Source organism: Malania oleifera, chromosome 8 (assembly GCF_029873635.1).
Source record: "Malania oleifera isolate guangnan ecotype guangnan chromosome 8, ASM2987363v1, whole genome shotgun sequence".
NCBI classification, from domain to species: Eukaryota; Viridiplantae; Streptophyta; class Magnoliopsida; order Santalales; family Ximeniaceae; genus Malania; species Malania oleifera.
Genome location: NC_080424.1, coordinates 17,040,561 through 17,112,649, shown reverse-complemented (window position 1 = coordinate 17,112,649; position 72,089 = coordinate 17,040,561). Strand labels below are relative to the sequence as shown.

Genomic DNA, 72,089 nt, shown 5'->3' with positions numbered 1-72,089 from the left:
TGTGATTTGGATACTTATGGTTTTCAAAACCTAGGGGTTGTTCTACATAAACTTCTTCACTTATGTAGCCATTTAAAAATGTGATTTTAACACCCATTTGATACAACTTGAAGTCCTTAAAAGCAGCATAGGCTAAAAATATTCGAATGGCTTCCATTTGTGCTACAGGTGCAAAGGTTTCCTCAAAGTCTATTCCTTCTTCATGGTTATATCTCTGAGCTTCTAGTCTTGCCTTACTTCTAACAACTATCACATGTTCATCTTTCTTGTTTTTATATATCCATTTTGTTCCAATAACTGTTTTATCTTCAGGTCTAAGAACTAATGTCCATACTTTATTTCTATCAAACTGGTTTAGCACTTCTTGCATGGACATCACCCATGATTCATCCTCAATTGCATCACTCGCATTCTTAGGTTCTTCTTGAGATAGGAATGCACAATGACTAACCATGTTTCTAAGATTCTTTATATACTTCCATTCTCTAGGTGGTTCATTAACCTCATTTTCAATTTGATTATTTTTTAGCAGATGGTTCCTTAGCTTCATTCCTCTTATCTGAATCATTTTCAATAGATAGTTTTTCAAATTCCTTATATAATTCAATTTCATCCTCATCAGTCTTTTTGGAGAAAGGATTTGACTCATCAAATACTACATGGATAAATTCTATAACAGTTAATGTTCGTTTATTATATACCCCTGTAGGCTTTACTATTTAAGGCATACCCTAGAAAGATACCTTCATCTGATTTCACATCAAACTTTCCTAAGTGTTCATTGTCTCTAAGTACATAACATTTACAACCAAAGACATAAAAATACAATATGTTTGGTCTATGGTCATTCCATAATTCATAAGGGGTTTTATTTAGAGATGGTCTAATCAAAACTTTATTTAAAAATATAGCAGGTGGTATTTACTGCCTCAGCCTAGAAGTACTTAGGTAGTTTATGTTCGTTAAGCATAGTTCTGGTCATTTCTTTGACAGACCTATTCTTTCTTTCAACTACACCATTCTATTGTGGTGTTCTAGGAGCAGAAAAGTTATGAGTTATTCCTAATGAATTGCAATAGTCTTCCATGCCTTGATTTTTAAATTCTCTACCCCTATCACTTCGGATTTTAGTGATAGTATATCTCTTTTCCTTTTGAATTTTCTTGCACAGATTTATGAATTGTTCACACGCTTCATCTTTGTGACCTAAAAATAGTACTCATATATATCTTGAATAATCATCAACTATGACGAAGACGTATGATTTTCCTCCTAAACTCGGAGTTGGGTTTGGACCAAATAAGTCTAAGTGTAGCATATGAAGTGGCCTCGTAGTAGAGATAACTTTCTTCTTCTTAAAACTAGATCTTGCTTGTTTTCCTAGTTGATATGCATCACAAATTTTATCTTTCACGAATTTAGCCTTAGGCAATCCTTTAACTAAGTCTCCCTTAACTAGTTTAGATATCAAGTCCATGTTTGCGTGTCTTAGTCTCTTATGCCAAATCCAACTAATTTCATTCATAGCAGAAAAACAAGTAACATGTTAAGAAAGATTGTCAAAGCTAGTGGTGTAGACATTTTCATTACGATCTGCAGTAAACAATGCTTTGTTTTCATATTTGTTCTCTACAATGCATTTTTCATGTTTAAATGATACTTTATAACCTTTATCACATAATTGACTTATACTTAATAAGTTGTGTTTCAATCCATCAACTAATAACACGTTGTCAATGACAAGTGAAGGTTCCTTACCAACCTAACCAACTCCAATGATTTTACCTTTGGAGTTATCCCCAAATGTAACGAATCCTCCATCTTTGGATATGATGGATGCAAATTTAGCTTTATCTCCTGTCATATGTCACGAGCATCCGCTATCCATATACCACTTGTTCTTTAAGGAGGACAATCTCAAGCACATCTGCAAGACATAATCAGATAACAGCTTTTGGTACCCAGATTTTCTTAGGTCCATGGGGGTTAGTACTAGATTCTCCTTTGACTTTCCAGATTTTCTTAATTTTGACATCTTTATTTTTAAAAGGATAGTCAAACTTTAGGTGACCCAACTTCTTACATTTAAAACATGTAATATTTTTATAATAGTCTTTAGTTGGAACATAAGATTTTGATTCTCTTACGAAATATCCCATGTAAAGATGTCTCTGCTTTAGGTTATCCTTTCCATTATAACCAAGGCCTTCCTTTTCTAGGGAGTTTCTTTGAATTCCAAGGAATTTTTCAAAATTAGTTTTTCCTTCTCTAAATTTATAGATAATCTTAGATTTATCTTTTAAATCCCTTTATAGCTCTTCAATTTTCAAATCCTTATCTTTCATGAGAGATGCATGAGATTTATTTTGACTTTCTCTTAACTTTGAAAATTCTTTCAATTTTAATGTCAACCTAGAATTTTTCTTATTCATTTTCTCAAGCATTTTAAAGGTATACAGATATTCCTGATGCAGTTTATTATAAGAAAGCATGATATTTTCATTTTCTGAACCACTGGAATAATAAGATGAAGCAGAACAAAAAGATTGTACCTTGTGGTCTTCGTGAGCCATCAGACATAGATTTGCAATCTCATCATCACTGGATTCGGATTCTGAACTATTGGTACTGTAAGTATCCCAGCCAACCTTTAGTGCCTTTTTCTTTTTCTTCTTAGACACTTTCTTCAATTGGGGTCATTCTGGCTTGATACGTCCAACTTCTCTACAATTATAGCACATGGAAGATCATTCTTTTGCTTCCTTCCACTTGACTCTCCCTTTTCTATTTTTAAGCCCTTGAATTTCCTGGTGTGTTTCTTGTTATTTCGCATGAACTCTCGGAATTTCTTGGTGATAAGCATCATGTTATCATTTGATTATGAATCACTTCCCTCACTGGAGCAGTTGGATGATGCCTTAAGCACTGTAACTTTCTTAGTTTTTTTTGGCTCATTCTTCCTTTCATTTATTGCTAGTTCAAAAGTAATAAGCTAACCGATCAATTCATCAACAAACATCCCCTTCAGATTCCTTCCTTCTGTTATTGTAGTGGCCTCAGCTTCCCAAACTGAAGGTAGTCCCCTAAGTATCTTCCTAATCAACTCATAAGTAGGGTAAGATTTACCAAGAGATTTAAAGAATTTGTGATGTGTGTGAATCTAGTGTACATGGATTGAATAGATTCATCGGCAGTCATTTTAAATACCTCATATTCACTAGTAAGCCTGTTTATCCTACTATCTTTTACTTCCTTAGTACCTTCATATGTGACTTCTAACTTTTCCCAAATCTCTTTAGTAGTGTTACAGGCCATCCCCTTATTAAACTCATTTACATTTAGTGCACAGAATAACAAGTTCATTGCAGTAGCATTTATTTGCACAGATTTTCATTCTTCCTCTATATTCATCTTCAGTCTTAGGAACATTTACCATATCAACTACTTTCATGGGAACATGGTTTCCTTTAAAAACTATTTTCCATACTTTCCAATCTACATTTAACAGGTATATACTCATCCTATGTTTCAAGTAAGTGTAATTTACACCACAAAAAATTGGTGGTCTAGTGGACGAGTGTCCCTCTCCGAATGGAGTTACACCGATGTGTGTCATGTGACCATTTTACAAAGATAACGATTAAGTCTATATTTAATTTTACTCCAACAGTTAGTCCTTATTTTAAGATTTAACTCAGACAATCACCAAGGCTTGAAATTAATTCAATCCAATAATTTTATATTCAATTATACCCAATTAATTACCAAGTGCTCGTAAGGTTATTCAACATACACACATGCAAGATAAATAATGAAATGTGATGCGAAGATTAAAAAGAGTAAGGGAAGAGAGAAGGCAAACACAATTTTTACGAGGTTTGGCCAACCCGGCCTACATCCTCGCCTAGAGCAACCCGCTCAAGGATTCCACTAAATCCCTACTCCTTTAACCGGGATGGAGCTTCCCTTACATCCGCTACTTACAAGAGGTACAACTTCCTCCTAATCCGCTGCTTACAAGAGATACAACTTTCTCCTCAAACTCGGTTTACAACCCGAACCTGAACTGGAGAGACTGCAGTGGGCCATATTGTTGATTGGTAAAGATTCAGGTTGACTTACCTGGTAGGCCAACCAGAGTTAAGTCCCACCTACCGGCCGCATAGCCCTGTTATGAGGGGTTAAATCATGACATTCAGTTCATAAATATATATATATATATATAGAAACATCTGTGATAATACCCTGTGAACTGAATGATATAGATTTACAGTGTAGCAACAGTTTTATTATATTATTAGAATTATGTGTAACTAAAAAACTCAGATATACACTTGTATTTTAAACTATAATAAATGTAATCTATACAGTTTACTAAACTATCAGCTTTACAATTTCAGTATTATAACAGTATATTAAATAAGTAACTCAGTTACCACACACTAGTGATAGCATATTTCTTCTTGTCGCCTCATCCTAGTGACTTAACATTTTTCAGGTGATATAACTAGGCGAGTAGATTAGGCTCACAGGTAGAGAGGTTTCTTATGTTGCCCTTTTTGAAGGGTGATTGTTTCCTGGGTATTGGTTGTTTGGGTGGATCCTAGGGTTTTTGATGATGTCACGGGATACTTTGTGATGTATATTATGGTATTTTTTAGATTTCTGGAATTGTATATATTGTTTACAGTTTTAAGTTTTTCGCTGCTTAGGAATGCAATGTGGATAGAGTTTCCTCAGTGCTCCCTTTGGGCCTGAGATGTTTTCAGTGATTAATATAGAAAGATTTGCTAAATTTTTTGTATATATATAAAGGTAAAAAATAAATAAAATATAGCATGGAAAATCAGGTCGTTACAGTTTGGTATCAGAGCCTAGGTTGCTAGGTTCTATAGACTTTAGAGTGCAGCAGAAACAATACCAGAATACCTGAATATAGGAAAAGGATTTGAGGTTTTGTTCCGTGGTCTGGGTACAGGATTTTCGTGGTGGTTTCTGTATCTTTCCTGGGGTGACGATTTTTGAAAAGTCATGGTAAACTATTGACGAGTCGTATGTCTAGGTTACAGGATTGGATTTTGAGTTAGGAACAGGGGGATAGTTAATAGTAAATTTGAGGTTTTAGTTGAATAAAATGAATTAGATCTGTATGGGAGATAGGAACCTTAAATAGTATTCTATGTATTTTCAAGATGAATCTAGGGAGCAGTGGTACGAATGCTGGAGGTGATAAAGCAGCAGCCTCTAGTATGGAAGGTGGAGATAAAGAGGTAGTGTTGCGCAGTGTCACCCAGCAGGTGATGGCTGAGATGGCTAGGAGCACGAGGGAGCGTGGCTGCACAATCGAGCAGTTTACGTGGATGAAGCCTCCATATTTTTGTTGGAGGAGTTGACCTAATCGTGGCTGAAAATTGGGTTCGGGATATTGGGGAGATTTTGGAGGTACTTTCATGTAGAAGTGAACATAAGGTGTCATTTGCGTCATTTAAACTAACAGGAGAGGCAAAACGCTAGTCAAGATCAGCGCGATTAATTGAGAAACAGAAGCCTGATCCAGTGCCAATGACGTGGTGTTGGTTCAAGGAAATGTTCTTTGAGCGATGTTTCCCTACTATCATTCGGAGTGCAAGGTAGCAGAATTCCTTCATTTAGCTCAGGGGCAAATGACAATATCATAGTATGCTACACAGTTTATTGAGTTGTCTCGTTTTGCCCCACATTTGGCACCAAACGAGGAGAAGAAAGCAAGGAAATTTGAGTAAGGCTTGAGGCGGAATTTTTTTGATCAAGTCATTGGTTTTCAGGCTTAGACGTTTGTGGAGGTGGTGGATAGAGCTGTCATTATCGAGAGTGGCATGCAGAGAGGTACCGCAACTCAGAGTTAGAGGAAGAGGCCCACGCCTCAGGATTATCAAGCGGGTTCTAGCTGAGGGCCATGGAGGGCAGACCAATATGGAGGTAGTCAGGGACGGATGAGGGGGCGCAGTGGTCCTCAAGGTGGATGGACTATTCCTATTTGTCCCAGATGTGGCTGGAGGCATCCAGGTGAATATAGGATGCGAGAGGACATCTGCTATCGTTGTGGGAGACCCGGGCACAAGTCTTGGTCATGTTAGGGATTGCTGGCCTAGGCACTAGCTCCCAGACCATTTTCGGGTGGTTATCAGGCGTCCCGTGGAGGCGAACAGAGGAACACTGCACCAGTGAGGGTTTATGCATTGACGTCGGGTGATGCTGAGGCAGTTGGAGACGTAGTTATAGGTACCTTTACCATTTTTTCGTATAAATCTGTTCTTTTATTTGACACAGGTGTCACCCATTCTGTTATTTTGACGGGGTATGCTAAATTAACTGGGTATGAGGCATGTTTGTTAGATGTTGGGTTGGCTGTAGCTATGCCGACTGGATCAGTGGTGAGATGTAGGAGGATACTTAGGGATTTTCCAGTGACCATTCAAGGAAAAGAACTATCAGCTGATCTTATGATATTAGATATGCATGGATTTGATGTAATTTTGGGTATGGATTGGTTGGCAACTAATCATGCCAGTATTGATTGTCATTTGAAAGAAGTGATTTTCAAACCTCCTGGTGAGCAAGAATACAAATTTATTGGTTCACATGTGCATGCTTCGCCACAGCTTGTGTCAGCTATTTAAGTGAGGAAATTGATTCAAGATGGTTGCTAGAGATTTGTTGCCTACATAAAAGAATTGCCAAAAGAAGAACTGAAACAACTAGATATTCATGTGGTCAAAGAATTTTCAGATGTTTTTTCCAAAAGAATTACCTGGTTTACCATGAGACCGTGAAGTTGAATTTATTGTGGATCTTTTATCGGGGTCAGCACCAGTATTTAAAGCACCTTACCGAATGGCTCCAGCTGAATTAAGGGAACTAAAAGATCAATTGCAAGAATTACTGGATAAGGGATTTATTAGGCCCAGCGTGTCGCCCTGGGGAGCACCATTTCTATTCGTGAAGAAGAAAGATGGGACCATGAGGATGTGTATAGATTATAGAAAAATAAATAAACTGACAGTCAAAAATAAATAACCTCTTCCCAGGATTAATGATTTGTTTGATCAGCTCCAAAGGACTCAGATCTATTCTAAAATTGACCTTCGGTCGGGTTACCATCAGGTGAAAGTTAGGCCAGAAGACATTTCGAAGACGGCAATCCGAACTAGATATTGGCATTACGAGTTTCTGGTGATGCCATTTGGGTTGACAAATGCTCCAACAGTATTTATGGATTTAATGAATTGGGTGTTCCATCTGTACTTGGACCAGTTTGTTGGTGTATTCATTGACGATATACTGGTTTACTCGAAGAATTTTGAGGAACACGAGCATCATTTAAGGCTGTTGTTGCAAACATTGAGAGAGATAAAGTTGTACACAAAATTCAAGAAATGTGAATTCTGGCTGAGACAAGTTTCTATTCTCAGCCATGTGATCTCTAAGGCGGGCGTATCAATTGACCTGAGTAAGATAGAGGCAGTGGTGAGTTGGGTGAGACTAGGGAATTTCCAAAAGGTCAGAAGTTTTCTGGGTTTGGCAGACTACTACCGACGCTTTGTCGATGATTTCTCCAGATTATCGGGTTCACTAACGTGACTCATGAGAAAAAAATGTGAGGTTTGAATGGAAGACTGTGAACAGAGCTTTCAGGAATTGAAACAGAGGTTGGTCACTGCCCCAGTGTTAGCAATTCCATTAGGAGAGGACGGGTTCATGACATATAGTGATGCATCCCTAAAGGGACTTGGGTGCGTATTAATGCCGCACGACAGGGTTATCGCATATGCTTCTAAGAAGCTTAAAGAATATGAGAAGAACTATCTTGTGCAAGATTTGAAACTGGCTACAGTGGTGTACGCTCTTAAGATTTGGAGACATTATCTATATGGAGGAAAATGTGAAATCTTTACGGACCACAAAAGTTTAAAATATTTCTTCACTCAGGATGAGCTAAATATGAGGAAAAGAAGATGGCTGGAACTTATTAAATATTATGACTACACCATTGGCAACCATCCAGGGAAAGAAAATGTGGTGACTGATGCATTGAGCCGAAAGTCAGTGGAAGTAGTAAAGATTCAGCACCCTATTCTAATGGATTTGGAAAGATTAGCCATGGAGCTGATAGAGGATGATCACCAGTTATTCATTGCTAACTTGGTGATTCAACCTACATTGCAATAAAAGATTAAAGTTGGCCAGAATTTTGACCCAGAGTTAGCGGAGTTGAGAGAGAAAGTGCAAGACGGAAAGGAAGAGGATTTCAGCATATCAGATGATGGAGCCCTATGGTTCCATACTAGATTATGTGTTCTTGTAGATGCTGAGATCAGGAGAACTATATTGGAGGAGGCTCACAAATCCCTATACACCCTACATCCAGGTAGTACTTAAATGTATCGGGATCTATGGGAATCCTTTTGGTGGAGCAGTGTTTGACGTGCCAATAGATAAAGGTTGAGCACCAGAGGCCCATGGGGCAGTTGCAGCCACTCTTCATTACAGAGTGGAAATGGGATCACGTCTTTATGGAATTTTTTATTGGGTTACCACCAATGCGACAGGGGTTGAATGCTATTTGGGTGATCGTTGATTGTCTAATGAAGACCGCTCACTTCATCCCTATTAAAGCCGGCTATTCGATAGACAAATTAGCAGAAATATATGTTCAATAAATAGTTCGCGTCCATGGATTACGGGTATCCATAGTCTCAGACCGAGATCTTCAATTTACTTCACAATTTTGGAAAAAATTTTAGGAGGCTATGAGAACACAATTAGCATTCAGCACTGCTTTTCACCCTCAAATGGATGGTCAGACTGAGAGGATGATCCAAATATTAAAGGATATGTTTCATGCATGCGTGCTAGATTTTGGGGGTAACTAGACCTAGTTTATGTCATTAGTTAAGTTTGCTTACAATAACAGCTATCAGGCCAGCATCGGCATGGCACCTTACGAGGCACTGTATGGTAGGAGGTGTCGTTCTCCTCTTTTCTAGAATGAAGTAGGTGAGAGGTGAGTTTTGAGCCTAGAGATGGTACAACAGGCGTATGATAAAGTCCGACTAATTAAAGAAACAATCAGTACAGCTTAGAGTCGACAGAAAAGCTATGCAGACACTCACCGCCGAGAGTTAGAATTTGATGTGGGGGATCGGGTATTCTCGAAGGTAGCTCCTCTAAGATGGGTTATGAGTTTTGGGAAGAAGGACAAGTTGAGCCCTAGGTATATTGGCTCTTTTGAGATACTAGAGAGAGTGGGGTCAATTGCCTATAGGCTAGCTCTGCCACTAGCTTTGTCTAGAATACACGATGTATTCCATATTGCTATGCTAAGGAAATACGTTCCAGACCCATCCCACATAATTAGTTATGCAGAAATAGAGCTTAGGGATTCACTAGCCTATAAGGAAGTACCAGTACAGATCTTAGACCGAAAGACACAGTAATTGCGCACCAAGGAAATTCAGCTGGTGAAAGTTATGTGGAGAAATCATGCTATAGAAGAAGCTTCATGGAAACTTGAGGAAGAAATTAGACAGAAGTACCCACATATATTTAATGAATTATAATATTAGTCAGTATTGTTTAGATAAAGATAAAGTTTGTTTAGTATAGAATGATATATATATATATATATATATATATATATATATATATATGGTTTCATTTTAGTTTATAGGGTAGGTAATGTTTTGATTTTGGGGGAATTTTCTTTTATGAGTATATTTTTAATCTCCCAGGACCTTGAATGTAACCACGGTATTCCTCCGCCACAAGTGAGGGTAATTAATAAAATAAGTAGTCAATTTTCTTCAGAGAGTGGTGCATGGTACAGATAGTAAATTTCAAGGACGAAATTTTGTAAGGAGGGGGGAATGTAATAAACCGAATAATTATTGGAATTAAATAGTAAAGAAAAGAGAAGGGGAAAGAATTTTAAAAGGGAATCCTCTACTTGGGCTCATCGATATGGGCGCCTGTCTCGTCGACGAGAATTTACTGAGAGACTGTTTTTCAAGGCCTGAAATTCGTTGACGAGGGCACCGTCTTCATCGACGAACCGCCTTCATGAACTGTCGTCGAGGTGACTTCTCTCATCAACGAGGCCACATGGACAACATTTTTATATATAGCCTAAAACGAATTTTTGACAGGAAATTCATTTTATAACTCCTCTCTCTCTCTCTCTCTAAAACGGTTTCTCTGACTTCTCTCTAAGGTTTTGACTCCGTATCTCCCTGGTTCTATGATCAGAAGCTACCACGATGATCTTGGGGAGATTCTCTACAACCTAGCTAGAGCCAAAATTCAATTTGAGCAGTTTGGGAATCATTCAAAAATTAAGGTGAGTAGATTTTTAGGTATTTTCAGTATTACTAGTATTATTTGAGGCCAGATTTCGTATATTATGATAATATACTAGCATTTTATGGAATAAATTTGGGGTGTCATATTTTCAGGAATATGGTATTTTAGGCCCCTGTAGTCATGGGTTGAAGACCCCAGCAAGTATCTATTCGGAAACCCAAGTAAATTATGGTTTAAGAGATTTATGAATAGGCAATTTTAGGAATTGTGGGTGTATTGATTTGCTGGAGAATATGTGTATATAAATGCAGGTTTTTGAGGTTGGTACACCAAGGGTGTGAGAGTGGAGTGTTGAGTAGAGGCCAGCCTCACTGTCAGATAGGTAAAGGAAATATGCTATGCTAGGGATTTTAGAAAGTATATCGAAATATTATGAGTGTGTGTGTGTGTGTGTGTGTGCGCGTGTGTCAACTTATTATTCAGTTTATCCAGAATATCATTATTAATATTACAGTAGACGTTACAGATTTTAGAGCATGAGAATCTAATGGCTTAATTGTGTGGCATGAGTTCATAACAGTTTAGTAAGTATTAATACAGTTTTACAAATATCATGTTTTACAGTATACTAACAGAAGATATCCATATATAGTTTCTAGAAAATATAGTTTATAGTATTTTCAGAATGCCATGACTACAGAACCATAACACTCAGTTATTCATTTATTCAGTTATTCAGTCAGATACACAAAAAATGCATATCAGTTTTGAAATGTTATGGTTATTTCTATATCATGGCAAAAATAGTAAGATAATTATATATATATCAGTACTAAATAGTATCAGACCCTGTGGAGATATTCAATCAGATTCAGATAGTAGAACACGATACCGTTGCTATTTTAGATCAGAGTGCAACCACATATCTCAGATAGTGTGTGGATTCCGTATAACCGTGCCAGAAGAGATTGCAATCTCCCCAGAAGGCTGGGTTGAGGTGGCTAGCTTGACGAGGTAGAGTAGTAGCATTCCCGGAGAGACTACAATGGGTCATATTATTGATTGATAGAGATTTGGAATGACTTGCCTGGTAGGCCAACCGGAGTTAAGTCCCGCCTATGGGCCGCACAACCCTGTCATGAGGGGTTAAATCATGACAATCAGTTCCCAGGGTATTATCACAGATGTTTCTATATATATATATATATATATATATATATATATATATATATATATATATACAGATTTATAGTGCAGCAGCAGTTTTATTATATTATTAGAATTATGTGTAACTGGAAAATTCAGATATACAGTTGTATTTTAAACTATAATAAATGTAATCTGTACAGTTTACTAAACTATCAACTTTACAGTTTCAATATTATAACAGTATATTAAATGTGTAACTCAGTTGCCGCACACTAGTGATGGCATATTTCTTCTTACTGAGCAACGTCTCATCCCAGTGACTTAACATTTTTCAGGTGATCCAGCTAGGTGCGCAAATCAGGCTCGCAGGTAGAAAGGTTTCTTGTGCTACCCTTTTTGAAGGGTGAGTGTTTTCAGGGTATTGGTTGTTTGGGTAGATCCCATGGTTTTTTATTATGTCACGAGATACTTTGTGATGTATATTATGAGATTTTTTAGATTTCTGGTATTGTATATATTGTTTACAGTTTTAAGTTTTCTGCTGCTTAGGAATGCAATGTGGATAGAGTTTCCTCAGTGCTCCCTTTGGGCCTGAGATGTTTTCATTAGTTAATACAAAAAGATTTGTTATATGTTTTGTATATATATTAAGGGGAAAAAATAAATAAAATATGGCATGGAAAATCAGGTCGTTACACATAAGCTACAACCCTACCATGCTGCAACAATACACAGCCAAGCCATTTCAAAGACTCGTCACTGTAAATTACATAGCCATCATCACTCCCCGATGGAATAATCAGTACTGACACAGTGACGAGCTGCTGCCTTAATTCCTAGAAACTCTACTCAAATTCATCATCCCATACAAACCTGTCACTCTTCCTAGTAAGTCACGTCAAAGGCCCTGATAGTCCTGAGAATCCCTCTACAAATCGACGGTAATATCCCGCCAGTCCTAAGAAACTCCTAATCTCCTGAACGTTTCTTGGCCTTTCCCAATTTACCACTGCCTCAATCTTGCTGGGATCCACTGAAATTCTATCCCCTGATATAACATGCCCCAAAAATGTAACTTTCTCTAACTAGAATTCACATTTTCTAAATTTAGTATACAATTTCTTTTCCCTGAGCATCTGAAGTACTAGTCATAGATGCATCTCATGCTCCACTAAGCTCCTCTAGTAAACCAATATGTCATCAATGAAAACTATAACAAACTAGTCTAAATATTGGTGAAAATATCTATTCATCAAATCCATGAATACAGTAGGAGCATTCATCAGACCGAAAGGCATAACGAAGAATTCATAATGCCCATACCTAGTCCTGAACGTTGTCTTCGAGACGTCTTCTGCTTTAACTTTCACCTGGTGGTAGCCTGATCTAAGGTTAATCTTGGAATAGACTCATGTACCCTGAAGTTGATCAAATAAATCATCTATACAGGGTAAAGGATACCTATTTTTGATTGTCACCTTATTAATTTCCCTGTAATCTATACACATCCTCATGGACCCATCTTTCTTCTTTACAAATAACACTGGAGCTCCCCATAGTGATACACTAGGCTGAATAAAACCCTTATCCAGAAAGTCTTGCAATTGATCATTTAGCTCTCCCAATTTTGCTAAAGTTATTCTGTAAGGAGCTTTAAAAATTGGTGTCATCCCCAAAAATAGATCAATAGAGAAACCTACCACGCAATCAGGAGACAACTCGGGTAGCTCGTCTGGGAATACATCTGAAAACTCCTTCACCATTGGCATATTAGCAAGCTTTAATTCATTTTTTGATATTTCCTTTACAAAGGCCACCAACCTCTGACAACCATCCAGGAGTAATCTCCTCGCCTATATGGCTGATACTAACTGAGGCGAGGATTGCACTTGCAATCCTATGAACCTGAATTATGGTCCTCCTAGAGGTCTGAATATCACTTCTTTCAAACGACAGTCTATACTAGCGCAGTAAGCTGCCATCCAGTCCATACCAAACATTACATCGAACCCAGGCATGTCCAACACTATCAAGTCAGCTGGCAAGACTTTCCCCTGAATATCAACTGAACAGCCTCGGAGCACTCTACTACACTTCACTACTAACCCTATTGGTGTAGTTACTAATAGTTCGGTGTCAAATAATTGTGTTTCTGCCCCCACATAATATAATACACCTCATAGACACGAACGAGTGTGTGGCTCCTGCATCAAACAATATAATAACTTTAAATGAAATCATGTTAATTATACCTGTCACCTCATCGCCGGCTATCTCAGCATCACCTAGCGTCAGGGCATAAACTCTCGTCAGAGTCGTATTCCTCTACTAACCTTCACATGGGACCTGATAACCTCCTCAAGTAGGTCTAGGAGCGGGAGCAGCTCCAAAAATTTGACAGGCTGGGTATGACTACGTACCCTAAATCCCACAACTCCCTGACTCTTACTTTCGATCCTTATAGTAGCCACCTTTCTTCCACGAACCCTGACTAGATCCCTGCTAGAAACCTGAAGGCGTGGATCTCTTTTTCTATTTCTATTCCTTAGCATCCATTTTCTTTCTAGCTTCTGCCACAGCTGCTCTGTCTACCAGCTTGGCAAAGTCCTGTAGTTTCAGTATTGCCACCTGCTTATATAACTCTCACCTCAGGCTTCTTTCAGACTGTTTTACTTTCTTCATCTCATCCGGGATAATGTACAGGGCGAAGCAAGATAATTCAATGAATCTCGCTGCATTCTGCTGCACTGTCTACTGTCCCTGCTTCAAATTCAGGAACTCCTCTACCTTGGCTTCTCTGGAAGAGGCCGGAAAGTATCTGTCAAAAAATATTTCTTTGAATCGGTCCCATGTCATCTCTATAAACACTGACCTCTACTGCTCTAAGAGTTTCACTGTCGTCTACCATCTCTCGGCCTCTCCTGTCAGTTTATACATGGCAAATAGAACCCTCTACTCCTCTATACACTGCAGCACTGCCAACACCTTTTCAATCTCCTATATCCATTTCTCAAAGACTGCCGGATCAGTTCCTCCTGATAAATTCGGAGGATTCATCTTTGTAAACTTCTCAATCATACATCTATGGCCTACAGACAGACCTCCCTATTCCCTGCAGCTTCTGGTAATTTCAGCCATGACTTGCTGAGCCACACTGCATAATACTGCATCTGAGTCGCCACCAGCTGCACCCAAGGGTTGGTCCAATACCCTCACTACCATTTGCATGCACACTACCACCTCCAGGGTCCATCTTGGAAAGACAATAAACTTGGTTTCAGGACCCTATTACCATAACATGTCCAACATATTTCATCTAACTAGTATATCATATCATTAATTAATTTATCATTTTATACTTGATTCAAGGTTCAATCCTGTAACCTAGACACCCAACCCGACAATAGTTTGCTATGGCTTTCCTGAAATCGTCAACCTAGGAAAGACACATAAACCATCACAGAAGTCCTGCATTTAGACTACAAAACAAAACCTCAAATTCCTTTGTCCTATACTCTGGTATTGTTTCTATTGCATTATAGAGTCTACAGAACCTAGCAACCTAGGCTCTGATACCAAACTGTAACAACCTGCCTAATTTACCATGATTTTTTATTTATTTTTTTACATAAATATCATTCTTAATAATAGCCATGATACCAATATAGCAAAATCAACCTGAATCCCTAGGTGCTGGGGATACACCTGATATACACAGCGGACACCTAAACAGTGGAAAACATAGATTACATTCACAATAACAGTACCAGAGTTTTACTTCAATCCATAACATTTCTGTAAATAAAAATATACAACCTCCAAAAGACCAAAAAAAAAACCCTCTAACCCTAGCTCGGTAACTCACCCTCCAACCAAGGTAGTATGAACTGCCTCTACTGATGCGGAGCTCGGTCCACCCATCTATCTGGATTCCCTAAAATATTTGTAAGCTGGGGTGAGACACCTCTCAGTAAGGGAAATAAACTAATATCAGTTGTGTGGCGGTATGAGTATATTCGTACTATAATAGATAAACAATACGTAACACATGTCTAGATAAAACTAGTGATATAATACTGGATAAAACATACATAATCATGATCATGTTAAATCATACTGAATTTAAGTTATTATAAAATAATATGCTATAACTAATAGTACTGAAATATTATCTACGATGGATAGCTAGCTGATGTCATGTATTACCCCCCATGAATGGGTTGTGCAACCCAAAGGCGAGACCTAACAATGGCTAGCCGACCACTGCCAAGTCAAATGTGTCTGTAAGTACGATGGGCCTGCCCCACCCTGGTCCGGACTGCCAGGGGGACATCTACAACACTACATTGAAGCCACATTGACTATCCATCTCCCACACTCCCTACTTGCAAGTGTGGTAGAACTAATCTGAACTAAACTGAATAGCTACGGTACCGAGCCATGAAAACTGATCTAAACTAAACCATCCGGGTTTTGATAACATATAGTATGTTTTCATATACTGATTTAACATAAAACTAGATTGATAGCATTTTTCTGAATTCTGACATATCATAGATAATCACGACCTTGCGCCGAATAACATCATAATTACGGTCTTACACCGGCTATCAATCACGGCCTTGTGCCGACCATATTATAACATATTGAACTGAAATTTGTACTATTTATCAAAAAATTCTGAAACCATAATTGTAAGAAACCGACCCAAGATAGGTGTATTAAATAAATAAGAAAAGAGAAGGAAAAATTTAAAAGGTAAAAATCAATAGGGCTCGTCGACAAGGCTTCTTTTCTCGTCAACAAAGTCTCTTGTGCAGCTCGGCGACGAGATTCAGTAGCCCGTCGACAAGGAGATAACGAGGGATTTTTGGAAATTCTGAAACCTCAGGCTCGTCAACGAGTCCACCTTGGCATCGATGAATTTCCTTCTACGGCCTGTCGATGAGTACGCCGTCTCGTCGACGAGTCTGGCCAGGTCCAAGGTCTATAAGTTGAATTTTCCATTGCTTCATGGTTAAGAAATCTAAATCCTCTCTCTCTCGAACTCGAACACTCTCTGTCTCTCTATCTCTCTAGCACTTCAGGTCGTTTGTTGTCAAAATCAACGATCTGCTGCTACTATGTGGATCAGGAGTAGAATCTATTCGAGTATAGCGGATCGAAATTTCGTTTCAAGGATTTTTGGGTTTTGCCCCAAAACCGAGGTAAGGGTCCGATTTCGTTTTCATTTCGGTATATATGTAGTAGTGAGAATTGTAGTGAAGTATAGTTCTTTTATGTTTAGGTTTTGGGAACTCGGTTCATAGTTTTGGAGTTGTTGAGTTCGTATTTTAGTTTTTGCGTTAAGGTAAGGGGATTCAATTTATATCTATTATTTTTTTAAATCAAAATCGATAAACACGTAGTTTACGATTGTATGTATGATTTGGCTACTTATTTGGAAAAATCTATCGGGTGAAAATACGGGATTTTCGGGTTACTGTTTTGGGAAAATTTGAGAGTTGCGGGTATCATCTTGTTATAATTGGTGTATTCCCAAAAGGGGGGGTGAATTGGAATTTTAAAACTTTTTCACCTAGGTTGGTCTATGCAACAACGGTATGTACACAACCTAGAATCAGTCTATACAATTTCTGAATGCGTAGATAAATATACTGTGGAAATTAAGTCAAACGCATCATTCACCCATAACATACACGTGCGGTAAATATAAAATGCAGAAATATAAGCAAACACACGATATGTTATCGGGGTTCGGCCAACTGTGCCTACGTCCCCGCCTCAAGCTCGCAAGCTTGAGGATTCCACTAATAGCTCACTTAAGGGTGGAGCAGCACCGTTTACAACCAGGTCAAATTAACACAGGGGTGACCTCAACCTTAACCAGGTCAATTAGCGGGGCTAACCTCAACCTACACGCCTTAACAGGACGACGCACCTAGCTTTCCTAACCGGGTCTAAGCCAATCCGGGACTATTTCAGGGCTAGTCTCCCTCTTCAGGCCCGTGCCTGGAAATACAACAGTATTTGAAATACAATGAAATGGTACAATGAAAATGCTTTCAAGTAAAGCATATGTGTACCCAGATACGCGCAATCACAAACACCACAGTATGATTCAATATGTATGCTCAATGTGGTCTAGATGGTTCAACTCTCAAAGTATTTTCTATCAGTGTAATGCATACGTGAGAGTGTCAAACAAACAATCTTTATATCACAAGAAATGTTCAATAAATAAGTTCACACAAAGATGTCTAGTCTCAAGTATTTCAATCAGCAGGATATTTCAAAGATGTGAGTATCAAATGAAATATGAGCTCGGTTTGCAAAAGATGCGTAATCTTTGTCTTCAGCAAATAATATATAAGTGAAAGAATATTGCAACAAAGACCACTATCTCATAAACAAATATCTCTTCAAATATATTTTTCAATACAAAGCACACTAGATATTTGAAAATGATTTTGAACAGATTTTGCAAACAAAATACGATAAGATCTTCTCAGGATATTGCAATGAATGTGCAAGCTTAGAAGATCTAACAAGGTCTTCTTAGGATAGACTTATCAACAAAGTCCCCTAAGAATCCTTAGGTTTTGCTCTCTAATAAAATCGTGCCAAGCAAACAAAATAAGGAGAGCAAACCTATTCAAACACACTCAATCCACTTACAAATGATGTAGGCAATGATAGAAGGCAAGCTTGAGTGAATGAGGCCCAAAAATGAGTAGAATAGGGTTTTTATTTTTCAGAGAATTCTTCTCTAATCAAAGTGGCTAATCTCACTTAATTTTCTCAAATGAACTCATATATATAGGCAAGGGAGAAAATATGACCGTTGGGGACCTATTTGGTATTATTAGAAAAGTTTAATGATGTTTAAAGCATTTTAACCCTGTTTAAAAAATATTAACTGCAGTAAAAAATCAAGGCAATCCGAGAGGTCCGATCGACCAGAAATGGGTCGATCGACCAGGACTCAAATGGCTCAGTCGACTAGGGGACTTTTGAACTAAAAGGCTCAATCGACCGGAGAGGGAGATTTCCCAAAATTCTAAGTTTCGATCGACCAGGGCATTTTGAACTGCCTGGTTCGGTCGACCAGGTAGTTGGAGTACAAAATTGGTCGGTCGACCGGGAGGTCAAAATGTTGACTTCCAGGTGGTTCGGTCGACCTGGGTCAAATGAACTACAGGGTCTCGATCGATCGGGACCTAGGTCAACGGTTGACCCAAGGATGGTTTGGTCGACTAGGCCAAGAATGAACTGTTTTGGCCGGTCGACCGAAAGTGCACCAAGTGTGCATTTCGATCCCGTCTTAACACAATAAAGCCCTATTTAAGTGCCTAGCAAATATATGTGAATATGTGTGAGTCCTAGGGTCACTTGGGTCCAAAATAGAGACACCAAAAAATTCGGTGTCTGTCGACCGAAGGGTACACCCTAGGGTCTTTCTAAGGTCCTTTCTCATTCATGATTTGGTTTGAGCTTACGTAGTAAATCATACATGTGATGTGTGTAAGCTTATTACGAACCCAATACCTACTTACTATTACAGACCAATATAAATATATTACAATGAATATGATTTGGTCTTCAAGCTTTTCTTGCTTTGTGCACATCTTAATCTTATCACCCTTAGTTCCTACACAAAACCTCAAACGCTCATTAAATACAATGAGTATTTGTCATAATCAAAACCGGGCGTGACCAATAAGGTCAACACATCTCTATTTCTGTTGAAAAATCGTATGTTGTATAAAACTGTGATATTGAGATGATCATACCTATATTTGTATTAAATTGTATTCTCAAAATAAAAACGATATGATTTGTTGTATACTCAATAAGTGTGGAATGAACTATTGTTTGTAAATGTTCTAGGTTTTGTAAACAACTGTGTTGGCTAATTACCGTAAGATGAGGGGTATAGGAACATGAGTTCCAAAATTTTTCCAGGTTTTGTAAAATTTTCCATGTCTCGGCTAATTACCGTGGTAAAATGCCATGTCTCAACTAAATACCGTGGGCGAGAGTGTCTGACTCTATATCCGAGGGTGTGAAATATCGCCTATTTATTTCGATTGGTTACCGATGGGTGTGACTTGACACCGTATTAACAATGATATCGTTGTGGGGCTTCGACTAATTCCAGGTTATCAGGTGCTCTATGTAATGCGGTCGATTTCGCCCGAAGAGTGTGACGACATTGACCGTATGTTTTATATCGTATATATTGGAACTGGATTGTGAAAATAATGGAACTGTATCATGTTATGTTTTATGTCGAAATAACACTTGTATGTCATTCACTGATATAACTTGTTTTCCTCCTTACTGAGAGGTATCTCACCCCGATTATACAAATGTGTTTCAGGTCCTTCGAGTAGCCGAAACTAGCGTCCTAGTGTTCGGGAGCGGGGTTGTCAGTTAGCTGCGTATAGTTCTTGTGTAAGTATGGATTTTGTAACCAGGTTGTCATTGTTAGGTTTTGTAGATACCCGGGGTACGTACTGTATTTTGGAGCGTAGACTCTAGTTATGTATAGACTCTAGTATGGTACGTTGTATGTATCAGAAAGAACATTTCTGCTACGTATGTGATATGTATGTATATGTATGTGAATGTGTATAGGGTGTACGTGTACCCCACGGGGTCGGACCCCCATTCGGTATAGTATCATGTATGTTTTAATTTATACAAAGACAAATTAGGTTACTAAATTCACACTAAAGGCCCATTTGTGGGTTCGGGGTGTGACAGCTTGGTATTAGAGCAAAACCAGGTTGTTAGGTCTTGAAGACTTGGTTAGGCGTGAATATGTGTACATACCAGAGTATAGGATGTAGGAAATGGGTAGAGTAGGTCGAGGGTTGTCTTGTAGCTAGACGGGGGCTCATTGGCGGTGTTCTGTGTTTTTCCTAGAATGACAATTTCAATAAAATGACGGCAAACCATTGATGGTTTCGTCTTGGTGTGGTAGGACAAACCTAGACCCGTGAGAGTTGTAGTTAACATGATTAGATTTCGATAATTGTTTTAACTGTATATGATATAGGAATTCTAACCGATTCCTATCTTACTTTCAGAATGGAGCCCAAGGATAACAACTTGGATAGTGGTTCCGAGGGGACTATGAGTGACGAGTATCCTTCTGTGCCTCAAGTTTTGACGAGGCGGATCATTTGAGAGATTGGACGAAGTGTTAGGATACATGAGCACTCTCCTACTGCTACGGGTTGCACCATAGAAAGGTTCACCCACATACACTCTCCAACGTTTATGGGAGGACTCGATCCGATAGTAGTAGAGAACTGGGTACAAAAGACCGGGAAGATATTGGAAGTTCTACACTGCACTAACCAGCACAAGATTCTCTATTTTACTTTCTAGCTGGCAAGAGAAGCTAAAAGTTGGTGGGCGGCTGTGAGTCTGCTTGAGAAGCAAAGAGCTGGTTCATTTGGTATGACTCGGAACCGCTTCAAGGAAGTATTTTTTGAAAGATACGTCTCGGCTTCCACTCGTGATGCAAAGGCTGATAAGTTCTCGAGCCTGACTCAGGGAACCCTGACGGTACAGAGATATGCTGCCAGATATATTGAGCTATCTTATTTCGTTCCACGTTTGATCTCGAACGAGTATGAGAATACTTGGAGGTTTGAGAAAGGTCTGAGGAAGGACATTCGTAGGCTTGTGGGTATGTTGCAGATTCGAGAGTTTTCTATTCTGGTGGATAAAGCCACCATAGTTGAGGCTGACCTCCAAGGAGATGAGGTGGTACAAAAACAGAGGAAGAGGCCAATATCTTCTGGTTCTCAAACTAGTCCTCGACAGGGATAGTGGAAGAAGAAGAACTATGGTTCGGGTTACCTCCAAAATATCGAATGGCAAGGTCCTCAGGGGGATCCATCTTCCACACAATGCAACTGGTGCCATAAATGGCATGATGGTGAATGTCAGTCGTTCATGGGTAACTGCTACAACTATGGCAAATCAGGTCACATGTCCCAAAACTGTCAGACACAAAGAAGTGATACACCTGCATCAAGCTAGAACCGTGGAAGTAATCAGGTGCCTCGGGGAAACTATCAGGCAACCACGGCTCTGGCGAGGGTGTACTCTCTTACTTCAGCAAATGCGGAACATGCTACAAATGTGGTGACAGGTACCATGTTATTGCTTTTGAATAGAGCTTTTGTCTTATTTGATTCGAGAGCAACCCATTCTTTTATATCTGCAAGTTTTGTGAAACTCTGTGGGGTTGAAACCCAAGTGATGGATGAGTGGTTGTCAGTGGCTACACCGACTGGGAGTGTAACGATCTGTAGTAAGATGTTGGAAAACTGCCCAGTGGTTATTCAGGGAAGGCTACTACCGGTAAACCTAGTAGTGTACGATATGTGTAGATTTGATGTCATACTAGGGATGGATTGGTTATTCTCGAGTTATGCGGTAATTGATTATCGTAAGAAGGTAGTAGTGTTCATACCTCCTTGGGAGCAGGAGTATGAGTTCGTGATATCGTGTGTGCATTCGACGCCACATATTCTATCAGCTATACAAGTGAGAAGGTTACTTTTGGACGGTTGTCAGGGGTACCTAACTTGCGTGAAGGAACCACCTCAGGATGATCTGAAGCTCAAAGATATCCGAGTGGTTAATGAATTTCTGGAGGTATTCTTTAGAAGACTTACCCGGTTTACCTCTTGATCGTGAAGTGGAGTTCGCTATTGAATTGCTGCCAGAAAAAGCACCAATTTCTAAGACTCCAAATCGGATGGCTCCAGTTGAACTTAGAGAGTTGAAGGAGAAGTTGCAAGACCTACTGGATAAAGGCTTTATCCGACCTAGTTTTTCACCTTATGGAGCTCCAGTATTGTTCGTGAAGAAGAAGGATGGGTCGATGCGAATGTGCATTGATTATTGCGAGATCAACAAGGTAACAGTGAAAAACCGATACCCGTTGCCTCGTATTGATGATCTATTTGACCAGCTACAGGGAACGCAAGTCTTTTCGAAGATCGATCTATGATCGGGGTATCATCAGGTGAAAGTTAGGACTAAGGATGTTGCGAAGACTGCTTTCCTAACCAGATACGGTCACTATAAGTTTCTAGTCATGCCTTTCGGGTTGACTAACGCTCTAGCGGTATTTATGGACATAATGAACAGGGTTTTCCATGAATACCTGGATCAGTTTGTAGTGGTGTTTATCAACGATATTGTGGTATATACTAAGAGTTTGAAAGAGCACGGAAACCATCTAAGGTTGGTACTTTAGGTACTACGGGAAAAGAAGTTGTATGCCAAGTTGAAGAAATGTGAGTTTTGGCTTAAGCAGATCACATTTCTTGGCCATGTCATGTTGGGAGGTGGTATCTCAGTTGATCCTGGTAGGATAGAAGCAGTGGTTGACTGGGTGAAACCGAAGAGTGTGCAAGATGTTTGAAGTTTCCTAGGACTGGCTGGGTATTACCGACAGTTTGTGAAGGGATTCTCTAAGTTATCTAGCCCTTTGACACGGTTAACGAGGAAGGGTGTGAGATTTGATAGGATTGACGAGTGCTGGTAGAGTTTCCAGGAGATGAAACATTGACTGCTCACTGCTCCGGTTTTAACCATCCCATTTGGGGATGGTGGTTTTGTGATTTACAGTGACACATCGCTGAAGGGGTTGGGATGTGTGCTGATGCAATAGGGGAAAGTAACTGCTTATGCTTCTTAGAAACTCAAGGAGTACGAGAAGAATTACCCCACACGTGATATGGAGTTGGTGGCGATAGTATATGCGTTGAAGATCTGGAGACACTACTTGTACGGTGAATAGTGTGAGATCTTCATAGACCACAAGAGCCTCAAATACTTTTTCACACATAAGGAGTTAAATATAAGGCAGAGAAGGTGGCTTGAACTGATCAAGGACTACGATTGCACCATTAGTTATCACCCGGGGAAGGCTAACGTGGTAGCTGATGCATTGAGTCGGAAGTCAAAGCATGCAGCAGTATCTACAGTTATAGCTCAGCATCATATCAGATGGGATCTGGAAAGTCTTGGCGTGGAGTTGGTGAATGGTAATCATCAGGCTTTCATTGTTATCTTGGTGATCCAGCCAACGTTACTTGAGAGGATTAAAGCCACACAGGCTAGTGATGTGAAGTTAGTTGAGAACGTGGAGAAAGTGCAGCAAGGGTTGGTTGCAGATTTTAACATCTCCGAGGAAGGTATGCTGAGGTTTGGGATTAGATTGTGTGTTCCAAATGACGAAGGTATAAGGAGGACGATCATGGAGGAGGCGCATCGTTCTTTGTATATGGTACATCCAGGTAGTACGAAGATGTATCGAGATTTGCGCAGATCGTTTTGGTGGAGTGGTATGAAAAGGGAGATTGCTCGATTCGTGGAGCAATTTCTGATGTGTCAGCAGATGAAGGCTAAATATCAGAGGTCGGCAAGGCTGATGCAGCCATTGAGTATTCCGAAGTGGAAATGGAAGCATATTTCCATGGACTTTGTCACCGGGTTGCCACCAGCGCTTCACGGGCAGAATGCAATCTAGGTGATCGTGGACAGGTTGACTAAATTTTCTCACTTTGTACCAATGAATGTCAACTACTCTTTGAGTAGCCTAGCAGACTTGTAAGTGTAGGAAATAGTTAGAATGCACGGGGTTGCGGTATCCATTGTTTCAGATCCAGACCCGAGATTCACTTCTCGATTCTGGAAGAGCTTACTGGAAGCACTAGGGATAAAGCTTACTTTTAGTTCAGCGTTCCACCCCCAAACTGATGGATAGTCAGAGAGGACGATACAGATCTTGGAGGATATGTTACGGGCTTATGTATTAGACTTCGGTGGTAGTTGGATGCAGTTTCTACCATTAGTGGAGTTTTCCTATAACAACAGCTTCCAAGCTAGTATTGATATGGCACCGTTTAAAGCATTGTATGGTCAGAGATGCAGGTCTCCTCTATACTGGGATGATGTCGGTGAATAGTAGGTATTGGTGCCCAAACTCATACAGCATGCTTCTGAGAAGGTCAGATTGATTAGGGATAGGATTAAATCAGCTCAGAGTCGACAGAAGAGTTACATGGATGTTCGCCGTCATGAGTTGGAATTTGAGGTTGGGGGTAAGATATTCCTAAGAATCGCTCCGATGAAAGGGGTGATGAGATTCAGGAAGAAGAGCAAGCTGGGCCCAAGGTATATCGGACCATTTGAGGTATTGGAACGAGTGGGTCTAGTGGCCTACAGGATTACACCACCCCCAGCGCTCTCGAGGATCCATGATGTGTTTCACGTATCCATGTTTAGGAGGAATGTGTCGGATCCTTCACATGTGATTAGTTATGAATCCTTAGAGATTGGGAATGCTTTGGTGTATGAGGAGATACCTGTTTATATTCTAGACCATAAAGTTCAGAAGATGCGTACTAAGGAGATCTCGTTAGTGAAGGTACTGTGGCAGAATCGCGCGGTTGAGGAAGCTTTTTGGGAGTTAGAGACAGAAATACGCTAGAAATATCCACAGTTGTTCTGAGTAGTAGTTTGGTAGCAGGATCGGTATGGGTATGTATGTAATATTCTGTTATTATAGTAATGATGTATGGTTAGTCTCTAAGAGAGTTATGTAATATTGTGAGCTCCCGAGATGGTATGTATGTAACCACCGTATTCCTCTGCCATAAGTGAGGGTATGTATGTATTTGGAACGAGGCTGCTATGTGGGTGGCCACCAGTTCTTTTTAGAGTCGAGTATGCGTTCGGGTATGTGATTGAGTTGGTAAATGAGAGATTACAAATTTCAAGGAGGAAATTTTTGTAAGGAGGGGAGGTTGTAAGATCCCAACCCGAGATAGGTGTATTAAATAAATAAGAAAAAACAAGGAAAAATTTAAAAGGTAAAAATCAATAGGGCTCGTCGACGAGGCTTCTTTTCTTGTCGACGAAGTCTCTTGTGCAGCTCGGCGATGAGATTCAATAGCCCGTCGACGAGGAGATACTGAGGGATATTGGGAAATCCTGAAACCTCAGGCTCGTCGACGAGTCCACCTTGGCGTCAACGAACTTCCTTCTGCGGCCCGTCGACGAGGACGCTGTCTCGTCGACGAATTTGATCGGGTCAAAGGTCTATAAGTTGAATTTCCCATTGCTTCATAGTTAAGAAATCTAAATCCTCTCTCTCTCTCTCTTGAACTCGAACACACACACACACTCTCTCTCTCTAGGATTTCGAGTTGTTTGTTGTCGGAATCAACGATCCGACATTGCTATATGGATCAAAAGGAGAATCTCTTCGAGTATAGCAGATCGAAATTTTGTTTCAGGGATTTTTGGGTTTTGACCCAAAATCGAGGTAAGGGTCCGATTTCGTTTTCATTTTCGTTTTGGTATATATGTAGTAGTGAGAATTATGGTGAAGTATAGTTCTTTGATGTTTAGGTTTTGGGAACTCGGTTCGTAGTTTTCGAGCCGTTGAGTTCGTGTTTTAGTTTTCGGGTTAAGGTAAGGGGATTCTGTTTATATCTGTTTTTTTTAAATCAGAATCGGTAAACATGTAGTTTACGATTGTATATATGATTTGGCTACTTATTTTGAAAAATCTATCGGGTGAAAATATGGGATTCGGGTTATTGTTTTGGGAAAATTTGGGGGTTTCGGGTATCATCTTTATTTCTATTGGAAAATCATATTTTGTTTAAAACTGCGATATTGAGATGACCGTACCTATATTTGTATTAAACTATATTCTCAAAATGAAAACGATATGATTTGTTATGTACCAAATAAGTATGGAATGAACTTTTGTATGTAAATGTTTCAGGTTTTGTAAAACAGCTGTGTCGGCTAATTGTCGTAAGCTGAGGGGTATAGGAACATGAGTTCCAAAATTTTTCTAGGTTTTGTGAAATTTGCCACATCTCGGCTAGTTACTGTGGGCAAACGCTATGTCTCGGCTAAATACCGTGGGTGAGAGTGTCCGGCTCTAAAATCTGAAGGCGTGAAATATCGTCTGTTTGTTCTGGTTGGTCATCGATGGGTGTGAGTTGACACCATATAAGCAACAATATCATTGTGGGGCTTCGACTAATGCCAAGTTATTGGGTGCTCCGTGTAATGCGGCCGATTTCAGCCGAAGAGTGTGACGACACTGACCATATGTTTTGTATTGTATGTACTGGAAGTGAAAATACTGGAACTATATTGTGTTATGTTTTATATCGAAATAACACTTGTATGACACACACTGATATAACATATTTTCTTCCTTACTAAGAAGTGTCTCTCCCCGAATATACAAATGTGTTTTAGGTCCTTTGAGTAGCCTAAACTAGCGTCCTAGCGTTTGGGAGCGGGGTTGTCAGTTAGCTGCATATAGTACTTGTGTAAGTACGGATTGTGTAACCGAGTTGTCATTGCTGGGTATTGCAGACACCCGGGGGTACGTACTGTATTTTAGAGCGTAGACTCTAGTTATGCATAGACTCTGGTATGGTATGTTGTATGTATTAGAAAGAACATTTCTGCTGCGTATGTGATGTGTTTGAATATGTATGTGAATGTGTATAGGGTGTACGGGTACCCCCACGGGGTCGGACCCCCATTCGGTGTAGTATCATGTATATTTTAATTGATACAGAGACAAGTTAGGTTACTAAATTCACACCTAGGGCATTTGCAGGTTCGAGGTGTGACAATAATTTCCTGTATTATTTATAGTTTTCCTGAAAAACTGTTGTAAACATGCTTTTACTGAAAATCTAACATAGCATAATATTCGTAAAATGATACTCATGCCACACAGTTTTAAATAGTATTAAAACTAAATACCTAAGCTAAATATATTTCTAATTAAATATTTTAAAATCGTTTTCCTCTTCAACAACAGTATTCCCAAATATTTTGATATAACATACATAATTACTATAAATACATGTTGTTTTAAAATAATAATTTTCATAAAAATAAACTGACTTAATTTATCCCCTTACCTGGCTACTGAGAAGCCCACAAATCTAACTAAATCTGCACCTGTGGTGTTCCCAACTCAACACCTTGAAATTCACATTTTTTTCCCAATAAAATTTCAGTATTATTTCATCTACTATACCTCCTCCGCCGAAAATACCAAATACCTTATAAAACTTAAAATAATTAACTTACCCAAATTTTGGGATGGTGCCCAAGTTGGCCTAACCAACGATCTACTCCTGCAGATATGAAGAGAAACTTCCCAGGAATAGCGTGGCGGCTTTGGATCGTCGAACCCGTGAAGAACCGGGACAAAAAACTAGAGAGAAGGCAGAGGGGGACGGGGTTTAGAGAGAGAAAGAGAGATCTCCATGTTTCTCTCACAGAAAATGAGTTCTGGGCCTCTAATAGAAATGCTTGTCCACGTGGCCTCGTCGACGAGCCACATCTCCTCGTCAACGAGTCTAAGAAGGAGTTTCGTCGACGAATACTTACCCCTCATCGACGAAATTCAAGCCCTGGAACAGCCCTCTCGGTAACTTCTCGTTGACAAGACACGCATCCACGTCGACGATCCCAAAAAACCTGTTCGTCGACGATCGCACTACCTTCGTCGATGAGACCCTAGTGAATTCCTCCTTTAAAATTTCTTTTTTATCCTTTCTCTTATTATTTAATTGCTATAATTCATCGGGTCTCTGTAGCATAAGCATATCATGAAACTTACCCATTATTACAACAAATTGAATAAGATGAAGGTGTCCCTGGGAGAGAGTTTCTTAGTCTAGAAAGTTTTGTAATCTTTACCCTCATGGTTTGATGCATTGAAACTCCCTCATAATGCACAAAAAAAAAATATGAATATAGCTTAAATGAAATGACTGCAATTTTTGGTCCAAGAGGAAGAGATGTTGAGGAATTGCAAAGTGAATTTGGTTCAAGTTGGTACTTATGCTCCATCTTCTTCTAGTGGGAATAAGAGATTTTTTAGGAATGATAGAAACTACTATTGGGTTGGGAAGAAGAAAATAGACTATGGGAAACCGCTTCAATGGAGAATGCAACTCATGTCACAGACTTGGGCATGAGAAGCTACCCCTCTAACTCTAGTTTGTTTTTAATGGAATATTATTAATATATCTTCAAATTCCTGGTGCTTGGATATTTGTGCTTTTATTCATGTTACAAATTCCTTATAGGAGTTCAAAAGCCAATGGATGCCAAATGAGGGAGAACTAAAGGTGAACATAGGGAATGAAGTCAAAGTCAAAGTGGAGTGATGGGAACTGTTATGCTTCATTTGACTTCTAGTCATGTTTTAAAACTCCGGAATGTTTCTTACATATCCTTGATAAGGAGGAAATTGATTTATGTTTCCCCCTTGAGAGTTTATCTTGATGAATTACCAAGAGTGCGTCAATGGGCGGGCGATTTTCACCCCCCGAGTTTGGAGTCACATCATAGTGTCCAAAGTGACACAATGATGGCTGGAGTCCCCGAGTTATCAAATATATACATATAAACTTGAGCTGGATCTAGTTTTTCTTAATTCTCTCATCATCTGTTGTGAATGCGGTTTTTGGATGCAAACATTATAGATTAGATGAGAATTTTTTCATACATTGCATAGACCTTGTCATATTTCAATAGAGAGGATGGAGACTAGTTAAGGAGGATATCCATAACTTAGAATTTTCTTATTTGGGAACTTGTATTGACTGTATAAAAGGAAAACTTAGAGTTAGAGCTAAAACCAAAGGGGCTAACAAAAGTCACAATGTTATGGAACTTATGTATACAGACATTTGTTTTCCTCTCACTCTTGTTGTGAGAGATTGTTAGATATGCATTCATCAATGATTTTTCCCACTACGGTTTTATTGAGTCCCTCCATAAGAAATCTAAGTCATTGAATGCATTCAAGGCATTCAAAGCTTCAATAGAGCTTAAGATGGGGGAAAGGATCAAAACAGTGAAATCGCACTAAGGAGGTGAGTATTATTGAAGGTGTAATAAGATAGGTCCAATTTCTTACCCTTTTGATAGGTCTCTTCAAGAATGTGATATAGAAGCTCAATATAGAACTCCCCAACAAAATGGAATATCAAAGCAACAGAATTGCACTCTTATGGATATGGTGAAATGCATAATTAGTCACTCAATGTTACTAGAATTTTTGTGATCGAGGTGACCCATTGAAGACTTGTGTATATTATGATTCAAGTGTCTAGCAAATTTGTTCACGAAACATGCTATGAGTTTTTGGACATGAAGGCTAGTCTTAGACATTTTCATGTTGTGGGTGCAAAACAAAGGTTAACCATTTGACCCACAATTGAAGAAGTTTGATCTCAAAACTTTTAGTGATTATTTTAGTAGTTATTGCATTGGCTTAAGAAGTTGTAGATTTTACTATCCTTTCCATGCAACTAAAGTGATAGAGTCAAATCAAGCTATCTTTAGTGAGGATGAGATATTTAGTAGAGATTCACAGCCACGCAATATTGATTTGCAAGAGAAATATGTCATGCATATGTCTAATGTTCTTCTCAATGGTTGCATTTTTCACAAGCAGAGGAAATTGTTGTTCCATAATTTAAATTAAATGAGCTCCGCGCGTAAAATAATAAGGAGAATAATTATTTCATATGAGTGAGCAAATCCTACAATAGGAAACTATAGAGGCAGCATGTGAAGGACTAACCATCATGTAGAGGAGATAACTGCCATGCATAAGACATCATTAATTTCCATTTTTTATTTTAATTTTTTACAATGATAATAAACGACCTTGGGATACTAAAAAAACATAAAAACAAAAAAAAACAAAAAAAAGTAAGAGAAGAAAAAAACAATGAACTCTTTTTATGGGTATTGTTTTGGAAGAATAATAAGAGCCTTCGGCACTGCAGTTGCTCCAGTAGCATTAGAATCATGTCCCAAGGACACATCCTCCAGGGAAAAATCTAGTGACATCATGCATCCAGAGACTAAAAGTTACATTTTATAGCAATGCCTTTCCTTTTCCATTCCTTTTTTTTTTTTTTTTTTTTTCCAGTGAGGATCTTAACTTGCTTCTTTAAAGACGTTTAAAATTTTCTTGTGAAGCAACTAGACTGACAGACACCAAGAATCAAGCTGTGAACAAAATTACTAAAGACCGAAAAAAAATTTATATTTAAAGAAAAAAACTATTTTTTTATTATAATTTCTTGACAACCAAACAAAAACAAACTCTTTCAGACTACTTCCACATTCCAAATGGAACCACAACCAAAATAATTCAGGAATGGAGATATCCCTATAGTGTCAATCATTTAACTCCTGGTCAAAAGCACCAGCAGACTCTTGTCGAGACACAAATAAAAAACAAAAATGAATAATGTTAAAGGCAAAAATTAACCGCTATAAATTACCATCATAAAACAAGGAAAAATTTCTGGGAATCTAACACCTAACCAGAGCACCCATTCCCTTTGAGAAGTTCATAGCAAAAACTTTCTTTTCTTGGAAAAAAACAAAAAACAGAAATGAGTGACATAATTAGAAGGAATGGGCGGGTTTCTAATCTCTGATGGGATGGTTAAGAATATCCTGGAATCAGCTACACCCTGGTACACAAGACTTGTGGTTCGAGAATGCTTTAGACCTTTCCATCAAGTTCAGTGGATTCGGATAAACTACCATGTTTTTGCTGTTTGCTGGAGGGAATTGAATGGCTTCGACGCTCCTTTCCGCCAGGCTTAGATGATGCATTCCCGTACCAAATCATTCCAACAACAGCCACCACCATACCAACAATTACGTGTACATTCAGACCCTCTTTTCCAAAGAAGAAGAATCCAAGGATCAAAACAAGAATCGTCTTCATATGGCCAAGAACTTGAAATGAAACAGCTGTGAACCTGCCAATGCAGATGAACTGGCTGAGGTTGGTTCCCACAGCGATGGTGCATGAAAGGGTTATAAATGTCTGCAGGGATGAAGATACAAATAGAACTGTCAGTCAGAATTTTTCAGAAGCAAGAAGTCAGCACTAAGCCACAACTAACATTGTCCCGGTAAAAGAACCACATGAAAATTAAAGAGATTCATCCTTTTGCAGGAGTAAATAAAATGCAGCTCAGCCAATTATCCATGAGCAAACCATTCAAGTAGTCAATACTACAGTTCTCCATAGCACTCTTGTGACAATCATCAAGAATTAGCATTGAGGAAGTGGCATATTAAAAACCTTCCGAAAATGTCTCTCGTTAGGCAATCACCAAAATTTATTCCAGAATCATTGAAATAAGTATGTAGATTAGACAAAAAAAAAATACGATTGAAATCATAATTCCAATTGGGAAACTTTTTTAATCCCTACTTGGAAAACCCAATAATAAGCTCAATTAGATAATGGAAGGGTGATGGAGGATCGCTTGTGCATGGTTCTATGCTCATATTTTGATTTTTAAGATTTAAAAATTAGGCAATTTGTTTTAAATTAGCAAATCTTGATATTTTAGGGGTTTCAGTAAATTTTGGGTTATTTTGAAACTTTTAGATACCTTGGGGTTATTTTGTGATTATATATATTTTAATATGGGTGTATAAGTAGTTTAAGTATTGTACAACGTTTAAACAGTGATCAGATTTGAATTCAGATTATAGACTTGTTTGCCTCTCTCTCTCTCTCTCTCTCTCTCTCTCTCTCTCTCTCTACTTCTTCCCCTCCCTCCTTTCTTCCTTTTCTCTTCTTCTCTTTCTGTCTCTCTCTTAATTCTCTCTGTTTCTGTTAGTGTCCTCCATCAGTTTGGTACCAGAGCAGGCCTCAATCACTCATGCCACAGCAATCTCCATAGAATAACCATCCCCAAACTCAAACAACCACAAAAAACAAACTGCAAAATTTGCACAGGCTTCAATTGCTGTAATTCATCCTCTAATCCTATTGATCAAAGCCCAATGAAGCTCTCACAGAATTCGCAGAAGCAAAGGCAGGCACTGCATCAATGCAAGTTCTCAATAGAAAATTACAGTCATGCTCCCCATCTCCATTGTCATAATTCCAACATCCCTTTGGGACACCTCCATCACCATCATAAAACAGAATTCCTTGAAAGGCCCTCCTCCATTTCCATTACAATCCAACCCACCATAGAGCTGCCACATGCTACCCAAAAATTTTGGCCATTCCACCTACAAATCCTACCTTTGCAGAAGCTTTCTTGGCACACTGCTGCCACCAGTAGATTCACCACTCCTGGATCCACAAGCTTCCTAAAGGCTATTGCTGGAGGACCCTTTCCGGCCGTGGACACCAGCAACCTGGATGTGGATAATAATCCAACTTGTGTGCAACTTCCAGAACAGAGAGAATTTGGAAGTTTTTCCATGATATCTTGACTTTTGGGAATTTTCAGCTGCATCATAGAATCTAGAACGGTCAATGCAAATTTCAGTCTTTTGAAGAATGAATAAATCTTCCAGCATTCAGATTGAGAAAGCATTGATATTTTGAGATTTACAGCAATAAATTGGCTTTCTTACAGTAGATATTGATGCTGATCTGAAGAAACTCAACTCCCAGTATTACATGCATTTTTTTTGGAAGAAAATCTATACTGTCAACACCCAAAATAGGTTTGAATTCTGAAATTTTGAGTAGCATCAAGCAGTTATTCAGAAATACTGCTTAGGAATTGAAGAAGCTCGAAGTAGGAAGCTGGTGTTTTTACTTGGCAAAATATGAAGTTGGGAAAGGTAACACGGCTTTCCAGACCTTGTCTTCAGGATATCCCTGTTTCAATGGTAATTTTTCCAAGAGAATTCTTAGATCGGCTGTTTTATCTTGAGCTTTATATTAAATGCAATAGGATACTAGAAATAAGGACAAGATTTGCATCTTATAAACTTGTTGGGCAATGCAGCTGAGTGGTTGGATGGAATACAATACCATCAAAGACAGCAAGGTAAACCTCAAACCTGCTTTTGGTTTTAGAATGAAAAGTTTGTTAATATTAGCGTTTTCCATGTGAGATTTCCATCTCAACAGACGAGAGTTCTTATTTTGGCAACATGAGCTTCAAATCTCACAACAGCCTATCAAAGAGGAAACAGAAATCATTGCGGTTATTGACTAAATGTCATCACATAAAAGAGGAAATTGCAAGTGAACCTGAACTTATTGTTGTCATGGATTATGAATGTCGAAATGCAAGATCGATTGTGAATGATAGAACACATTATGCCATCTTTGAAGAGCAAGCAAATGCAGCGGAGCAAAGTGTTCAGGTTGTAGAAGAGTCCAGGGAGAAGGCAGCAAAATTCAATGTTATAATTGGGAATGCAATTCAAAGGAATAGCTTTTCAGAGGACAAAATTGTTGAATTTTGTGATAATTTTGTGACATAGACCCCAAGCCTCGAATCATTTTCCAAAGTGTGACAATTCTCCATCTATCGATTTATTTGGATTGGGAATCTTGCGGGGAATATGAAATATTTAAATTACAAGTTGGATGGCTCATGGTTATATTCTCTAAGGGGTCTTTGATGGAGGTTCTCTCGCAGATAAGTCTGTGCCTCTGTTTCTGTTTCTGTCACCATCCTGCATCAACAGGGATAGTTTATCTGGTTACCACGTACACAGATTGTACCTCAGCCCTATAAAAAAAAGAGAAATTTTCGATGCCTTGTACGAACAAGGAATGGCTTGCCATAACAATGGATCATACGTTTTATATTTATTAAAAAGATAAATATGATTATAGATAATGATTTTGTCTTAAATATATTTATAACATTATTTTTTTATTAAAAAGATAAATATGATTATAGATAATGATTTTGTCTTAAATATATTTATAACATTATTTTTTCATACTTACATGTACTATTTTTTTCATATTCTGGAGACATACTATCCCCATGAAAAATGTTTGTATGAACTATATGCACAAAAAAATGCATGTATAACATAAAAGAAAATAAAATAGAGCATGTTTATTGAAGGAAAAATCACATAAAAGTACGGAACAAATATTTTATCAAAATATAATTTTATTAAAATCCTTGAGGAGAAAAAGGCAAACAGTTTACTAAAAGTTATTTTTACTAGCCATGGCAGTCCCAAATTTTCTATGTGGGGCACATACTACATGTATTGTTACATTTTTTTACCATTACACTCTTTGCTTAATAGAGAAGTAGAGCAGTTTAAGGGGTATTTTCCAGCCCCTTTAATAAAGTTATATATAAGTATTGAATTTTGATCTGTTTTACTGTAATTTCAAAGTTCGGAGAAGGATTTGAGTTATATTTAATATAAGGAAAAGCAAGTAGAAGAAAAATTTAAAACATCTCTATGACACTTTTTTTTTAAAGATAAAACAAAGAATTGTGTTAAAAGATAAAAGAAGTACAACAGAAAAAGAAAATAAAACAAGGAAAACAAGATACCCTCCCTTTACAAAAATAAAAAACAAATACATGGTATCACAGGGGAAAAAAAAATACAAATCAATGAAGCAAAGCCAACCGATCACTGTAAGTATTCCAAAGAAAATGACAAAAGCAACGGTTTCCGACTCCCACAATGACACAAGATAAACCACTCAACTACGAAGCAAGTTAATAAGAGTAGCCACACTTTTAAAAATTATGGCATTCTTTTCCAATCAAAAACACCAAATAATCGCTGTAGCAGTTCACTGCCACAAAGCTTTCCTATCGTTTCCCTTGCCAAACCCTATAAACACAATAGCACAAAAAGGCTTCAATGTGTTGGGAAAAACCCATTTTTCACCAAAAATAAAATAAAATAAAATAAAAAACCAAATAACTGATTTCAAATGGCCAATGTGAAGGGGCATCCCCACTCCTCAAACATTCGTCAGGCGACAGTGCCTTATTAGGTCTTCTCTTGTGCAGCAAGTCATTGTATTTATTTTCTCAAGGATCAGACTGCAGACAGAAGCTTTTATTTTTAGGAAACTTTAGGGCCTTTTTAGTTGTAGAAAAAAGTTTTCCATTTTTCATTTTTTTTTAAAGAATTATAAGTATTCTAACTTATTTTTAATTTTTTCAAGATTTGTATTAAAAAGGTGGAAAATAAAGAGTTTATTTAGTTGTGAAAAACAGTTTTTCATTTTTATTTCTAGATTTCAAAATAATTACAAAAAATACTTGTTTTTCAATTTTCTTTAAAAATTATATAAGGTATTGCCGATATTATTAAGGATATGTTTGATGGAGCAATGACTAGCATTAGAACTAAAGGTGGAGAGGCTAGGGAATTTCCAATTACAATAGGTGTACATCAAGGATCTACTTTGAGCCTTTGTCTTTTTGCTCTAGTGATGGATGAACTTACTAGGAGCATACAAAATGAGGTTTCATGGTATATGTTGTTTGCAAACGATATTATCTTGATTGATGAAACTAGAGGTGGAGTAGAATCTAAATTAGAATTAAGGAGAGAAACTATAGAATCTAGAGGTTTTAGGATAAGCAGACATAAGACAAAATACATGAAATGGAATTTCAATCATACTAGGAGAAATATTGGAGAAAAGGTTAAACTTTATGGTCAAGAAATCAATAACACTGGTAGAATTTGATACCTAGAATCTATTCTGGAAGATGAAAGAGAAATTGAAGAAGATGTAATGCATGGAGTTAAAGCAAGTTGGATAAATGGAGAAATGCTTCAAGCATGCTATGTGATCTTCAAATTAAAAGGGAAGTTCTATATGACAACAATAAGACCAACTAAGCTAGATGGATTAGAATGTTGGGCGACTAAGAAACAACATATCCAGAAAGTATAAGTTGCTGAGATGAGAATGCTGAGGTAGATGATTAGTATAAAGTTTAAAGGTAAATTAAGGAATAAACATATTTTCCAATATTTTAAAAGGTGTTCGTGAGGCATGCCTTAAGGCATTTTGAGCATAAAACACCCTAAGGCGTAACTGGAAAGGCATAAATTGTCAAATGTGTACGCCTCAAGGGAGAAGGCGTACGCCTCAGGCAAAAAGTCGCACCTTTTACACCTCATATGGGAAGGCGTACGCCTTTTGGGAGCACCTGATTTAAAATATTAAAAATAATAATAATAACAAGCAACAGCCTAACAGGAGCATCAAAACCCCCTCTCTCGACAAAGCTTCTTTCCTCCAAGCTTCTGTATCTCTCCGACGATTCCTCCAGCTTCTCATCCATCTCTGACGAGCCGACAACTCCTTCCGACGTATCGTCTCTCTCTGACGACCCCTTTAGAGCTCTCTTCTCTTTCCAAGCTTGCGTATGACTTCGAACACTCCTTCAGCTTCTCGTCTCTCTCCGACAAGTCAACGACTCCTTTTGAGGTATCGTCTATCTCCAACGACCCCTTCGGAGCTCTCGTCTCTTTCGAAGCTTGCGTCTGACTTTGAAGACTCCTCCATCTTCTCGTCTCTCTCCGACGAGTCGACAGCCCCTTCCAACCTAAGATTTGCCTCCAACGACCCCTTCCGACGTCTCATCTCTCTCCAACGACCCATTCAAACCTCTTGTCTCTCTCCAGCGACCCTCTATAGCCTCTTGTCTCTCTCTGCAACCCCCTACAACCTCTCTACTTCGAGATCTCTTCTCAATCTGAGGTCTTTGCTCGAACTAATTCAAGTACTCAACTCTCGCCCTCTCCAGTGTTGTTCGTAGTAGACTCCCACGAGACTCTCTACCAATGTCTCTAAAATTCGAGGTAGCTGCAGCTACTTTTGATTTGTTTCAGCAGCTACTGATTTTTCCTATTCAATAAACAAAAACATGTCTGAAGGTGAGTCAAAGAGGCAGAAAAAAGATTTTGTTTGGATATACATAAAAGAAGTCGATGGAGAAAAATATTTTAGATGCAAATTTTGTGATCAAACTTGTTGTTGGACTATCACAAGATTTAAATATCATTTGGCAAGTACAAGGAAGGGAATGAAACCTTGCCCAAAAGTTCCTTAAAACGTGCGAGATGAGTGCAAGATCGCTCTTGAAAAATTCCAAGAAGAGAAGTGTAAAAGAAATGATCTTCTTGAAAAGATTGGGATGGGTTGAGGAGGAGGGACTCAGAGTGCTACGTCTCCATCAGTTAGAGATATTGAGCAACAGAACTGTGGGATTGGCCTTAATCCTAGGGCTAGATGTCCAATGGATAAGTTTTCATCTTCACTGACCAAACAATCCACTCTGAACTCAAAATGGAAGAAGGAAGAAAGAAATGAAGTGTGTAGGAAAGTTGGCCGTTGTGTGTTCAACGATGCTCTACTATTTAATTTGATGGATGACATATATTGGCATGTTATGGTGGACGGTATTGCTAATTACAGGCCAAGTTTCAAGCCTCCATCTATGCAAAAGATGAGGACATGGATCCTTAAAGAAGAAGTGAAAGACATTGATGGCATGTTGAAAGAGCACAAAAAAACTTGGAAGGAATATGGATGTTCTATCAGGGTTGATGGATGGACTAATGGGTGTTCAAGGGTCTTGGTTAATTTCCTTGTGAATAGTCATGCTAGTACATGGTTTTTAAAATCCATTGATGCTTCTGATTCTATAGAAAATGGTGATTTGATGTTCAAGTATATGGATGAGGTGGTTGAGGAAGTTGGTGAGGAGAATGTTGTGCAGGTGATAACTAATAATGCGAAGAACATGATAAATGGTGGAAAGAAGCTTATGGAAAAGAGGGAGAAGCTCTATTGGACTCCATTTGCAGCACATTGTTTGGATCTCATGTTGAAGGATATTACAAAATTGAAGATCCATGCAACCACAATCCTAAAAGCTAAGCAAGTTGTCAAATTCATTTATGATCATTTCTATGTACTTGCAATGATGACGAAGCATTGCACCAACAACAAAGAACTCATCCACCCTACAATGACGCACTTTGCTACTGCATTTTTGAAACTTCAAAGCATTTACAAACAAATGTGAGACCTTCAATCTACGTTCTCTTCGGAGATGTGGTGCACTTCTACATATGCAAAAATGCATGAAGGTATAAGTACTCGCTCAATAGTTTTATTTGACCGACATTCTTGGCCTTGCGTGGCTTATGTTACCAAGAGTGTAGTCCCTCTTGTGCATGTTTTAAGGGAAGTTGATTCTGAGGAAAGACCAGCCATAGGGTTTCTCTACGAGTTGATGGATTCGGCAAAGGAAAGATTTGCTGCAATTTTTTCTAGAAATGCCAAGAAGTATAGACCCATTTGGAGAAAAATAGATGATAAATGGACTCCATCACCCTTTACATGCTGCAAGATATAATCTAAATCCCCAATTGCATTATAAGGAGAACCTCTCTGATTGTGAAGAAGTGAAGAAAGGACTATTTGAATGCATGGATAGACTGTTGAGATATGAGGACAGGCTAGCTGCAGACATCCAATTGGATTTGTTTGATAATGCACAAGGGGATTTTGGGACTCGAGTGGCTATTGACTCTAGAATGTTGAGAAGCTCGCGTAAAAATAATACTTCAATAAAAATTAGTTAATTAGTAGTACTCTATCCTTGTTTCTTCTTATAACTCGGAACTTAAATATGTGTTTTTCTTTTGTAGTTGATTGTGGTGGAAGCGTTTTGGGACAAATAAACTAGAATTGACGAAGTTTGCTATTCGTGTTTTTAGCCTGACATGTAATGCTACTATCCTAGAGGATGTGAGAGGAATTGGAGCACATTTGAGCAGGTTCTTAATTTGTACAAAAGCCATGTTATTATCGTTTCACTCAAATATGAAAATATCTTCTAATATCTAAAAATTTAAATGGCTTAAACTCAATTGTAGATTCATACAAAAAGGAGGAATAGATTAGAGCACAAGAGATTGAATGGTCTAGTTTACGTGAAGTACAACACCAAACTGAGGGAGAGAGCTCTAATTATGATCCAATATTGGTGGCGGAAGTAGCTTCAGATGATGAATGGATCACTGAGAAGGAATAACCTATCCTCCCACAAGATACTTCTTGGTTTGATGATGAAAACTCCTAGAAGTTGATGCTATTAGAGCTTTGCTCATGGTAGCTTTTGAAGGAGATGATGCTCAAGCAACACAAGCTTCTGGTAGCTCGTATTCTATAATTCCTAACAAAAGAACAATTAGTGACTATTGTGAGAACTTGAGTACATATAATATATATCAATAGTCATTTTTTAATCTACTAATTTATAATTCTCCATTTCTCCTACCTCCTAACCTATAGCTTTATTGAATATCTAGGCACTCAAGACAAAGGCAAGAGGCCAACATTGGTCACAATTGAGGAAGACGATGATATTGAAGTGGGAGAGGGGGAATTTATAAGTGGGAGAACTCCTACTATAGATGAGTTTGATGAAGATGAGGACTTTGATGAAGACCTTGATAGTTCCCTCTAAACTTTGTAGATTTAGACTTAGATTCCTAGAAACTTGGATGATGAGACATATTGATGTTTTACTTTGGCTTTTTCTCTTATTTTTGTAATGTTATGGCTCATGCTTATTTTTTTACATGTATTGTTTGAGTTTGTTAGCTAAAATTGGCATGTATAAAAGGACAGCATGGTGCACAAAGTCCCGCATATGCAGGGTCTGGGGAAGGGGCGGACCACAATGGGTCTATAGTACGCAACCTTACCTTACATTTTTCCAAGAAGCTATTTCCACGCCTCGAACCCGTGACCTCCAAATCACACGGCAACAATCTTACCGTTGCGCCTATATGATATATAAAAATTATTTTTTTTCTCCATTATTCTAAATTTTTTCACATTTTTTTACTATATATAAATTGATTTTATTAATTAAATATTTAAAAACAAAAAAAAGCAGTCCCAAAATGCTTACTCCTCGCCTCGCGGAGGGTAAAACCCCTTGTTTTACGCCTTCGCCTTTTAAAACATTATTTGCAGTAAGTTAGCATAGCTCCTATAGAAAATAAGACAAGGGAGGAACAATTCAGATGGTTTGTGCATCTGCAACGTAGGTGAAATAGTACGCTAGTGAGGAGTAAGCTAGTTATTGTGAGGAGCAGTAGAAGGGGTAGGGATAGACCTAAAATAATTTGAAATGAGATAATGAGTAAGATTTAATATCTCTAAATTTATCAAAGGAAATTGCCCATGATTGTGTTTATTGGTGGAAAGTATTCATGCAGCCAACTCCACCCAATGGAGACTCAAGGCTTGGCTTCTTGCTATTATTGTTGTTGATTTGGATTTGTATGGATTTGGAGAAACTCAAGACAATTGTATACTATATTTTGTCACATAATCCACACATATCCAAATCCAAATTCCATGCTTCCAAAAACTTAGAAATCTATAAAATAATAAAGATGTTTTCCAACTTTTTTTATACAAGTTCAAAAAATTGGGAAAAAAAAGTGGCATTTTTGTAATTATTTGAAAAAATAGAAATGAAAAAATAAAACTATTTCCAAAAGCAAATGATATCAAAACTTTCTACCTTTTTTTCATTTTTTGCATACAAATGTTCTAAAAATGAAAAATTAGCTAGCTCTTTTGTAATCTTTGGAAAACTAAGAGGGGGAAGTGAAAATTGTTTCCCACAACTAAACAGGCCTTTAGCTTTCCAAGTCAAATAGTACACAGAAAATGGGCCCTGAGCAAAGCAGCAACATAGGATCATGAGTCAGGTAAGTAAAAAAAAAAAATGGCTTGCAAGAGAATTCCCCAAAAGGAGCTAAGCTCCAAGTAATTTTATCACTCCCAAATGAACATGAAAAGAACCAAGCACACGTTGGTCACGAGTGCCAACTCATTACTCTCTCTCTCTTCCTCATTAAGATTTCTCCTAAATTGGAAAAACCAAGAATGCCCATCCTCTCGCAAAAATAGTAACCCAGAAATTGGGATTTCTTGAAGATCTGATGACCAAAAAAGATTAATATATGCAAGAGCCAAAGGTGCCTGCCCCACCAATGGTGCTCCTGAAAACAAATTCTATCCCCATTACCAACTTTATACTTCGACATTAGAAAAGCACCATAAATATTCACCCATCAAATAGATGTTTTTGGGCAACCAAATTACCTCAACCCGAGCCTCCCACTCTTGTAGATTCCTCAACCCAAGCCTCCCGCTCTTGTAGATTAACTCAGTCACCCAATCTACAAGATGGTCTCTAGCTTGTGCAAAAACACCAACCACAAAAACCCCTTATCTTCTCTACCTGCTGCACCATTCCCATAAGGATTCTTTTCTAGGAAGAATTAAGCTCAATCTATCAATTAGCAGGAACTTAGGCAGAACACGGTACATATCTGAACATCTCAAGAATTCAAAGAAGTACAAATAAATCTTCAATATATCCTCTTTTTATTATCTCCGTTGAACATGGTAGAATCTGAAGATTTATGACCAGTGCATCTTAGTCTAACATCCATAATTATCTGCTTCACAATCACCTCTAGAGAAATTTAAGTTTATTGAAACAAAAATTAAATCTTGCTTTCCAGCAATGAATTACTGTCGTTGCCCACATAAGTTCTGCATATCCCATCATAAGCAGAAATTCCTAGATCGGAGAACCATCTCAGATTGCCTTCCCAGCATTTAGAAGCTCTTTGAATACTAAATTCAGAACTGACTAATTCGTAGATTTGTTCAAATGTGTCGAACAGTTGAAAAAAAGATGATTTCTTGTTTCATCACTTCAGCCACAGGTCTTCCATTGTGCATCAGATATTTTGCCCCATTTGTCAAGTTTTTCAAGTGTAGCTGGCCTATTCAAGATAGCCAACCAAGCAATAAGAAGTGTTTAGTGATTTTGCCCAGTTGACAGAATCCCTCTTACTCCTTAAAGCCTTTCATGCACTTCCAAAAGAAAACTGACCGTTAGATGATGAAGTTCAGTGGGCACTATCCTCCATTTCTCCATTTGGTGTAGAGTTTATATCATTTCTGAGATCCTCCACTTTAGCTGTGTGTGAATCTTTTGTGATTGAACTGACTGTTGAACTAGCAGGACTTATCAAACTCAGCAGGCAAATGGTTACCATAGCATGATATAACTAGGCTATTGCAGAGCCAGTTATCAAAAAATAATTAATTTGCTCTACCATTTCCAATTTTATGCTTTATGGAAGGATAAGCTTGCTGTCTATATTTTCAAAATCTACTTCCAAGTCCATGAGGTTCCTGCTGGAGCATTGATCTCTCAAGAACTTCTGCTTTTTAACCTATAAGCATGAATCCATACAACCCATAGGAATTGCTTTGAGGATAGCAGATTCCATATTAGCTTAACTGCAGTTACGGTACTTCATTCTGTTAACAGCCTTAAACCAATACCACCTTCCTCTGGAGGCACACAAACATGCTCCCATTTAAGTTTGAAACTATGGGAGTTCTGATCATTGCCTATCCCTACAACTTTTAAACTTCCTTTCAAGCTCAGCAAAAACTGGATATAGAACAGAAGCCCAATATCCAAAATAAAGTCCGCAGTATTGATTTAATCAGCTGAATTCTGCCAGTGTATGATGAGTATTTGTGAGTCCAAGTATGGATTCTAGCAGATATCCTTTCAACAAGATTAAAACAGAATCAACTTTTGAAATTCTTTTTGTTACCAATGATTTTTAAGTTAAGAACGCTCCTTTCCACCAATCCAATCTCCTCATCACAATGTCAAAAACAAGGTCCCAGAATGAGTGAGCAGTAAGGTTACTCCTCAAGGGTACACTCAATTAGGTGATCGACCAACTCAAAACGACACAGACTGCTAGCCTAGCAAAAGGTCCATATTAATACCTAGACCCACTATTTCACTTTCAGAAAAGTTAATTCTCAACCCCAATTTTTTCCAAACACCCGCAAGATGGTCATCAAATTAGAGAAGCAACCCAAATTTTCTGAAGGAAAAAGACTTGTATCATGTGCAAACTGAAGATGCAATATGGTCAAATCCTCCAAGCTCTGCCAACTCCTCTTATCAATTGCATCAGCCACAACAGTAAAAACAAAAAGAAAAAGGGGATCCCCCTGTTTTAGACCTCTAAATGCAAGAAACCAAAGACTTAGCCGCACCATTCACTAAGAAAATTGAAAATTGACATCACTGAATCCATTTCCTCCATCTCAAACCAAAACCTTTCTATCCATAACCTTGGCCAACAAAGTCAACTTCACCCAATCATATTATTTCTCGCAGTCCAATTTCAACACCAGACCCTATTTTTCCTACAAACCGAGACTTCAACCACCTCATTGGCTATCGAAGCAGCATCATGAATGTCTATGACCATTAAAGTGCTCTGACTAAGAGAAATAAAATACTCCAGGACTGCAGCCATAACACTAAAGAAAATCTTACAAATGTTAGTTACCAAGCTAAGTAGCATACGTTTTTTACTCTAATCATACAATCTCCATAAGGCACCACGGCACTCAAAAACTGCACTTTTAATCTCCTAACTGCACTCTTAATCCCCTCCTCTTAAAAAATCACTCTAAGCAATCCACTTTGTAGGGCACCAATCCAACCCCACAACCATAGCCCTTCCCTCGTCCTCCTTTGAAAGAAGGTTCCGATAAAATCAGTAATCAAACCTGCAATACCATTAGGATCCCTAGTAACCACTCCCCTATCATCCTCTAACTCTTCAATAAAAATCCTTCTTCTCCTACCACTCACCACCCTATGGAAAAGTCTCTACAATCTTCATCCTTCATCCAATTCATTCTAGATTTTCACTCTCAACTCATCTCTTCCCTTAAAACAAATTATTCAAAGCCCTTGCAAAATTGAACTCGTCTACTGGCTATGTTTTCTAAAAGAGACCCCTCAGCTAATCTATCAGTCACACTCAATTCCTGAAGAATACGCTTTTTTTCTAGATACTGTACTCGTATTCTTTTGTCATAACTTGTTAACTTGGTAGAAGATAATTGATGAGATCATCTTTCATCAAGAGAGAAGAAAGAGTTTTTTATTGAGAAATGAACCTCCAATCTCAAAACAGACTATCAAGCATGAAACAGAAATTGTTATGGAATATGATCACAGAAAATAGGAAATTGCAAGTGAATCTGAATTGTCAAAACAGCCTATGAATGATGAAATAGAAATTCTTGCTGTTATGGCCTGATTGATGTTGTTGTTGTTATTATAGACTACACCAATCACAAAAAAAAAAATAGAGGAAATTGCAGGTAACCCTGAATTTATGGTTGTCATGGATTATTAATGTGAAATGCAAGCTCCATTGATTGTGTAAGATGGTATCACATGATCCCATCCTTGAAAGGCAAGCAAATAAAATGGAACAACACGTTCAAGTTCTACAAGAATCCCAAGAGCAGGCAACAAATTCAACGCTAAAATTGGGAATTCAATTCAAAACAAATTCATGCTTTTTAGAGGATCAAATTGTTGAATCTTGTGATAAGCTTGTGACACATAGACCCCAAGCCTTGAATCATCTACCAAAAGTGTGATGCTTCTCCTCCTATCAACTTCATCGAGATTGGGAATCTTGAGGAGAATCGCAATAATTTGTTGTTGGTGTTTGCATGTGAGTTGAAAAAGGACAATGTGAAATTGCAAGTTCAATGGTTCATTGATGCACATTCCCTACTCTTGCCACGCCATTGTAAGACTCGAGGTTGATTTTTCTCTAACACGGAGTTTGATGGAAAATTTTCAAATTATTCTAGGTGACCATATTTTGTTTGAAGATTTAGAATCAAGGATTTTGTTTTCAATTAGTAAGTTTAGATATTTTAGAATTTTAGTTAATGTAGGGTTATTTTTGTATATTTTAAGTACTTTGTGGTTGTTTTGTAATTTTCTATTTTAGTGGAGTCGTCTTGTAATTATTTGTGTTAGTTCTACTATTAGGTGTGTAAATAGTGTAATTCTGTATTGTATGGAAGAGTTTATTGTTGTTTTGAATCAGATTGTACTTTCAGTCTCTCTATCTCTCTCTCTCACATGCAGCCTTCCCTCTCCTTCCTCCTCCTCCTTTCTTCTTCCTCCTCCTCATCTCTGTTCTGTTCTGCCATCTCTGGTCTGTCTTTCTCCGTCTGTCTTCCTTAACTCTCTATTCTGCCTCTAACTTCTTCTGTTCTCAGTGCTGTCCTGCAGCACCTTCCTTCTTTCTTCTCCTCTATAATTCTCTCCCCATAATTCTATCAATTCTCTCTATATTTCTGATTTCAGTTGCTGTCCTATATCACGGATAATGGAGATAGAAGAGAAGTTTCCGGAAGAATGCAAGGACCTTCAATCCAGCAAGCCTTCTAATGATGACAGCTGCACAGTAGACGACAAAGGCAAATCAGACAGAATTTTGAGCCAGACTTGATTCACGCTGAATTTGGAGGGTAACCAAAAACAAGGATGAGAGAATGCAGGGACTGTGAGAAGCATAAACTTATGGGAATCTAGGCCACATGTCATATGAGCTAGGGTTTCCAAGTTCGTGAGGGTTTGTGGGTTTTGGACTGCATTTTTTTTTTTCCATTTTTTTTGGGTTCAGATCTGATGTAATTGGTATGATTAGGGCCACTTGCGGGGCTGAGCAAAGTTGGAGTGCAGAATTTAAATAAATAAATAAATAATAACAAGAACAACAATAATCCTTCAGCAGTCATAAAAAAATGGATCTAACAGAGAAGTGGCAGAGGGCAATGCAAGGTGATTTAAGTAGAAATTGCAAACCCTGCAACTTTGAGTTAAAAACTGCAGTAAACCCTGTCAAACACTGACAGTAGTGGCGATTTGAGTTATGTTAGATTACCACTTGACCTAAAAGCCTAAGCTGTTAAGTTGTGAGCCAGCAATGTATATCAGGCCTTAACACTCCCACACATGTGCAACTTGACGGAACATGGAGAGATATAAACAAACAATAAATAACACTCATTACAGGGAATATAATAATTTTTAACACCACATAATAGCAGGCAACAAGACTAGAACCCAGGACCACCAAACAACCATGGCTATGGCACCATGTTAGAGTCCCATTTTACCTAAAAGCTTAAGCTGTTAGGTTGTAGGCCAACAATGTATATCACGCCTTATCAAAGTTAAAATCGTGAACCCTGCCTAAAACACTGACAGCCAGGTTAGATCAGAGTGCTCTGATACCAGTTGCTGCAGGATCAATGCCCAACTATTTCAATTCTCAACTCCAATCTCCCCAAGAACTAATAATAGGGGTGTTTATAGGCCTACAATGCTTGAAAGATAAGGAAATGAATTTAAGAAACCTAAAATAAATTTAAGTGCCAGTTTCCTAAATAATAATACCTCTAATATTGCTTCCTAAATAATAATATCCTAGAATCTTAAAGATATGACCCTAATAAAAATACCCTAAATAAAAGAAGTGAAATATAATTAGGAAAGAAAAATTGATCTTGTTTGCACGCTACATTAGAATGGGATTCCCATGTTTTATGGAATCCTTCATTCCCAAAAAATATTAGAGTACCAGCACGCACATCCCAGGCAAGACAAAACTCAGGAATGTGTGATGCCTATCCTGAAGGATCTCACAAGCCAAACGGCACCTGAAAGTTTCAACTTAAATATATGATGAAATGATCAAAATCACCGTCAACTCCAACTAACAATTCAAAGTAGAGTCATTTGAAGATAGGACCTTGGCAGCTCACTGAAACCAAATAGAAAGCGTGTAGAAGAGACCCTTCCCAAAAATTTTAAAAAGGAAATTGGAAGAAAGTAGCTAAATGTTTGGGGAGGATGTACCCCTCCTATTGTATCCAAAACATATTACAAGTGCTTACTTGCAACAAATCAATGGAGATCAAGACAACAAATCTCAACATCCTTTTAAGTTTTCTTGCTCACAACAAACTCAGTAACACCTCAATGGACAACTGGGGCACAAGATACAGTAGATGTGAACCTTTTAATAATTCCCATCAGCTTCTAAGATATTTTATTTGACATTTTAATAATACTTTCTCAAAATATCTACACTATATATAAAAGCACATGTAGAGCTAGGAGTTTTTTACACATTTTTATTTGGACAAAAATACCCTTCTTTATTTACTCAAATTTCAACTCTCTCTCTCTCTCTACATTTAAAAGCATGTGTATTTAGGAGTGTTTCACACTTTTTCAATGGACCAAAATACCCTTCTTCAGTTACTCAAATTTCAACTCTCTGAAAATTCCATTTTATATTAGGTTATAAACTTATATCATTAACCAAATATAACCAAACTTTTATTCTAACTCAATGTCAAATCAAATTCAAGTCCAATGCAAAGTCATTAGTTTGCAACTAAGATCACCAATACAAAGTGCTACATGTAGACTCCATAAAAATAATAACAATAACAATAACAATAATAATAATAATAATAATAATTCCTCTGCTTCCACAAGACTCAATTTGGAAATAATCTGATCCTTGTTACAAAAAAAAAAAAATTGACACAGAATTATTAAATTTTAATTGCATGTATATTTGTTGTTTGTATCAGGATATACACGACTCCATGTACACTGTGTATGGACTAGTGTGGTAAATAGATCAATTTTAAATAGAAGTAACGGCCGGCTATGCATCTAAATTAGCCCAACCATTTTGCCAAAACTTCCATGGCACAACATCAAGGTAGATTAATTGGGAACAAACTAGAGATTGCGACTCAGTCCAGAATTAACAGAAGTATAAAATCTGAGAAGGAAATTTGGTACTGCAAGTTCAAAATTTAATGATCTCAGACAGAATAGCAGCTAGCAAGACCATTAAGCTTGTTTGGAACGTCTTTAAAATTAAGTACTTTTTTATAAGTACTTGTGTCAATAAGTAGTGTTTGGTTTACACTTTACACTTAAATAAGTAAATTATTTCAAAAAGTACTCCAAACTACTTTTTTTTAAGAATATATTATCTTTTTAAAAAGAAAATCTGAAAAAAAGTACTTTTTTGAAAAAAATACTTATAATAAGTAATCCCAGACTACTTTTTAGATAAGTACTTTTTCAGATAAGTATTTTAGCAGAAAAGTACCTTTTTATAAGTGGTTCCAAACAATCCCTTATTAAGCCTTATCATAAACTCATTTTAAAAAATCACCCCGACAACAAATCAATTAAATGTAATGGATATGAAGGATCATCCTACAGAATAACCTAGAGCGCTAAAACAACTTCCAGTGTCGCCACTGACTAAAAAACAAGAAGTGCCTTGCTACGAGCCTCTCTTTCTAAGCACAATAACTTAGATGTGCTAAACCAACTTCAAGTGTTGCCGCTGACTGAAAAAAGTAAAAAAACAACGAATGCCTTGCTAGTTGCTACCAGGCTTCTCTTTCTAAGCACTTCAAAAATTCTTTTCATGATGGTTTCTGATTTGCATCTTCATTGTATTCAAAGAAGAAACACCCCTACAGTTGCTTGGGTTCTCCCTAGCTATTGGAAATCATAAGCCTAATTTTGATGATTATACATTTGGAAGATCAGGTAATCATAGATTAAGTAAGAAATAATAATATATAACAACCACTTTCAGGCTCTTGAAGAAGTCATTAAGAGCAGTACAACTGTGTTTGGGATGTATAGGAGGATAATAGAAGAATATTATCTAGCTTATTGATTTTTTGGGGCAAAAATTCCTTTTGAAGATTGGTCGTTGGAGTCATTTCTAGGTCCCAGCCATGTTCCAGCAGTTTGTTGGTAACAGTTCCCTTTTCTGGTGGTTAAATTCTACCTTTGGAGGAAAGGGTGCAAGCAAAAATTTGCATTTGGAAACTATGAGGAAGACATCTAATGGTATGAATTTTCAAGTGTAAATGTTTTGCTGACAATCAGAACCCAAGTGCATTCAAACTTTCTATATCTTTTGTGGGGCAAAAATGCCTTTTAAAGATTGGTTGTTAGAATCATTTCTAGGTCGCTGCTAGGTTCCTGCAATTTGCTGGTTATAGTTCTCTTTTTGGCGGTTAAATTCTACATTAGGAGGAAAATGTTCTAGCACAAAAATTTGCACTTGTAAACTACAGAGGAAGATATTTAAATAGTTATAAATGAATTTTCAAGGGCAATTTTTGGCTGACAAGCAGAATCCAAGCACATGAAAAAAGACACTGTGCATTTAATCCTTTACAAGTGAAATTGTGCAAAGAGAAAAGTTACATGTGCCTTTACAAGAGCAGTATGATGCAAACACACAAGATAAAGCCAACATCCACAATCACAAAGAAATTCACATGTACCCACATGCATATTTGCTAAGCTCCATGTATATAAACATGTGATCAAAGCTGTGCAGGGATAATGACAAAGAGGACAACAATCACTGGCAAGAAGTATGAAACTTACCACAGATGCTATATTATAATCAAACATGTCAACTCTTTTGTTTGTCAACCAATAATCCAAAAAGGGGCCTAATAACAGCAGAGATGCAGCTTGGGCAGGTGCGGTGTGCCCCAATAGATTGAAAGAACCAAGTGAATACTTCCGTTGTAGAAAATGCACATACTGCAGAAACAAAATAAAAGGTTCAAAGAAATTAAACAACACTTTATACAATCAAGATAAATTTTAAGAGAAATTGGCAGTTCAGGCAACTCCAGGAAGCAACTATACGTGATGAATCAACTGTCCTAAATTGCAACATTATAAACTCCTTGAAATTCATAATATACACTACAACATAAACACACAGAGAAAGGAACAAACAACTTACATACTGCTGCATAGAAGTGCTCCAGACTGCAATAAACGCAGCAATAAAACCTCTGGTGTTTACACTCACATCAGTGACAGTGCAGACAGCAACACCAAGGAGAACAACTAATATGCTGAGCTTTGTGTCTCTTGAATATCGAATCTTGTCCAAAACAACTTCCAAAAAGCAGGAAACAGGGATCATGCTTAGCTTTGCAATCTGACAGTTAATGAGAAAATATGTAGCTTCAAAATTATTGCAATAACAAGAAAGCAAAAACTTGAAGCAGATCAGAATTTACCTGATAGAATCCGACTGAGTTCCACATTAGACTGACATTCATCCCCACTATAGAGAAGTTAGCAAAGAGGACAAATTTCAGAAGCTCTGATAAAGGTAAGTGTGAAGCTTGAATGTATCCCAGCCACCTAAGAACAACCGTCATCAAGGTTGTGGTGGCAAAATGCAAACCGGTTAATGTTGTAGCTGCAAGAAATTATCATAATCAAAAGTTAAAAACATACTCATGCTTAGAAATAAACCAATTAGCATTAAAACTCTCCATAAAATAAATATAAAGTAATATCAATTTCACTCACATTTCCTTCATAAATTACCATACATCATGAAGATCTTTTTATTGTAAATTCTAGTTCTTTTATTGTCATAATTTTCATTTGGTCAAACTTTTAATGTGCTTATTTACTTCTTATAATCCCACTTGTTAGATTTCTCCACAAATTACAATGCTTCAGATTGATAAACATATGGATGTTGTTTGGCATGCAATATGTGTCAAGCTAGACTAAGATGAGGGATGTGAATTGTGAGGTGTGTTCAACTACTTGGATGGTATGTGCTTACTATTATGACCCGGAGTTCCTATATGTCTGTAGTTGGCAAGGCACACATTTTATGGCATTGCATGAGAATAGTGTGAAAAGGAGACAAAATATAAAAGAATAAACGCATATTTTTAATGTTTGCAGCTATAAATAAATGCACACTTTTTTAATCAAATTTCCTTTCTTCCAAAAGAATACTTATTATGCCCTCCGACAATAAGTCCCACTTATCCTATTAAGATTTTTTCAAAAATGGATCTTATCTTCTAATTGAATCAAATTTTCTCAAACAAACAAAAAAAGCAATACCTATTGGAGCAATGTGTCTCTAGAGCTCAAAAAAATCACTTGCAAGCAAGTGCAATGTGAAAAGAAGTTCAGCACCAATGAATCCTTTCTTCATGATGAAAATATTTCACTAGCAATCTAAATACCCTTCGAACCACTCACCCTCTGAGAACTGAATAGGGAGCCTTACTCTCTCTGTTCTAGGGGAAACGTGTGACTGCAATTTTTAGCCAGCTTGTAGCAAGCTATAAGTTCGATTTAAGCCTACTTTGCTAAGAGAGAAGCAAAAATCAGATGGAAGGCAATAATTATTCCAACAAGACAGTTTGTAATGTTAAACAAGGCAGTGACCTTGCCATATTCTTCCATCAATCTCCTAGCCAAGTTTTTTATTTCATTTAAGAAATGTAAGCATAAAGGCCTGAAGCTAAAGCTGAAGACAAGCAAGGAAATAACTAATTGCAAGCAAATTCCTAGGCACAAAATGATCTTAAAACATCCTTTCATCTCTTCACTTCCAAGCATCCAAACAATTGAAAAATCGCACATCTGTGCCACAGTATCCTCCTTTGGCTTCTCTTTCCAACACCCTGACACTTCACTTTCATTCATAAAATCCCAACAGTAAATAGAGAAACCCCTCAACTCACCAAAAGTAGCAAACAATTGTTATAAAGCCACCTTGCTATCCGAAAAGAATAAAGTCAGCACTTTTGAGACCCAAGGCGTCATTATTAATCCTATTAATAGCTAAAGTCCAAATTGAAGTCTTGACTTTACATGTACATGTGAACTTAGCCATCCAGGCATGTGTCCAAATTCCAAAAGGGAAAGAAGGAAAAAGAGAAGCTCTCAAAAAAATTGACTGAAGGGAGTTAGATGAAAAAAAAATTAGAATTAGCATATTTCTTATTTGTGTCACTGATTTTCATTTTGTAAAATCTTAAAGTTCTCTGTTTGATCCTGAAGACCACTAATTGATTCTATTTAGGATCATGACTGCCATAAATTTGATAGTGATGCGATGGTTGTCAAGAACACAAATATGCTTCCTCTTTGAAGAGGCAACGAGGAAAATATAGGAAAACATAGTAACACAGGCAGTGACAAAGGAAAGTAATTGCAGACTAATTGCAAGCCCACAAACCGCAAAGTATATGATACTTTGTTCCAATGCAATCATTATGTAAATACTTCAATGCATATAGCTTATGCATTTCTCCCATCAATATCTTTCCATTTAGGGACAATTAAACACCAAAAAAAGTGACTATTTGCAATTAAAATAATTAATTTGATGTTCATTACGTGCATAAATTTTAAACATAAGCAACAACTAGCTGAAAGTATCGTTTGCACTAAAGAAAATAATTTATTTTTTTTAGAAATAATGACATAAAAAAGATTTTATGTTTGGTGATTGTGCCTCTGAATTAATTTTGGTGAGGTCAAACATGTTTTTGCTCACAGTAATTTTAGGTAGTCTACACTTTGAAAACTTAATCTAGACTTTGATGAAATTGAGGTTTTACTTGCATAATCTAAATATTTGTTTATCATGTCCCTACTAACTTAATCATGAGAACACACTTAAATAAATCCTAATTGTATGACTTCATAACTGTTTTGGCAAGTTTTCATAAGGCTATCTAGCATGCAAAGTCCAATGATGCTATATTCTTGGGTTACTCTTTGAGTCGTAAAGCTTATTTTGCATTCAACAAAATGACTCTTGCAGTGGAAAAATCAATGCACATTACTTTTTTATGAAAAACCAACTCTTACATTAATATAGATAAGTCTTCTGATGATAAAGTGGAACGAAGGAAGGAAAAAGGAATTAGGCCTTCAATGAATCACAAAATGAAAGGGAGTAAAGCTTCTCTACCAGGAAACCAAGGTGGCAGGTAAATAAATATCAAAGGAATACAGGTACACCCAGCAGGCCCCGCAAACATTTCATCAATGGTAATCCATCCTTAGGTAAAGAACTTCTACAAGAAATTTCTAAGCTAATGTAGTCTTTGTCTCCCTAATTGAACCCAAGAACTTTAAAGAGGCTGGATCTTACAAAAATTGGTTAATAACCACGCAAGAAGAATTAAATCATTTCCAACATAACTATGCATGGACATTAAAACCCGTGTCATTTGTGTGCTATTACATATAGATGTCAAACTAGAACCTCAAGAAATTTCAGGCTAATGTAGCATTTGTCTAACTAATTGAACCTAAAAACTTTGAAGAGGGCAAGAGGCCGAATGTGATGAAAACTGGTTAATGGCCATGCAAGAAGAATTAAATCAATTTTAACATAATAAGTTCTCTTCACAATTAAATCAATTTTGACATCATAACCAATTCTAACATAATAAGTTGCCACCACACTTTCAATAAATCCATGAAGAACAAATACCACTTTGGGTTGGGAAACATAGCTTCTAAATATGGGCTCAAGCACAACAAATGGATAACAAATACTAATAAAGGACCTTAAAGAGTGGGGGTTTGGAAATTTATCAAGAAAGGATGGGATGATTTTTCCCCTATATTTGACTTCAAGTGGGGAATGGGACCAACGTTTACTTTTGGCACGATATTTGGCATGGCAGGAATCTTAAAGACACATTTCCTTCCACTTACAGCTTGTCTTGTGACAAGGACGCCCTCCTCAGCCATCATCTCCAAATATCAAATCAGGGGATCTTCTGGAATATTCCCTTTACTAGGAATGTGGTAGATTGGGAACTACATGCACTCTCTGAATTTTTCAGCAATCTCTATAATTTCCAGTCCCAAAACATCCCCAACGAACCAAAATGGACTTTGGAGAGAAATGGTGTCTTCACTGTCAGATCGTTTTACTAGAAGCTCTCTCTAATGGGAACAAATTGCAACAACTCCCCTTGGATTCATATTTGGAAGACAGAAGCCCCTTCAAAGCTCACCTTTTTTGTTTGGGAGTCAACGTATGGAAAAATACTAACACTGAACAACCTGCAGAAAAGGGGCCTAACCATAACCAACAGGTGTTTAATTTGTATAGCTGATGCAGAATCAGTCAACCACATCCTTCTCCACTGCCCCTGGACAAGAAATTTGTGGAACATGGCTCTGTCCTTGATTGGACATTAGTGCATAACAGCAAATTCTGTGGGAAGCGAGCTTTGGGCCTGGAAAGGCACTAGAGCCACAAAGGTTCCTCTCACCATCTTTTGGTGTGCTTGGTAAGAAAGAAATAAAAGAGCTTTCAAAGATTCAACAACTCCACTTCAGATTTTCAAAGAGCAGTGGATTGCTAATGTTTGAAGCTGGCACAGTGGGCAAATTGTGAAAGATCATAATGTAATCTTTGATGTGTGTGACACTCTTCAGAGTGGTTGGCTTTTTGTACCTTGGGTTGGCATCCAGTTGATGCCCAACTAATAAAGTTTCTTATTATTGATCAAAATAATAATAATAATAAATTAGTACCTAGGCACAGATCGTTCCGCAATTTGAACCAAATGGGTATTAAGGAACCAAATGGATCTAGAATTATATAGAAACAAAGCTAGATTAGTAGCTCAAGTGTACTCTCAAGATGTAGATTTTGGAGAAATATTTACTCTCATTGCTTTAGTTAAGGCCATTAGTATGGTATTAGCAATTTAGCTGTTGTATGCTTAAAAGGCTTAAAAGATTTAAAACATTTTCGAATCAAAGTTAAAGTGTCTTTCTAAAATGGTAACATGTTGGTAGAAGTCTGTGGAACAACCTCCCAATTTTGGAAACCATAATCACACAACAATGTTTTCAAAGTGTTTGAAGCTTCATATTGTTTGAAAAGTTTCACATTGCTTGAATTGCAAGTGTATGTAGAGGAATAGTCTTCACTCTTCAGAGCTACTAATGAAGTTGTGTACTGAATTACATAACAATATGCAGAACGTGTTCAAATGAGCTTGATTAGAGAGTTAATGTATTTCCTCGAGCTACAAATATAGCAAACCAAGATTAGACCATTCAATTAAAGTACATAAAAGACCTATTGAAGAAATATTGCTCCGATAAATCAAAACACAAGGATACACAATCCTAATATTTTACTATGTGTTTTGAGGCAAATGAGAATAGTGACCACTTGTTTCTTTATTGTAGGGTGGCTAAGCAGCTTTGAGTTTATCTATTTTCTGTTTTTGAGGAAACTTTGGTGATGCCGTAAACTGTTAATGTTTCTTTCACTGGTGCAGTGCACAGGTTTTGGGCAGGAGCAAGAAAGGAATAATCCCATGGAGTTGTGCTCTTTTTTCTCTGTTTTGAGCTCCGTATATTGAAAGGAATGCAAGGAACAAATCCCTTACCTGTTCTTTGGGATAAAGTTATGTTTTTGGCTTCTTTGGAGTCATTCTTTGGGTTTTCTTCAAGGAATATTGTTATTTGACCTTCAGCGGGATTGGAAATTCATGTAATTGTTTTTGTTTTTCTATTTTTATTTTTTATATTTACTAGGATTAATTATTCTCCACTATGTAATTTTCTATCTCTTTATGTTTTTAATGAATTTCTTTTTTCTATCCGAAAAAAAAACTCATGTAAACACTGATGAGCTCATAATTGAAATTGGAAAAAGATCAAAAATAGTTTACATGAAGCTCTACAGCACAAGTGTGTCATCCTAATTTCTTGAATAACCCTTGCTCTCTTGGTTTAGTAGAAAAGAAAAATTAATAGCAACTTTCACCTCGGAAAGCCAAATAAGTCGTCCAGCATTTGGTGTGTGTGATTTGTTTTGTATGACAATCCACATCTCCATCACAAGACCCTGGTGCAATCAGCCTAACAGAAAACCATGTTCAACACTCATGCACAGAACAGATGGAAATTTGATACCATTTCATAGGTGACATTCATTTAGAGTTTGTTAAGACTAATGCTCAATTTGCTTATATACTTCACAAACCTTTATCTGCTGAAAATTCCTGTAAATTTCAACTTAATATGAAAAGCTGTAACCCAGTTGGATAATTCTGCAAACTTAAATGTTGTTATCTTATTTTGTTTTGCCTTGTGTATAGTCCTCTTCATTCCTCATCCATTTCTCCATAATACCATATCTTGCATGTGCTCCACACAAGAGGAAACAGCAAAGTCTGCTGATGAGGATGGTTAATGATCTCATGATTGGGCCTCTCAAATAAAAACTGTTTCAGCAATCATTCTCATTTATTTTTATTTTTTATTTAATTTTTTTTGACAACATAAGATTTTTAGCAAAAGCCTTTAAAATGTATCCTTAATTCAGCCTGCACTTGCTCAATTTTTTTCTCACTTAAATTGCTCAAATTTGCTACATTTGAAAAAAAAAAATTGTATAAAAAATAAGGCTTATTTGGACCAATACAGCCCACAATCTACCTAACAAAATTGGATCATCTTGAAAGAGCTAGATGATCCAAACACATATCCCCACTTTTCTTACCCTTTCTACTTTGTTTTCTCTCCCCTCTTCTTTCCCTTCTACCTTCCCTAGCCCTACCCTAATCTCATTTACCCAACCTGTTGGCTTCCTTGAGGCAATGCCCACTCCCCAGCACATGACCTAATTGACGCTCCATTGCCTACTCATATCTTTCCCTCTCAGTCTCTCTCGCCTCTCTACAGCTGAATAACCACCCTCACCTCTGTCCTCCACGCAATTTTTCATCTCCATTACCACCATGCTTTGGCCTTCACCACCAAGAGCTGCTGCGTGCCTCCTCCTTCCTTCTACTTGCTCTTGCCATGGCCACTTCTTGATAAAACCTCCGTCACTCCGCCCACACCTCTCACCATGCCTACAAGAACAAGGCTCCACCTCCATTGACATTAAGAGCATGAACCCATGGCTCTCCACCCATATTTCCTCTTCCTTAAGGCAACACAATGAATACCACCTACATCTTCCATCTGTGGCTGCCTCAACACCGACTCTTGCAAGAAGTGTGAATCTGGAATGCCTTGTGTCCGTCTCCAATCCTCTCACATTGGCTACTTCCTGAACAATGTCAACTAAACAAGGTGTGAGACTACCCCTTTGGTAAAAACAAAGTTCTCTTAGTCCATAAATCAGATCTTTGACACCCTTGAGTGGCTTACTGAGCATAACAGTGGCCGCCAAGTTGCTCTCAAATATTTTGTGGAGGATAAATCTATCTCTGGTGATACGATTCTGATTGGATCTATTCTAAAATTTTCCATGCATGGTCCTGCCCTGAACCACAAATTTTAACAAATTGGCTTTCCTACTGTTTTTTGCTGGCAAGATGAAATTTCCCTGCAAGACCCCTTTGGTGGCCAGTCAACTGTCTGAACACAAAATCCTTCATCATATGGTAGGTAAAAATGAAAATTTTTCAGCCCGCGCAAAGGCCACATGGAATGTGTGACCAAAGAGGGCGCCAACATCTATGGCATACCTGGGATAGCAAAACATAACCTGCCTAACGTTGTAATGCATCAAATGGATTCATTCTATCATAATCCCTGGGTATATCTCCCTTATAGCATAATCCTGACTAAACTGTTTTTAGAATTTGGTGTAGACCTTGAAGGATAAATTTCCATACTGAAATTGTAAGCTGATTTTTTCTTCTTTATTGTGTATAACTATTATTCATGAGTGAGAAAACTTGTGAGGGCTGTTGGTCTTTGCAGTGTGCAAGGCTAAGTAACTAGCAAAGAGCATTCGCTTGGTGGTTTGTGGAGGAGTTAATGTCCTTTGACTTGATCTTCACCGCGAAGATGAAGGCGTTTAGTGAAAATCATTGGGGGTCCTTAAAGAGTGGACATAGACAGTTCCTAACCAAGCCCACTATAAGTGATCGTCTCTTCCCTCTCTCTCTCCCCCCTTTTAATTGTAACGCATTAATCAAACTGTAATTGTTAGTATAATTAATTTTGCTTGGGTTATTAGAGTTCAATTTTTAAAAATAAAATTTAAAATCAACTCAACCTCTCACCCTCCCCCCACTATTAGGTTGCTATTTGGACCATAAGTTTGAAGGAGAGGAATCAATCTTAAAAAATAATAATAACAAATAAATTGAACAGTACAATGAGCAATAACTGACCGAAACTAAAGCCATATGTAGCCATTAAGGCTTTATTGACGATGATAATCCCAACTGAAGTGACGACGTTGAACATCCATGCGGCTGCATCTACTGCAGCCTTCTTATCAGCCTTGCTTGCTGGAGCCATTTTTTATTTATTTCTTATAACTTGCTGCTAAAAAATTTCAGGCCTCAGCATCCATAAAGCAATCCTTAGAGCTCCCTATAAATTTTCACTGCTTCAGCAACGAGAAGTTCAAAAAAAATACATAAATTCAGAATATATCAGAATTGCACAGCTATCAACTAATCAAAACCATGGGTTGCAATCATGAAAGCATTATAACACCAAAAAATTGTCAGGGTCGTTATTAACCATTGCACCAAACGAAAGTAAAATCAATATAGAAAATAACTATCTGTTCTACCAAAAACTTCCAAAAAAAAAAAAAGTGGAAATCTTTTATACAAATTCAAAATTTTCAAATCAAACTGAGAAGAATTGGCAATTCCAACAGCTTTGAAAATAGAAATGTTTCTCTAGAAGTCAATAAAGCTACAAAATGAAAGCAACACTATTTTGGACCTAAAAACAGCCTAATCACGTTTAACTTTCTGAAAGATTTTTGTTAATGGGTGCAATACTAATCAACAAATGGAATGACACTTCAAACTCACAACAAATCAAATCCCTCTTTTTCTTCGTATCTTTTTTTCAGAATTGGATCTTTGCTTTATGTCTAGTACATGCTACAATTAGAAAGATGGTAGATATATAGTAATGCATACGGCATAAGTTAACATCAGGCTCGTCAACTGACTGATATTTTTCAAAAAAACTCCTTCAAAGAAAAATTTAATAATTTATAATTACAAAAAAGAGCGGCATATTGGCTGTATTTTAAACACAACCTTGACTCTTTTACAGCAAACATAGTAAAAGTTACTCATTGGCAGAGTCTTTTACTCGATTGCGACAGCTGGAATTGAGATCAATTTTTTATGACGAACTAAACGATATATATATATATATAAGTGAACCCAATTTCAATCTACAATTACAAAAGCGTTCTGGCATCTGCAAGGATTCCATTGAATTTTAATGACGAGCTAAAAGAAATTCGACAAACTCCAAAATTTACAAACTTCAAACGACGATATATACGCAGCCGTAAAGCGCCAAATTAATTATCTCCAAAAGCTCAATTTGCAAAATATCTCAGAATCCACACCCCAAGCTGTCATTGTTTATCATACCAAGCAACGGTATTTCAGATCGAGCATTCAAACACGCATAAAATTTCACAATTGTGGCATAACCAGACTACGTCTCCCCAGATCTATATACCAACACCTAATTCAACTAGATCACATCAAAATTCACATATTCCGGCAATACAAATCTACCACCGGACCGTTGACTCCAAGTAAATCACAGAAATTTGACCGATCACTGAAGGCAAATCAGCGCTAAAAATGAAAATGATTGGATAATTCCGAGACGTACCGTTGGAGCATGAAAGTAACGAGTGGAGTGGAACAAGGAGAGATCTCCTGATTGTGTTGTCTCTTAGCTCTGTCGAATGAGAGGGATAGACAGAGGAAATTGAAGAAACGTTAAGGCCTGAGCGAAAGCGTAACCGCAACAGCGCCTGGTGTTTCCAGCATTAAAGAGAGGATAGGAGTTGCAGCTTTAGCTTCGTGTTTGCGCTGGTGCTTCTGTTCGTTTCCTTCGTTTCGCATCCACGAGATTTGGAGAGAGAGAGATAGAAATTCAGTTGGTGAACGAAGGCCTCGTGGAGAGCTTTAATGACATTCTGTATTGATTTATTTTTTATTCTAACAGAAATACTTTGTATCCCACGCGGCCACACTTCAACGGCGCTTTTCACAGTGAGCTTAATGGAAACAGAATTCCCTTTCGACATTATATTGGGAAGGCTCATCTGAAAACTTGTTTATTGTAACCCAGCCACCCACCACCAACCCCCCCCCCCCCGGGGCCTTGGGGAGGTTTTATTTGCCCTCAATAGATTTTTTTTTTTTTTTTTGTATTTTGATTTCAATTTTGAACAATATTTGTTGTAATATGTGGCTCATATTAAATGAAACAAGTATACAAAAAAAGTAAATTGATCAACTTTTTGAACTTGTAATTTATTATTTTATGAGTTGGAATGATTAATGGGTTGCCTCTGCGGTATGGTACAGAGATATTTGAGAAATTTTTCTAAAACCTCTGTACAGCTAAAATTAGTATAAATACATATGATATAACCCTACTTTGAAATAATGAAATTCAGTGGCCGCTCACTCCTGTAAAAATGTAGGCATACTGTCGTTAATTTTATGTGTTTTTATTATTTTATCTATCCCTTTATTTTTCTTGTTGTTCATCATAATTGCCGATATTTTAGTGCTACAAGTTGTGGCATACATTATGCAAGTCTCATCTTTTTTAAATTTATGATAATATGGATAGCTATAATGAGAAATTCTAAGAATTTGTTTACATTTTGTGTTAGTGTAGACAGCATTATTTAAATTTTACTCTCTTAGGGTGTAACTAGAGTTATCTATTTAAAATAAAAATAATTTATTAAAATATGTAAACATATATATGATTTGTAAATATTGTAATTATTAAATAACTTATAAAGTGAGGCATTTTTTTTAAACATGATTGAAGAAAAAAGAAATTAGTGAATACCACCTGTGCTTTCTTCAATGGTTGTGATTCTTAATCTCTAAATCTTTTGGGGCAGATATGATTAAGTTAGTTCAAAACTAAATCAAAATTTTACAATATTATCTGCCCTTGTCTTATATTTGGAAGTTCAAATTTTGAACCTTGTATTTGAATTTGTATATATTTAAATAAAATGCAATAAAATTTAAAATTGAGAATTTATGCTCTCAAACAAGATCTTAGTAATTAACATTTAATTTTATCGAGAAATCAATAGGCTCCTAAATAATGAATACTTTTTTTTCTTTTACCGTTGGTTATGTGTTGTAATGTTAATACAATTTTGATGCGGTATTATCTAATTTGACCCATCCTATTCTGTAGACCATAAAAGGTATCTTACAAAATTAAAATCTAAAGCATTCTTGTATTGGCAAAATCTTCATAACGGAATCATGATACACTCTCCATCAAATCTACGATGTTGCTGTCATTGGAAAAAGATGAAAAAAGAAGGGTGTAGGGTTACAAACACACATAGGTGATGTCCCACTCAAAATCCGGAATTTTGTTTACTAATACCATGTAACAACATTGATAAATTTTAAAAATAATTGGTAAATATGCCATGTGCAACACACCTAATTGGATATGAATAAATTGATCAAGTATTAAAGTATAAAAGTTCAAAACTATTTATAAAAATTATATTTTGTTTAAAATTATAAAATACAATCATAGATGCAATGTACTATTATGATTTCATTTATACAAAAGAATTAAAAAATTCTTTAAAATATAACATATGATATGGCAATAATTTTTTAATTAAATTATGTGAAATATTAAATTTTAATATTTGTTAGGGATTAAACTCAGTAAAAATAAAATTAGAGGCTCAAAGGAGCAAGTCTGCTCTAGGCAACTCTTCCATGTGCAGGTCACGTGGAAGAGCTGAAATACGCCTACACACACAAAAGTGGGTTGGTTATAGGTAACTTGTCCGCGTGCAAGCCACGTGGGAAGCAATTCTACTTTGCACAGCTATGCAATGCGTAGCTCTGCTTGGTGCAGCTCAACTTTCTTATATGCTTCTTAGCTCTACTTGATGCAACTCTGCTCTACGTTGCACTACTTTGCAGTGCTTAGAGTTGCTTGGTGCAGCTCAACTTTCTTATATGCTTCTTAGCTCTACTTGATGCAACTCTGCTCTACGTTGCACTACTTTGCAGTGCTTAGAGCAACTCTACAACTCTAAGCTACTTTATGTAGCTTAATTCAACTCTATTCTATTTTATGCTACACTGCTCCACGCAATTCACCCCCATGCAAGTGATGTTTCAAAACATATCCACTTTGTGCGCTTTGGCCATGTATTGGTCATGTGAATAGCAACTCAACTATACAAATGTGAAATAACCAACTAGTAGCTATGACCAAAACAATTATGACCACGTACAATCCTTCACACAAAATAACTGTATATGAACAAATAATAATTCATGAATAACCACCCACGTTAAGCATGGAATGCGCATGGCAAGTGACAATTAATTCTTCTGATGGGAACGAGCCACATGAGGAAGGACCAAACTATGAGAACAAAAGGAATTCTCCCCCTTGAAAATGTATTCATGCAATCAAATTTGAACTCTCTCTCTCTCTCTCTCTCTCTCTCTCTCTCTCTCTCTCTCTCTCTCTCTCTCAATTCTCCAAACTTGTTCACTAACTTAAGCATTGGAAAGATCCCTTGAAGGTCATCGGAACTTCCCAAGTGCTCATTTACATCTTGCAAGTCTCAAAAGCAACCACGAATCTTCAATGACTACTTAGATCACCAGCTTCATCAACCTTTGGAGTGACAAAACACTATCCAACATCAACAAATATTAATAATAGGCATTTTTTTCACTTTTTTTTTGTTTGAAAAAACTCTCACTATTTGGCTTCTTCCCTTGAACTAAGTTTATTACAATTTCTTAATTGGGATTTGCTAAATAAATTTTTTATTATTTTTATTTTTGCTTACTTTATTATCAAATTAGGATTTTTAAAATTTCAAGTAAATTTGAATTTTACTTTTAGTCAAGTACTTTTAGGTGTATTTGTTTATCTTTAAAATTTATTTTCTATAAGTTATTTTATTTATCCAAAATGATGCTAGATACTTCATAATAGTTTTATAGATGACAAGATAATTTACTTATTTTATTTTTAACTTTTATCTCTCGCATATACAATATCATTATGTTATTTTATTTTTTTAAATAAAATGAAGATTTTAATTTCAAATCTTAGCCTGCTTAAAAGAAAATTTCTAATGTAAATTAATCTAGTTTTTTTTTAAAAATTATAAATGTTTTGATTTTAAAAGAAAATATTTTTTTTGCTTATAAAGTGATTTATATTATTCATTTTTTTACATATGATATGAATACATATAATTAGTTTATTTTGTTTTTTCAATTATGTGTAGATCCTTCTCTTTGATGGCCTTTACAAGTTCTTGCAACATCTTGCTATCTTACTGCAACGGCCTTATAGGAGGATTCTCACCAAGGTCATTTTCCCTATCATTAACTAATAGTTGAGTCATCATTTATTCAATTATTTCTGTTAGCCTTGACAGTTACATTATCTTGATTTATATGTTTTGATGATATTAACCTATTTGTTGTTCCTAATATTTTCCATCCTTGCAGATCTTATCTAGTACAGGTACAAAGTGTCAGATACACAAAGGTACCAAATCACAAGCAAAGATTGGACCGAGTAAACATCAAATAGGAAATATCGGAAGGACGCTGACTCGGAAGCACCAAAGCACATCTTGAAGTTTTTATTGTGTATAAATTAATTGTAATAAGGGTTGTGTGAGTAAGTGCCTATTGTAACTCTTGCGGTGTGTGTCTTGCATGATTTATGAGTAACAGTTGAGTCATTGCATAAGCATACTAGGACACATGAGCATATAAGATCTGCACAAAAGTAACAAACTCACAATTCATAATTTTCTAAGTTAAAACAAGAGTTTGTCGAATGAATCCTAAAACTCAAATATGTTTCCAAAGGGACAAGTTTTTAACATCCTAGTTTTAAGAACATTTTTATACTTAGTCCCAATTGTGTTAAAACAAGTTTTATGTCCTAAAGGTTCAAAGAAAGTCAAGTATATTTATAAAAGGACATACTAAACATATAAGATATCAAAATGGGTTTTCAAAAGTGTTTTATTAATTAAGATATCTTATATTCAAAAGAAAACACATTTGAACAAGTTTTAATCTTCATTAGACTTAATATATTTCATATACTTTTGTCAAAGAATGTTTTGAGTCATTAAAACGCTTTTTATCAGGAAAAACAAAGCAATCGTCACTACCATAGTGCAGCCTTAAGTCTTGAATACCTTTTGGTATTTTGGGCATAACTTTTGCTAGAAAAGTCCAAAATGGGACGATCTTGGTGTCCTTGGAAAGCTAAGACAAAATGCCACAACTTTTTATGTTGATGACTTTTTCTAATTCAAGGATCTCTTTTATGAACACAAGGGATTCATAGACGAGTTGCAGTATATGATTAGTCGACGAGTGCAGGGGCCTAGTCGACGAGTCCAATGGGCAGAATGACGCTAACGGGTGGAAAATGGCTAGTTTACCAAATAAAATATCTTTTCTTCCCCCCAACAGCTAGTTAACGACTCCTAAGGCTCTTGTGCTATAAATGCAAGCTATTAGATTTGTATTAACATGGTTTTGAAGGCTTTTGATCATTCTTAGTGAAAAATATCTTTTACACCAAAACCTAAGCACCTCACACTTTGCATTGTAGTTCTTCATTCACAAGTGTTCATTCTCTCTTGCTTTTTAATTGTGTTTGATTAATTACTTGAGAGATAGTGTGAGGTTTGCTTTATATTTAATATTTGCTCATTTGAGAAGCATCATATTATATTTCCATCATCTTCTTGTAAGGTTCTTTGTGGACCATTTGGTGAAGGTTCTTTATGAACCGAAGAGGCTCTTGGTGAGCGGGTAGGGATTTGTTTTTGAGTTGTAAGGCTTCTCCTCCGGTGAAGGCGATCGTACAGTGGAATCTTTGAGTTGGTCTCAAGGCGTGGATGTAGACTTGGTGTCAAACCATGTAAAAATACTGGTGTTGATTTTCTCTCCCTATACTCTTTATTATTTGTCTTGTGTATGATTTAAATTTCATATATTGTGATATAATTGCTTGCATCTTGCCAAGTGTTTTATTTTGTAGATAAAGTTTGTAATTCCCCAAAAGAGTCCATTCACCCCCCCCCCCTATGGACTATATACTCCCGGGTTAGGACAACTAACAAGTGGTATCAGAGCGAGACGCTTGTATTTTTGGAGTAAAATCCATAGCATAAAGATAAAATGGAGTATTTGGCGAGTACCTCCTCCCAAGGACAATATGTGGCAAGACCGCCATTGTTCAATGGTTCAAACTACCCGGCTTGGAAAAATCGAATGACCATCTTCATCCAAGCACACAATCTCAAAACGTGGTATGTCATTTCAGAGGGAAATTACAAATTCAAAAATACCAAGGGTGAACCAAACAATCTTGAGGAGATGTCGGACACCGAAATAAGGTTAGTTGAGCTTAACTTTCAAACCAAAAATTTTCTTTATTGTGCTCTAAATGATAATGAATACAACCGTGTTTGTGGTTGTGATACGGGTAAAGAAATATGGGAAAAACTTGAAGTCACATATGAAGGTACTTCACAAGTTAAGAAGTCCAAAATTTACATGTTAGTCAGTGAATATGAAATGTTTAGAATGGATGAGGGAGAATCTATCATGTCCATGTTCACTCTGTTCACACACATCATAAATGAATTAAAAGCACTCGGTAGAACTTATTCTATGGAGGATAATGTTCAAAAAGTTTTACGATCTTTACTCGAGTCATGGCATGCTAAATCTACCGCCATTGAGGAGGCAAAGGATTCAACCAAAGTCACACTTGATGAGCTTATTGGATCACTTATGACTTATGAACTTAAGAAAAATACAACTTTGGATCCTCAAAGGCCTAGGAAGAATAAATGTGGTGCTCTAAAATCATCTAGTCCAAAATTCAAAGAAATGCTAGAAAATGATGAGGATAGTAAGGATGATATGGAATCACTCATAAAAGACTTCAGAAAATTCCTTGAAGAAAAACAACACTTTAGGAAAGAAAAAATAAGAAAAAATGAGAAAAAAAAACACATCCATGCTTAATGGCTAACGAACAAGAAGATGAAGTAAGTTCGGATGAGGAGGATTATGCACCTTCTTATGATGAAGTAATAGAAAATTGTTCTAAATTATATGATGAATTAGTTTTAGTAAAAAGAAGGAACAAAAATATAGAGAAAGAATTTGCTTTGTCAAAACATAGGGAATCCTCATTGATAGAAGAAAATAATTCTTTTAAAAAAAAGAATGAGGAGCTTGTTTTAAATTCTCAAAAGGAGCAAGTAAAGATAAAAAACTTGGAGAAAAAATATTGTCAAAATACAGAGGAAAAGACCCTTGTCTTTGTTCCTCCTTGAAAGATGAAAATGCTTCCCTTAGAAAAAAAAAAAATGAGGAGCTTAATGAAAAAGCTCAAAAAGACCATAAAATTTTTCAAGAGCACGTTGAAAATTTGAAAAATCAAATTGGAAATATTATGAAAGAAAAGGCTCTTGAAAAAGAAAAAGGAAGATCATAGCAAAATCATCAAAGGAAAAGAAAACTCCAAAGCATTTTTGAGAGTTAAGAAAAATATTTTTTTGCAAAAATACTTTTAAACCACATGGTCATGCCTCAACAAGCAAAAATAGTACAAATAAGTCAAGACCCTCACATGAAAATAAAATTTATTTATATTGTGAAAGAAAAGGTCACATAAGATATTTTTGTCCTTATAGAGGAAATAGAGGCAAACAAAAGAAGTTAGAATGGGTAGTGAAGAAAAACCCATTGGCACCCAAGGAAGAATGGGTACCCAAAGGAAACATGTGACCTTTGAATTCTTGTTTTCTTAGAACCTAGGATTAAGAATTAGTTTTAGGTAGACTTTACTTTACCTAGGTAAAAAAAATATGATGACTAAGATGTGCTTAAAGGATAAAATCCCAATTTATGCATTCTAAATTGTTAAATTACTTTATTGGGAATTCTTGATAATCAAGCCAATGTTAATGAATGAAAATACTAAAATCAAATGATTTCTTGAATTGTATTCATCTTGAAAATTGGTTTATTTCCTTTTATTGGCTATTATTTATGGGATGGAAATAACATCCAAAGCTTGTTAATTAGAAATAAATTTTATGGGTGATAAATGGAAAAACCTTGTTTTTCTCATGTGAATTGTTTTGATGATATATGCTTTAGTTTGGTTATCTAAAACATAACATTCTTAAAAATTGAATTTTAGTAAAAATAATCACAACAACAAGTGGTATTATAAAATAAAACATTTATTTGTAATATCTTATATTTGAAGAATACTTTCCCATTAGTGGCAAATTAGGAGAACATGTCTCCTATTTTCTAAAGCATTGTCAAATAAAGCCAACTTTACATCTACATGCTCTTTGCCAAGTTGTTAGGACATATTTACCATGCTTAAATTACAAGCATTAATACTTTGTGCTTATTTTGAAAATGTCCATTTTTGAATGATCATTGAATGATTGATTCAACATCGAGTGGAAATAAACCTTAGAAATCATCATTCATGAGTAAGTAAGGAAGCTAATCTGGGCATTTCACATGTTATAGTTTAGCACCAACATTTGACTTATGTGTTTAGTACATACTCACCTCACCACCATGGAATCTTATATTAAGGGAGAGAAATCATTTTTAGCTAAAATGAATTGCATCTCTCTTTTTGATGATGATCAAAGGGGGAGAAGATTTTTGGTGTCCTATATATTAGGAATAAGATGTTTGATGTTATGTGTGGGGGTGAAGTGAAATGCATGTGGGGGTAAAATGTATATGGTGATATGATAAGTTCATTTTGCTTATAGCTTTATCTTAAATGAACTATTTTATGGTATGCATGTTTAAAGCTCTAATAGATATGAAAAATATAGATAAATATTTTTACCTTATATGCATATAGTAAGGGGGAGCAAATGTTAGTCTTATCTAAGAATATGCATAAATTGAGGGGGAGCCTTAAAATATACCCAATAGGAGAACACCAATGGTTTGCCATCATCAAAAAGGGGGAGAAAGTTAGCCTTAGAGGCTACATAAATTTAATTGTCTTGTTTTGATGATAACAACTCATTAGTGGTTCTAAGTAAGCTTATCTTTGCACAGTAAGCATTAGTAAGAACAAACACAAATGCAAAGATTAAGTAAATTCTTAATAGGTTAGACATCACCAAAAATGGGGAGAATGTTAGCCCTAACAGCTACACTATCTTGGTTTATATGTTTTGATGATATTAACCTATTTGTTGTTCCTAGTATTTTTCATCCTTACAGATCTTATCTAATTTAGGTACAAAGTGTCAGATTACATGGAGGTACCAAATCAGAAGCAAATATCGGATCGAGTAGACATCAAATAGGAAATATTGAAAGGACGCTGATTCGAAAGAACCAAAGCACATCCTGAAGTTTTTATTGTGTATAAATTAATTGTAATAAGGGTTGTGTGAGTGAGTGCATATTGTAACTCTTGCGGTGTGTGTCTTGCATGATTTTTGAGTAAGAGTTGAGTCATTGCATAAGCATACTAGGACACATGAGCATATAGGATGTGCACCAAAGTAACAAACTCACAATTCAAAGTTTTCTAAGTTAAAATAAGAGTTTGTCAAATGAATCACAATACTCAAATATGTTTTCAAAGGGACAAATTTTTAACATCCTAGTTCCCAATTGTATTAAAACAAGTTTTATGTCCTAAAGGTTCAAAGAAAGTCAAGTATATTTATAAAATGACATACTAAGCATAAAAATATCAAAATGGGTTTTCAAATGTGTTTTATTAATTTGGATATCTTATATTCAAAAGGAAACTCATTTGGACAAGTTTTAATCTTAATTAAACTTAATATATTTCATATACTTTTGTCCAAGAATGTTTTGAGTCATTAAAACGTTTTTTGATAAGGAAAAACAAAGCAATCATCACTACCATAGTGCAGCCTTGAGTCCTAAACACCTTTTGGTATTTTGGGCATAACTTTTGTTAAAAAAGTCAAAATGGGACGATCTTGGTGTTCCTAGAAAGGTAAGACAAAATGCCACAACTATTATGTTGATGAATTTTTCTAATTCAAGGAGCTCATTTATGAACACAGGGGATTCATAGACGAGTTGCAGTGTATGATTAGTCAACGAGTCCAATGGGCAAAATGATGCTAACGGGCGGAAAACGACTAGTTTACCAAATAAAATATATTTTCTTCCCACCAATAGCTAGTTAACGACTCCTAAGGCTCTTAGGCTATAAATACAAGCTATTAGACTTGTATTAACATGGTTTTGAAGGTTTTTTATCATTCTTAGTGAAAAATATCTTTTTACACCAAAACCTAAGCACCTCACTTTGCATTATTGTTCTTCATTCACAAGTGTTCATTCTCTCTTGTTCTTTAATTGTGTTTGATTCATTACTTGAGAGATAGTGTGAGGTTTTCTTTGTATTTAATATTTTCTCATTTGAGGGGCATCATATTATATTTCCATCATCTTCTTGTAAGGTTCTTTGTGGACCATTTGGTAAAGGTTCTTTGTGAACCGAAGAGGCTCTTGGTGAGCGGGTAGGGATTTGTTCCTAAGTTGTAAGGCTTCTTCGCCGGTGAAGGAGATCGTATAGTGGAATCCTTGAGTTGGTCTCAAGGTGTGGATATAGGCTTGGTGTCGAACCACGTAAAAATACCGGTGTTGATTTTCTCTCCCTATACTCTTTATTATTTGTCTTACGTATGATTTAAATTTCATATATTGTGATATAATTGCTTGCATCTTGCCAAGTGTTTTATTTTGTAGAGAATGTAATTCTGCAAAAGATTCTATTCACCCCCCTCTAGACTATATACTCCCAAGCTAGGACAACTAACAATTTCCACCATTTTCTCCAAGCTAGTTGCTTTTGTCAAATGATTGTCTGATCCTATTTCCCGAGGTTTTTTAACTACATGCTCAATCATGTTTATTAAGGGACTTTCAAATTCTGGTGGTGAGTTAATCCTTACACTGATGCCTCCTTTATAAGCTATTTCGAAGTGTACGACCTTGGCATCTATCCAATTCTGTATTTGATAATTTAGTGTCATGCACCTCTTTATATGGTGACTAAGGGCATTCATATGGAACTCACAAGATACCTTGGGATTGTGCCATTTTGAAGATGGTTGTATAGTCAAAGGTATTAGAGCAATTTTGCCTTGGGAAGCCAGCTAATGGTATATATTAGTCAATGGCAAGGGCAGTGGACTGAATTCTCTTTTTTTATTTAGGGGTTTTGTTGAATGGATTCAGGTATAGCTTTCAGATTGTTGTGGTAGATTGATATCAAGGTTTTGGATTTGAGAAATGGATTTGGGAAAGTATGTGGTTAAGGATGAATTGAAAGTTGAGGAGGGGTGGTGGGTTGGGTGTGAAATTGTCGAACGAGTTGGAGCCTTGGTCTTGCCCTTTTGTTGCTCTTATGATTAATGACACAAATCTCTTCAACCTTGTTTTCACATGTTGGTCCTTCTTTTGTTCATGGTTGAAATGCTCACCACACTATATAATCCACCATTTTGCTTGATTTCAAACCTCTTTCAATTTTTCTCACCTATATGTACAATTTTCATGAAATTTGCCTTACTATGTCCCCACAACCTTTCATAGTAGATTCCTTCCAAGGTTCCTATAAAGAGGTCAACCATATCTTCTTATGATAAGGAAGGTCCACTTGAGCTGCTAATCCTCTCCACCATTGTGCATATTCTCAAAAGGTCTTTAATATCTGACCCCATGTTTTGTAAGTCAAGACGATTGGAAGCAACAACTAGATTGAGTTTATAATGCTTCAGGAATTTATTAGCCAAGCCCTTCCAATTTTGTATGTTGCCTCTTTCTAAAGAGGCATACCATTTTAGTTTTAGATCTGTGAGGCTTTTTATGAAAGTCATGGATGAGCAGCTTCTCATCCTCAGAATGAATTGTCATCTTCTTTGCATACATCTTTAGGTGGGTCTTTGGGATTCCATTTCTATCATACTAGTCAAAATTAGGCATCCTAAACTTAGGAGGGATCTTAAGTCAGTATATAGACAGAGGTCTTCAAACTCTATCACTTCCACATCCTATAGGTTCCAAGCAACTCTTAGTTGTTCTTCAATGAAATCCATGTGTTCCTAATTATCTTTCAGCAACTCATTCTCATTATCAGGCTTTCCATGTTCCACATGGGTATACAAAGGTCTTCAAACTCTATCACTTCCACATCCTATAGGTTCCAAGAAACTTGTTGACCTTATAGGTCACGCCCGGTTTTGATTATGACAAATACTCATTATATATCTAATGGGTGTTTGAGATTATGTGTAGGAACAAAAATTGTCAAGATCAAGATGCACATAGAGCAAGTGAAGATTGAAGACCTAACTACTTTGTGTTGTAATATATAATTCATTCATGTAATTAGTAGGTGATAGTAATTAGGGTCTTTGGTTTGTAATAAGCACACACACATCACATGCATGGTATAATACGTAAGCTCAAATCAAGTATAACTAAAACGACCTTAGAAAGACCTTAGGGGTTACCCTTTCGATCGACCAACACTGAATTTTTTTGATATCTTTAAAAGGACCCAAAAATGACCCTAGGACACTCACCTTTGCACTCATAAATGTTAGGCACTTGATTAGGGTGTTTGTGATTCAAAATAGGACCGAAATGCACACTTTGTGCACTTTCGGTCGACCGAATCCGATCAAGGTCAATAATTTGACCTCAGCCCGGTCAATCGAACCATATAGTTCATTCTGCCCCCCTCGACCGA

At 36.8% G+C, this 72,089-nt stretch overlaps 1 protein-coding gene across 3 annotated transcripts; it reads right to left on the bottom strand.

Annotated features, from left to right (window-relative positions):
- Positions 1 to 30,645: 30,645 nt before the first annotated feature.
- Positions 30,646 to 60,350, bottom strand: LOC131162238 (UDP-rhamnose/UDP-galactose transporter 6). Of its 3 annotated transcripts, none has more exons than XM_058118510.1 (6): positions 59,874 to 60,350; positions 58,385 to 58,602; positions 50,462 to 50,646; positions 50,179 to 50,379; positions 49,809 to 49,970; positions 30,646 to 31,441 (listed from the first exon to the last, which is right to left on the bottom strand). In XM_058118510.1, the coding sequence occupies exons 2-6, from the start codon at positions 58,512 to 58,514 to the stop codon at positions 31,112 to 31,114; spliced, it is 1,008 nt and encodes a 335-aa protein (XP_057974493.1). In that variant the 5' UTR covers positions 58,515 to 58,602; positions 59,874 to 60,350; the 3' UTR covers positions 30,646 to 31,111. The 3 variants fall into 3 exon arrangements, with proteins under 3 accessions (XP_057974493.1, XP_057974494.1, XP_057974495.1); XM_058118511.1 differs by having other exon boundaries at positions 58,385 to 58,589; positions 59,874 to 60,347; XM_058118512.1 differs by having other exon boundaries at positions 58,385 to 58,605; positions 59,874 to 60,267.
- Between the last annotated feature and the right edge of the window lie 11,739 nt (positions 60,351 to 72,089).

Excerpts from the sequence above, each read along its gene's own strand:
- LOC131162238 (XM_058118510.1), bottom strand. The coding sequence starts at position 58,514 with ATGGCTCCAGCAAGCAAGGCTGATAAGAAGGCTGCAGTAGATGCAGCC. Across the intron at positions 50,647-58,384 it reads TACATATGGCTTTAGTTTCG|CTACAACATTAACCGGTTTG; the intron begins GTCAGTTATTGC and ends AATTTCTTGCAG. Across the intron at positions 50,380-50,461 it reads ACTCAGTCGGATTCTATCAG|ATTGCAAAGCTAAGCATGAT; the intron begins GTAAATTCTGAT and ends ATTAACTGTCAG.